At 34.8% G+C, this 72,089-nt stretch overlaps 2 long non-coding RNA genes, 1 other non-coding gene and 1 pseudogene across 3 annotated transcripts; 2 read left to right on the top strand and 2 right to left on the bottom strand.

Moving 5' to 3' along the window:
- Positions 1-35,161: 35,161 nt before the first annotated feature.
- Positions 35,162-36,246, bottom strand: LOC113736947 (uncharacterized). Its single transcript, XR_011841562.1, has 2 exons — positions 36,111-36,246; positions 35,162-35,607 (listed from the first exon to the last, which is right to left on the bottom strand). It is a non-coding gene; the product is annotated as an uncharacterized lncRNA (long non-coding RNA).
- A 9,505-nt stretch (positions 36,247-45,751) lies between these two features.
- Positions 45,752-48,436, bottom strand: LOC140038045 (uncharacterized). The gene is made up of 2 exons (XR_011841859.1): positions 48,157-48,436; positions 45,752-45,936 (listed from the first exon to the last, which is right to left on the bottom strand). It is a non-coding gene; the product is annotated as an uncharacterized lncRNA (long non-coding RNA).
- Positions 48,437-54,487: 6,051 nt separating this feature from the next.
- Positions 54,488-63,101, top strand: LOC140037795 (luminal-binding protein-like; annotated as a pseudogene).
- Positions 63,102-70,960: 7,859 nt separating this feature from the next.
- LOC113738298 (small nucleolar RNA R71) lies at positions 70,961-71,067 on the top strand. Its single transcript, XR_003460084.1, has one exon. It is a non-coding gene; the product is annotated as a small nucleolar RNA R71 (small nucleolar RNA).
- The last annotated feature ends 1,022 nt before the right edge of the window (positions 71,068-72,089 follow it).

Raw genomic sequence — 72,089 nt, 5'->3', positions numbered from 1 at the left:
GCTGAAAATTGTCTAAGGCTGTAAAGTGTAAATTTTTCTAGAAATATAATTTGGGGTCAAAGAAACGATGAGCTAGGCATGAAAATTGGAAGCCCTCAACGTTCAAAAGAATCTTCCATCATGGAATGCAACTACTCTCAACCCATATGGCTCAAGACTTGTAAAAGAATTCTTTATAATTAAGTTGACTGTACAGAGCGGAACGAAGGACTTAAACATACGCTCTGTTTTTCTTCCAGAAACGGGAAATGTGATACAATTTAGTAGCATTTTTGCGGTTTTCAGCTTCAAAAGCCTGCTAACTTTTCCAGCATCTTCGCATATTTATGCCAAACAGCGTGCTGCATTCAAAGATCTCTTGTACATTTCAACTAAAACTTTCCTTGTCATATTAGATTTTCATTTACTACTAGTTTGCGTGCTCTTTCCACAGGATATTTCAAAAATGATAGGATTTTTGAAATGATCGACAAGAATTGATAGTTCAGGAAAAATGACATAATAGTGGATATCAAAAGTTAGGGACATGTTAATGGCACTCTCTTATTTTATGAAATTATAATCAAAATGAAGACTGAAGATCTTTTTATCCTGTTACATAATAAAAAAACAAAAAGCGGGGGGAGTTCTGAGTACAACATAGCTATGATAGCATCTAATAATCAAGAGCTGCTAAAAGATTTTGGGCAGAAATTTGCAAAAAATATTGTAGAATATTAGGGATTTGGAAAAATTGGGGAAAATGTATAGGAGAGAGAAAAACGAACCTTTCCAATGAAAACCTTGCCCTTTAATGCTGGACAGCCATGGTGATGCTAGTGAGAAGCCAGAGAACGGATTTGTTGTGTGGGTGAAAGTATCAGGTGCCGTGTGGAAGCTCTGTTTTGTGCTCAGTGCAGAAGCTTGTTTGTGTCAGCTCGGTGAAAGTTTGTGTTGCTCAAGTGTTCCGTTGCTTTAACTCAGACCAAGTGTTCCGTTGCTTTTGTTTTCAGAATGTGTTCCGCTGTTTTGGTCTTTGCTTTGCTTTGGATATTGTTTTTGTTGCGCGGCACTTTCACTATGATTTGATCAAAATTTTAACTTCACTCATTTTCCCTCCATTTGATACCAAAAATCATGTTTTTTTCTGGATTTGTAATATGGTTTGAACCATACATTTTAATGCTATAGTATTATTCTTTATTTTTTAGCAAAAAATAAAAATTTTCATCAACATAGGTGGAAAAATTTGTTAATTTCATATAATTGAAAATGTACTTTTATAATTTGCTAATATTTTATACTAATTTCTTATAATTGCAGCACTAAAGAACATCATGTAATTGAAAATAATTAAACTCAAATTATATGGTTATAACATAGTTTCAATAAAAATAATCATTTTCCCAACATTTGAGACCAATCATCATGCTTTTTTTTTATTTTTAATTTGGTTTGAAGCATAGATTTTATTGCTATAGTATTATTCTTTATTTTTTAGTACAAAAACACAAATTTTCATCAATATAGGTGACAAAATTTGTTAATTACATATAAGTGAAAATATACTTTTATAATTTGCAAATATTTTAGCCCTGCAATTTTTTATAATTGCAGCACTAAAGTACATCATTAATTGAAAATAACGAAAGTCAAATTCTATGGTTATAACAGACTTTCATTAAAAATAATCAAATGCTATTAATAAGACATTATTGTTAAGTCAAAATCAAAGAAAATTTAGTGATGACATAATGTTATCACTAATTTATTCAAGATTATAATAACAAGAAAAGTCGTCACTAATTAAATTGCTAGGTTTTAATATTGTCAATTGCTAGTTTTTAATACTTTTGTGAAAATATTGATAATGGTTGAGAAAATTTTGTTACATTACTGCAAGTGATAAATGTACTTTTGTTCTTTTTCAAACATTTATTTTAATGTTTAATTTTGTTTAAAACTATTGTATTAGTATAGATTTGCAAGACAAAACTTAAGTTCTCAATAGTTAAAAAATTCATTACAGAGAAAACACAAAGTAGTAGTTGCAAAATGTGTATAAATTATAGATATTTTAATGTGTATAAATTACAGTTTATTTTAATGTTTAATTTTGTTTGAAACTATATATTTTACTAGTATACATTTGCAAGACATAGATTTATGGGTAATTTCTTTTTTTTTTTTGCTTTCACATATTTAATTTATGTTAAATACAAAACCTACCAGTTTCCCTTTCATAAAAATATTAGTGCAACACTTTTTGAATTTTACTTACAAATATTTATGTATTTAACATAAATTAAATGATTCAGAGTGAAATGCCCATAAAGAGCAGAATATTTGTTCATGTAATGGAGGAAACCCACAAAGAGTTGGTACTTTATGGGCCATTTTTTTTTGTAAAAAATTTAATTTATGTTGAAAAGATAACCTGCCAGTTTTCGTTTTGTAAGAAATCAGTGTAACACTTTTTGAATTTTACTTACAAACATTTATAAATTTATCATAAATTATATGTTTGAGAGTAAAATGCCCATAAAAAGTTGGTACTTTGAATAGATAGTGCTCATTTGCCCATAAACTACACTCTCTGAAGGCTATTTTGTTAATTATTTTGTAGTACTTTGTTATTCCTTTGCTAATACTACTTAGCATGTAGTACAAATGATAAATTTGGCATAAATTTCTTATTCCATTGATAAAAAGACCTGCCTGCCTTATAACTATTGTAATGAAAGATATATCTTTAGAGTTTATAACAAATTATTACTTAAGTTTGAGAAAATTATAAAATATTTATGCATAGTTTATCAAGATACCATTCGCAATTTTCTAATAAAAAAATAGGGGCTAAATTGTAAAAGTTAGGGTGCCATAATAGAAATAATAAAATTGGTGTATTACATATGGGGGTTAAATTGCAAAAGTTAGAGTGTGTGACGCCCCGAAACAAAATGAGTTTGAGAACCCGGAAATTTTCTAATTTTCTAGGGTTTTATTTATTTAATGGCTTGTTTTCTGCGTTTTCTTTAGTAGGGAAATTTTCTAGATATTTTTAATGAGCATATATAGTTTTTGGATGATTTTTCTAGTATCAAATAGGTTTTGAGAAATTAAGAGTGTATACCGGATGTGGGACCCACTAGGGCGAAAAGTTCGGAAAAATTCGGTCAATTAGGTTAAGTTCCGGATACTGGTTGAAATTTATCGGGTGTTAAGAGATAAGTAGAGGAGGTGAAGTGATTGATGTGAGAGGGAAAAAGAAGGATAGAAATACATTTAATGTGATGCCAAGTGTCACTTGCTCATTGGTTGGACTTTTTGACTTTTTACCCTTAAGTTAAATATCTCAAAAATTGACTAAAAATTACCATTTCTTTCTCCTTGGTGGCCGACTCTTGAGAGCTCAAGAAGGAAGAGAATTGCTTCAATTTTCAAGTTCCCAACTTGCTCAAATCAACCAAACCAAGTGCATCAACTAGTTTCTACTCCATTAAAGCCTTCCATTAGGTGCTAGTGAGTTGCTTAGTGAAGTTTTTTTGAGGAGCTAAGGTGGTCTACCACTTCCTCTCTCTTGTTTCCTTGGTAAGTAGTGATTGACTATCCTCTTACACCTAATGATGTTGAATTTATGCCTAATGGTGGCTATTGTGTTAGAAATTGTGGTTTATTTCTTGGTTTGAAGTGATTTGGTTAAGTTTTTATTTTTTTGAGGAATTTTCTGGTTTCATATGATCTTGATGGTGTGGTTATTTTTGATGGTTGGTAATAAGGGGCTTTGGCTCTAGTAGGTGCATATGATAGGAAATTGCAACCAATTTTGAGTTTGGATTGAATTGTGAAAAGTTAGGGTTTCATTAACCCCTAATCTGTCTGGTTTTGGATCAAAGGGTTAGAGGCCGAATTGGACTTTACTCAAAACATGAAATTTGTAGGTATTGATGAGTTTGAAGTGCCTGCAAAATTTCAGGGCATTTGGAGTAGTATAGAGTGAGTTATGCCATTTTTACTGTTGCTGTTTTTGGTGATCAGAATGTGCGAACTGTGATTGTAATCGTCTGTTTTGACTGGAATTACTTTGGATTCTGATGATGGTGTCTTCTGATGAATTGTAGCTTGATGTCTTAGATTTCATGTGCCTTTGGAATCAATGCATTTGGACCTATGTAGGCTGAGTTAGACGAATTACAGCATTATGTGATTTGGGAACCTGCAATTGCGGTTCTGGTTTGGTATTCTGCATTTTTGACCTAGTTGTGCTATGATTCGGACTGAGTGGCCTTCTACATTGTTGTAGCCCTGTCTTTTAGCTTCGAGATGGTGGGTCTTACACCCTAATCCGATAATCGTAGTGCAAGTTGTGCCATTACCGCAAAATGACGTCAAAACTGTTTTTCTGGTTTGAGCTAAACCTTCATTTCCGGACTTTTCCCTAGCTTGACTTGTACTAGTACTACTTGGAGCTTGCTGAATGGCTATTGGATGAACTCGTTGTTGTGTGTGTACCTTTGGGACTGATTTGAGGAAGTAATGAAGCCATGATGGCTGGAAAAGTAAGCAAATTCAGGGGAAGTGCTGTCCGAACTTTTAAAGGACTTGGTTGCTTTGCGTTTGTGACTAAGGCTTGGATTTGAGTAAGGCAATGATGGTTGATGGATGATTTCTGAGCCATGGAGGTGAGTGACCTCAAACTGTTTCCAAATTTACTGTTGAACCGCTTTCCTGCATTATCTACTTTTGAACTGTTTTCAAAGTTACTTTTGGAATTGTTTTCTTACATATCATGCGTGCTTGCATATTAGTGTCTTGTTATTATTGATTTTGCTTTCAATGATTGTTAAAACGAGTTTTCTAGGCGAGTGTGTACTTTATCGCACTCGACCTAAATAAATATGAAATTTTTAATGATTAATGATTAAATGCTACTTGCGCATGAATGTAAGCCTTCTGGGCTGAACTGGCCATTGCCCCTTGTTACCGGTCGTCTCGAGCCAGAAGCGGACTCGGTCGGGCGACTAGAAACTTGGGTGAACGTTTCGGTATACTCGAGTATTACCTTGTAGGTTGGTGGAGCCTGGCCAAAAGCCAGGGACGGTGTGAATGAATGCACGAATGAAACGAAAAGAATGCAATGAAATGACAGGAGAACGAACGTATCCTTTCATGAATGTTACTATCGCTTTCCATTGTAAATGTTTCTTGAATTATTGATACTACATCATTGATCTATGACATCATTGAAATGAACGATTGTGAAACTGATTTGATAACTGATTTTACTGGTTACTCGCTGAGCTTTCAGCTCACCCCAAAATGTTTTATTCCCCTCCACAGGGCTCAAGGCGAAGGAAGGGCTTGTAGTGTTTATTCATGAATTATTTCATGTATGGAGTGGCGCAGTGGAAGCGTGGACGCTTCATTGTTGATATGTAAATGTTGGAATATTTGATTCATATTGGAGATTTTATCTTGTATTTGTTTGAGGACTGTAGTGATCGACTGAGTCCCGGCGAGAGTTGGGCAGGCGGCCCGTTGACCCCTCTGGTTCGCCTTAGGGGAAAATGGGGTCGTTACAGAGTGCCATAGTAGAATTAATGAAATTGGTGAATTACATATGGGGCTAAATTACAAAAGTTAGGGAGTAATAATAGAATTAAAGAAATCGGTGTACTACATATGGGGCTAAATTGTAAAAGTTAAGGTATCATAATGGAATTAATGGAATTTTTTACAACATTTGGGGCTAAATCGCAAAAGTTAGGGTGGCACAGTAGAATTAATGAAAGTGACTTAGAAATAAGTACTTTAAACAGTGACGATCAATTCTTGTCACTAAATCCAAATCGGTAGAGTGACAGTGACAATATTAGAAGTTGTCACTATATAGATCATTTTAGTGACAACTTTTTCAAGGTCGTCACTGAAGACTTAGTTGCTTTGAGCAATTATGACAACTTTCCTTGTCGTCACTAAACAACCACGTTTTGTGATGACTTTTGTCGTCACTAAAAAATGTTGTCACTAATGACCATATTTCTTGCAGTGTAGTTTGTGACGAAAATAACGGGTCGTCACTAAACATTTAGTTGCTTTGATGCAATTGTGACAACTTTAGGTGTCGCGACTAAAGAAGCTCCTTTTCTGACGACTTATTGTCATCACTGCAAAATGTTGTCACTAATAACTTTTTTTTTAGTGATCAGTGACGACAACAAAAAGTCGTCCGTAAATAGGCCAAGCAATAGTGATGATGTTCTTAATGTCGTCACTATTGTGTGTTCTAAACACTCCCGCGCTCTTGCTAAATCTTGGCGGGAATTTACTAGTGACGACTTTTCTAAGTCGTCACAAATGAGTTGGCTCCCATTAGAGGTTTGTGACGAGTTAGAAAGTCATCAATAAAGGATTCACTTTTGTGACAACTTTTTTTCGTCACAGAGAAAAGTTGTCACTGATGACCAATTTTCTTATAGTGCTAGGTACAACCGTAGGATTTAATTTCTAGATTGCATTAAGATTTAAAAAAGTCCAATCCTAACTAACAAACACGCTACGAGGGTTTGTTTAAATTAGATCGTATGTTTTCCTGATATAAACCCAATTACGCCAGTTGCTACCGGGACAAAAGTAATCGAACAATTACGGAATCAACTACCCCCAATTAGCAAAATAGCCTACGTGAATAATTAAATATTGCGCATCTATTCAATCATACACGATAGCTATAACAACAATTAAAAGCAGAAAACATACGAATACCAATAAATGGAGGAAGCAATTAAAATAATTTAGATCTCACAGTAATTGTTGAACCAAATCTTCAGTTGTCCCCTTGACTAGAAAACGGAGATTTAGCTACACATTCTCAAGGGGAATCTGCAGGACTCCCTTGATAACCATTCGTTTTCTCTCCAAAGACTAACCAAAGAAGAAGACAAAGAAAAACAACTCTGTCGGCCGTCCCTCTCAATTCCTCTTTTGTAGTTTCCTCAGGAAAACTAAACTTCTCATTATGCTGGATCCGGCTTTTTTTTTTGTCTCTAGCAAAAGAGATCATCAATTCATGTCTCAGAATCTTTCCTCAATTACCTCATTGATTGGTTTTCTAATACCAATTCAACTCCTAAAAAGATTTCTATTACAAATCAATTTCCTTCAACTTTTCTTTTCCTTGAGAATGATCCCCGAAATAAGGAGAGTCCTGGCAGCTAACAAATTAGGAAGTTGACTCGGATTGGGAGACTGCCCAATATCAATCCCGTCTTTCTGGTCTTGCATGTAGGTCCCAAATGTACCACCATCAAATTAACTGAAAAATTATCACTTTTAATCACGTTTTGCTCCTTTTCCTACAATTAGTACCAAATACCAACTATAAGTAGAATCTATCAATTAATACAATATTTGGTATAATAAAAGAGGAAAATAATCATAGAATTAATGACAAAAATGCAACCTATCAATTATTAGATTAATTCGAATATCAGGCACTTAACATTCAAATAACATAACAAGCATAAGAAGTTAAATCAGAAAACGCACAAATACCAATGAATAAAAGAGATAAGTAAAATAATTCGATCTCACAGATGTTTAGAACAAAGTCCTCAAATTGACATTCGACTAGAAAATGCTGATTTAGCTACACATTTTCAGGGGAGATCCACAGGACTCCATCAATAACCATTGGTTTTTCCCTAAAGACTCATTAAAGAAGAGACTAGCGGCCGTCTCCTTTTTCTTGTTCCCTCCAAGGTAGTAATCACGAGGGATTCTGGCCGCAACGGATCTTCTGTCCCACATTCTGTGCCACTCTCTGTCCCACTTTTTATTATATTGCTATTTCTCATTCATAAACATCATGTTTTAATTCTTCCTTGTTTCCTTAAGATCCAATAACTATTAATTAAGTAAAAAATAAATACAACAGTTTCAAAAAAGTAATATATAATAGAAAATTAAAAAATACAGCAGAAAATTCATAAAAAATCTCATTTTTTATGCATTTTGATTTTTTGAGTTTGTTAAATTTTGTGTATTACTCAATTAATAGTTATTGGATCTTAAGGAAGCAAGAAAGAATTAAAACATGATGTTTATGAATGAGAAATAGCAATATAATAAAAAGTGGGACAGAGAGTGGCACAGGATGTGGGACAGAAGATCCGTTGCGGATTCTGGCCTTTTTTCTCTCTTTGTTTCCTAATTGAAGTCTACTACTTCGGCTGTCCATTAGCCAACTAAAAATAGAATTCTAATTGCAAAAGAAAACTTCTCCAACTAATGCTAATTGTTCCCTAATAAGACATCTAATAAAAAGTGGTAGTTTCCTAATTTTCATCCAATACTCCACGTAAACTCCATCTTGAATTGGAAAACTCTTGAAAAATCACCTCTTTTATTACTTTTTGTTCCACCTTCCTACAATTGACACAAAATACCAAATATAAGTAGAATCAATCAATTAATATAATATTTGGTAATATAAACGAGGAAAATAATCATAGAATTAATGACAAAAATACAACCTATCATAGAACCTTTGAAGTCTTCATCAGAAGGTTGCAACAGCATATTGTCATACAAAAAATGTTCCATGGATTGCCGATAGAGTTTCAAGATAATTGGACTGAATTAAGGAATCGGAAATACTGAGGTGACAAATATGTGTCCATATGACTAGTTTAACTCTCTCTCTCTCTCTTATAGTTTTTTTCTGCTTCTCCTTTTGTGGTGTTCTCTTGATGAAATCTTCTTTTGTAATGACTTATTGAAGTTGCGATTTCTCGGATGGTTAATGAGCTAAAAAAATTTGGATTGCCAATTGATTTCAAGCACTTCCTATTGTATGGCTCAAGATGTTGAAAGAGCTGGATGTTGATGTATTACTTTGCTAGCAATTATTTTTAGCTAACCAAAGCTTTTGTATGTTTTCTATTGAATGTTTATCAAAGGAGCAAAATGGGGTTTGTTGGCACCAGGTGATATTCCAAAAAGCTATCAAATAGCAGGGCTTATGAGTTTAAATTTAATGAGTAGCTACGTCGGTCATGATTCATTAAAAAAAAATTTTTGCCAAACAATTTGATACTTATAAGAACTTGGAAAATGTACAACAGACACATGAGAAGCCAAATTGAAGCTATTTGCAGCTAAATTTTCTAATAAAACCACCCAGTAATTTGCTCAGAGAATTAAGATTAGCATGCTAAAATGGGATTAAGAAATGTTCATAACAGCATTGGAGAGGAACATTTTCCCACCAAACAGTTAGGCAATAATCAATTATCACTTATTAGAGAGGAAACTTTCCTGGCCAAAAATGTTTTGCTGGTACGCGGGGCATTGCAGATTTGTCAAAAGACTCCTTGCTAATTCTATACTATTGGTGAGGATGCGCCATTTTTCCTAGCAAAACACCTTGACTATTTGCAAGTAACTACTGGTTTTTGTGGGGAGTTTTTAACTTTAGTGGTGAGAAAAGTTTTTCTCACCATAGTATTTGAGCTATTAGCGAGGAGGTCAACCCTTGCTATTGATCTGTTTCATTAGTGAGAAAAGCAGTAGCATCCTCGCTAATAACTTTTAGGGACGAGCATCTAGCAAGAAACTTGGCGAGGAAGCATTTTTCTCGTTGAAATGAATTGGCGAGAAAGTCAAAACTTTTGGCATGGACTTTTGCTCCTCACCAAACCCCTTTTTTGTTGCAGTGATATAGTATCTCTCTTTATATCTATCTTTACTAGATATAAACTTGTTCAAAGTTGTTGGTTCTTTAATTTACATTTGGACACGCCAAAAAAAAAAAAAAAAAGAACTTCAAAGGAAGCTTGGTACTAGAAGAAACTATCCGTTGCTGGTCCACAAGAATTAAAAAAAAAAAAAACATGAAAGCTTACAAAACACGCATACGTTATAGTTCTTATAACAAATCAATTAATTAAGAAGTCTTAGATATGAAATGTCAACAATACTAACATGGTCCCCATATTAAAGTCCGATGAAATGTCAAATATGGACAAAAAAAAGCAACTCATAAAGTTGGGCGAAGCAAGTTAAACTATCGATTTCCAAGCAAAACCCGAAATTGTAGAAGTCTTGTTAGCTAATGTTAGAGCTGGTTTTAACGATTCATAAGGTTTATGAACTAAGTGATAAGAAGGAATAAATTCTATTAGACCTAATAAATGTCTAGTTCAAATTAATAGCAAACCAATTACTAGACGCCTTGGTCACCGTTAAAATCAATCATTGAGATTTAATATGAGGGGTTACAAAACTCATGCTTAGGAAATAAATGCAATGTAATTAATATAAATCCACTAGGAGGTGAACAACTGAGGGAATTTTGGTGTCGGTTAGCTTTGAGAATTAGCTACTATAATTTATTGAATTGGGAGACAAATTAACATGTGGAGTTATTGATAAGTGATAGTATTAAAATTTAAAGTATAGTTCGTAAAGTATAATGCATCAAGAATTTATTACGTATTTTTATAGTTTAGTTGAAAAGTATTAATATTTTTGAAATGTGTATTGTACAAGTGAAATAGAAGCATTTACTAAGTAGGAAAATTCGTATAAATGAAACATTTCCACCAAAAAAATCTTGAACGAAACTAAAGGTAAAAGAAAAAAAAAAACAACATTCAGATATCCAAATGGCATTCAAATCAAAATCTTGATGGCATCCAAAATATCCATTTTTGAGGGACTTTGTTTCCCTTCTCAGAAACAGGATTGGGTACCTTTCACTCCGTCGATGCTGAATTCTTTCACATTGTAATGGCATGGCACGATGAAGAAGCACATATATACATTTATTGTACATTCTGCACGTCTTATATCAATCACACTAAATTTTAGCAGGTCCAAGGTACAGAAGTTTATGATGTAACTGAGATAGAGATCATCAATTGTAGTAGATGATCAAGTAGATTTATTTGTTCAACATGACAACAACATCAGAAGAGCACTCGAACTGAGTACTCATTACATGCTTCCCCTGTTGATTCTACACCAATTCAACGAGAAGTCGCACAAGTCTTTTACACATATAGGAAATCAACCATCAAAGGCAAACACAACATAACATATTAAGGTAATAATATAGGTGTCACGGATCCTGTGTCACACCCTTATTTATTTAGCATTAATTTTTTACCTCATCTCCGGATGGACAGCATCTTTTGCAATGTCCATGGTACCAGCGGCAGCAACCATGTCTGCAACGATCTGCGGTTACGGTATCCTCATCTCCAGATGTGGCTTCAGGGGTCTCCTCGGCAGTTCGACAGCATCTTTGGCAGTGTCCATGGTACCAGTGGCAGCAACCATGTCTGCAACGATCTTCGCTTATGCTATCCTGATGAACCTCGCCTGAACTGGCATCGTGGACACCAGTGGTTTTCACGCTCTTCTGATCTGTTTCAAGACACAAGGAGACATAAATATTTGGAGCTTTATCTTAAGCTGCGAACGTTAGGTGACCAGCTAGGCTCAAAATTTGCAAGATATATGCAAAGAAAAGAATACTATGGATTAAACAAAACAGTCCAGGCCTATAAGATGGTGCGACTTGGATATGAATTATTTTGCTTTAAATTATAATTAGAAGCATTTAATTTGGTTTTCGACGTTAGTTTAACCTTTGGTGCGACACTATGGAACGTGTATCCTTACAGCAATACTATAAGGATGCATGAAAAATCAGATGTGCCACTAACCACCGATAGAAGCAACCCAAATTTACTTTTGCTAAACAATGAAAAGGATATTAGCACATTAATATGACTTGCTTGATAATATACAAATAGCCTTCCATAAAAATTCACATCCCAATAATGTGTAATGACTAGTTCAGCCATTAGACAAGATTGAAATGCATTCCATGCATGCCGTTGAGTTAGTTAGAAGGGAATATTCGGGTAGTTAGTTTGTTAGTCTGTTATTGCCAGTCAGCAAGCAGCCAAGACATCATTTGCATGCAGCTAGATATCATCTGAGCTGTATATAAGCATGAGGTTCCGGAAGAGAAAGGCACTTTTGGCATTTGAATAAAATCTCAGTCTCTTTCTTCCTCAAGTCTTTTCCCCCCTTCTCTGTTCTCTCTTTCCAGTTTCATTACAGTGGTATCAGAGCTTCCGATCCTTGGATTCGGGAGCTTGATTCACAGCCATGGCAGAAGGTACACGCCTTAAGACAATCGAGGAGCAGGTCCGGAAGCAGGAAGCTAAATTGCAGACATTCATGGAGTCTACCAGCGAGGCACTTAAATCCATGGAGGAGAAGATGCTGGCCAGCTCCACAGAGTTTAAGGCTCTAGTAGCTGGCATTTCGGCACAGATTGGAGGGATTACCAGGAATCCGCAACAAGACAGGGGACTCCTAGCCACCCTTACAAGTTCCTTGCAAGGCACATCCAGGCCCGGGCAGGTGCATCAGGAGAGAGGAGAACGCAATGCCTTCATCCCAGGGGTGCCCAAGCTAGAGTTTCCCAGATTTACTGGAGAGCAGGTAAGGGATTGGATTCAGAAATGCGAGACCTTCTTCCATTTGTATGGCATACTGGATTCACAGAAGATGCTGATTGTAGGAATGCACTTGGAAGGAAGGGCAAATGTCTGGTTCCAAAGTTTCAAACAGGATAAAAGGACATTTGGATGGGAGGAGTTCAAGGAAGGAGTGAGTCGCAGATTCGGAGACCTTGGGGATGAGGATGGAGTTGAGGAATTCAACAAACTACAGCAATCTTCCACAGTAATGGCTTATCAAGAGAAGTTTGAGGAATTGAGAGCCATAGTCCTGCTCAGGAATCAGGGGTTGAGTGAAAGTTATTTCGTCTCCAGCTATTTGAGCGGGTTACAGGAGGAGCTCAAGGCACTGGTCAAAATGCACAAACCTCAGACCCTACAAGAAGCTTTCGAGGTCGCAAGATGGCAAGAAAAGGCACTGGAGGTAATTTTCAAGAAGAACAGGGCATCGAATAGGCATCCTTCACAGCTGAGTTCCAGTGGAGGAATGTCTCCACACAGACCACCTGTGACCAAGGCAGCAACAGTCAGCGAAGGGGATTCCACGAAGCAAGGTGCTGTTTCTCAACCATACAAGAGAATCACTCCCACCGAGTTCCAATACAGGAAGGAAAACCATTTGTGCTTTAAATGTGGAGCAAAGTTTGGACCAGGTCATGTGTGTAAGGACCAGGGGATACACATGATTGTTGCTACTAATTTAGAGGACAGGGTAGATGAGGAGGAGGTGATAGAATACATGGGTAGTGGGACCAAACAGGAGGTCGAACTATCCTTGCATTCACTCACAGGGAATCTGCTCTCTAGCACCATTAGGTTGCTAGGGGAGGTCAGAGACTCTGAAATTTCTATTCTATTGGACGGGGGCAGTTCGAATTGTTTCCTTAAGAAGACAGTTGCACGAAAGTGGCAGGAGCTTATCCAGCAACACAAACCTTTCAGAGTCAAAATTGCTGATGGTCAGGAACTTCCTTGCAGTCAGTGGATACCCAATTTCCAATGGAGTATGCAGGGACAAAAATTTTGCCACAATGTGTACCTGTTAGATTTGGAGCCCTATGATCTGATCATAGGGGTGGACTGGATGAAAGCCTACAGCCCACTAACATTTGATTTTAAGCAACTGCAGGTCTCCTTCAATAAGGATGGTGACATGGTGACATTGCGGGGGAACGGAGGTACTGCAAACACTAGGATGACTCAGGGAGAGGTGGCCAAAAGATACATGAGGAAGAAACTCAAGCAAGTTGTGCAGGCTTACACGGTCAGTACAGCTCAGTCACAGGTAAACACCACTCCAAATATATGGGCTGAATTGGTCACAACACTAAAGTAAGAGTGGTCAGCATAATATTGAAAATAAGAGGGGTACCAGCTGAATTGGTCTCTTCTCTGTTTCCTTGAACGAGCTAAGAATAGTCGTCGAATTCCACACTTTATTATTATTGACTAATGAAGCGTCCACGTCTCAAGTCTCCGGACGCAGGAATAAAGAATTTATTGTCCTTGTACAAGTTGCAGCCTTTCTCGACTGCTAAAGTTGATAATTGAACTAATGATAATTAAGAATGATAAGATAATGTGGCCATTTCTCAATCAATCTCCTTTTTATTGTTTGTTTAAGTAAGATAGACGCTCCTGTCTTGAGATGCAGTACTCGTTGCAAGCTCAGTATTGCTTATTCATAGATGCAAGTAAGTTTTCGATACAATAAAAGAGTGACTGAAAAGATCCCTTGTCTTGAGATGTAGTACTCGTTGCAAGCTAGTCAGATTTTTCCAATTTCTTGTTTGAATATATGAAAAATTCTAGCTTGGGGTTATTTGAAATTGTTAAATCTAAGGAGCCCTGTTGTTCTCGCCAATTCTTCAAATCAACTCCAAATTCATTAATGTATTTGTGTTTATGGAACATTTTGTTGAGTAGGTAATGAGATTGAAGGATGGTTTCAAGAAATTCATATATTTGGGATATATTTTGAAATTTATCGTACATTTACCTTGAAGATCAGAAGAAAATTGAGGCAGAATTGAATTATTACTAAGAATGGTGAAGGGACTTAGCATTAAGCTAAATCTAGAACAAAGGCTAATTTATTTTGAGGTGGATTTTGAAGCAGCTGACATCAAATGGATCTGGCTGCTTAAGTCTTTATCTTAAAGTACTCAATTTAGCAATGCTCTCCATTTTAGCAATGTACTTAATTTAGCTTAATTTAGCCTATGGCATGCTTTATACGTACGCAGCATTTGTGATCTTCCTAAAACTAAAACATTATAGGATAAAAAATAATCATACAGATTACTAACAGTATTTTGATTACTATACTTAAGCTATTATATTTAAGGATATTGATGGTGCATTGATAATCTAATCTAATCTAATCTAATACTATATAAAAGTGTTTTGATGGTGCATTGATAATCTAATACTATATTGATGGTGCATTGATAATCTAATCTAGTCTAATCTAATACTATATTAAAAAAAAATACTATATAAAAGTGTTGATGGATGCTCAGGGAAACAAATTGTCAACCAAGGGTACTTAGATTTCATAGAGGGAGATGATGACAAACCAAAGGAATAAATCTTCGAACAGGAGCATTGACCATAAGGTGCTAATTTTTTTTTACTTTTAATTTTTTTTTTGGTTTTGACGATAGCTTAGTGAAAAACTTAGAAATTAGAGGTTTTAAATTCAAATTTCCCTTCCACCCCTCTACTGCTTAAATTCCATCCTACCTTTATTCGAAAAAATTTAAGAGAAAAAAACTGAGATTTAACAAAAGAATGAAAGTTGAGATTGTGTCATCATGGTTGTATACGATGCCTTGATGAAATTATTATTCTTTAAAGTTTACCAAATAACTTCACATTCTCATCATATCATTACCATTATCTAGATTCTGAACTACTCTGCTTTCAGGACATCTAAACATAAATATGCCTGGCTTCTAGTAAGTTATTTATCACCATCCAAGCCCATGGTTGGCCTAAGCAATTTTTGTGTCGAAATACACTTTCCCGACATGGTTAGCCCAGGTAACTAGTAACTTATGAGACCAAATCTTGCATATATATCAATCCTTTTCCTCTCCCACTTCCAACGTGGGACAAGGGGTATCACATTATTACTTACTAACATATTTTCTTTTTCCTAAACGTGAAAATTATATCCTAAAGCCTACAAAATATCAAACTTATACAATTAATTTCACAATCTGTATTTGTTGTGCAAGTGCGTACAACTATTAGAGGTAATATCTATATTGAAAACTAAGAAAAAGGGAGAGAAAATACTCTTTTTCATATATTTTTGGACTACACAATATACAAATATATATACACAAGTGTAACCTAATTTAGATTCTAAAATAATGCTAATCTAAATCAATCTATTACCTAATATATGATACTATAATCAATCAAATCTAATCTTTTCTAATATTTACAATATCAAATCTTTCCATAATATCAGATTACATATCTTCAACACTCCCCCTCAAGATGGAGCATAGATGTTAATCATGCCCATCTTGCCCCAAATGTAATCAATTCTCGGACCATTTAGAGGTTTAGTGAAAATATCAGCTAACTGTTCTCCAGTTCTCACATGACTGGTTGAGATCGAGTTTTGCTGAATTTTTTCACGAACAAAGTAGCAATCAACTTCGATATGCTTTGTTCTCTCATGAAAAACTTGATTTAATACTATATGAAGGGCAGCTTGATTGTCACATCATAACTTCATTGGAAGTGAATTATTGATTCCCACTTCACACAATAATTGATGTATCCATATAAGCTCACAAGTGGATTGTGCAATAGATTGGTATTCAGACTCTGCACTAGAGCGAGATACTGCACTTTATTTCTTACTTCTCCACGATACCAAATTACCTCCAACGAAGACACAATATCCAGTTGTAGATCTTCGATCAATTTTAGAACCTGCCCAATCCGCATCTGTGAAACATTCAACATGAGATTGACCATGATTACCATATAGTATACCACGTCCTGGAGTTCCTTTAAGATAACATAAGATTTTCTCTAAAACTACCCAATGGGTGGTTCTTGGTGATCGAGGACATAAATTGACTCACAATACTAACCGGATATGCAATATCCGGACGAGTCACAATAAGATAATTCAACTTCCCCACTAATCTCCGGTACATTTCAAGATCTGAGAATAACTCCTCATCATCTGCTGTAAGCTGCATGTTGGGGATCATTGGTGCATTGCATGGCTTAGCACCTAGCTTTTCTGTTGCTTTCAAAAGATCAAGGACATACTTTTTTTGGCATAGGAAGATACCTTGTTTACATCTTGTAACCTCAATGCCTAAAAAATATTTCAACATACCCAAATCTTTTGTCTGGAAGCGCGATTGAAGTAAATTTTTAAGACCTGCAATACCTGCATTGTTACTACCAGTAATAACAATATCATCAACATAAACCACTAAATAGAATAATACCAACTTCAGATTATTGACAAAAGACAGAATGATCAGAATTACACTTCTTCATGCCAAACTCTTGAACCACCTCACTGAATCTCCCGAACCAAGCACGAGGACTCTGTTTTAAACCATATAATGACTTTCAGAGTCTACAAATCTTACCAGACTTCCCCTGAGCAACAAATCCAGGTGGTTACTCCATATAAACTTTCTCTTGCAAATTCTCATGAAGGAATGCACTCTTAACATCTAATTGGTACAAAGGCCAATTATTAGTAGCAGCAAGGGAAATAAATAATCGAACAAAGGTGAGTTTTGCTACGGGAGAAAACGTGTCTGAGTAATCCACCCCATATGTCTGAGCATACCCTTTTGCAACAAGATGAGCTTTGAGACGAGCAATAGAACCATCAGGATTGACTTTAACAGCAAACACCCATTTACAACCAATAAATTTCTTACCTGTTGGTAGCTGAACCAAATCCCAGGTACCATTATTATCTAGGGCCATCATTTTTTCCTCCATAGCAGCCCGCCAACCAGGATGTTCCAAAGTCTCAGATAAGCGTTGAGGAAGAGATATTGAATCTAAGGAAGCAGTAAAATAACGCAAAGAGAGAGATAAATGGTCATATGAAGCAAATGATGAAACTGGGTAAGTGTATACTGACTTTTACCTTTTCTTAAAGCAATAGGCAAATAAAACTGGAATCTAGAGACTGAAGAAGCGGTGGATCAGGACTCGGATCTGTAGACAGAGAAGGTAGTGGAGAATGTGGGTCTATGTGGTGAGGACGACGAGAATACACTTGAGTGATTGGTGGTCTTGTAGGAACAGTTATTATAATAGTGTAAACTAGAATATCATCTCCCTCCTCCTAACTACTATAAACATTAGACTCAAGAAAAAATGGATGCGCCTCAAAAAATGTAACATCGACAGAGACTAAATAACGATCTAAACTTGGAGAATAACATCTATACCCTTTTTGAAGACGTGAATAACCCATAAACACACACTTGAGAGATTTGAGATCTAATTTAGACACCTGAGGACGGGTATCACGAACAAAACAAGCATACCCAAATATGCGTGGCTCAATGGGGAATAAAGATTGGGTTGGAAACAAAATTGAATAAGGAATCTCACCAGCAGGCACAGAAGATGGCATGCGATTAATTAAGAAACAGACTGTTGAAATTGCATTTGCCCAAAATTGTTTAGGAACCTTCATGTGAAATAGAAGGGCTCTAGCAATTTCTAATAAATGCCTATTTTTTCTTTCAGCAACACCATTTTGTGGGGGTGTGTCAGGACATGAAAATTGGTGAAGGATTCCATTTTCCGACATATATGAATTAAAGAGTTTAGAAAAATACTCTTTTGCATTATCACTTTGCAAAATGCGGACAGACATATTGAATTGTGTTTTTATTTCAGAACAAAAGGAACAAAAGATATTAAATAAATCTGAACGATTTCTTATTAAATATAACCAAGTAACACGAGAGTAGTCATCAACAAAGGTGACAAAATACTTAAAACCAGACTTAGATACTATTGGACAACGACTCCATCTATCAGAGTGCACTAATTCAAAGGGGGATGAAACCCATTTATTGACTCTAGACAAGTAAGGCAAACGATGATACTTAGCAAATTGGCATGACTCACAATCTAAATGGGATAAATTCTGAAAATTTGGACACAATTTCTTCAAAATGGGTAGAGATGGATGACCCAAACGACAGTGAATTTCAAGCGGAGTCAAGGTGGAGGAACATGTAACAGGTTTCGGCACTTTCGATGAAGGGGTTTCAAGTGTATACAGGCTGCTAGACTCACGTCCTTTACCAATAATCTTTTCCGTCATAAGATCCTAAAAATTACAATATTCAGAAAAGAATGAGACAGAGCACTTGAGAGTTTTTATAATTTTACTGACTGAGAGTAGATTAAACGAAAATTAGGTAAGCATAAAACTGAATATAAGGGGATAGATGACACAAGAATTGCTATACTAGAACCCACAACTGAACCACATGACCCATCAGTTAAAGTAACATTCGGATGATCTTTGTTAGGATTAAAAGAGGAGAGGATACCTTTATTACCGGTCATATGATCTGTTGCACCGGAATCGATGACCCATTTGTTAGAAGATGACACAAGGCATGTAGTAGATTTACCTGAGTGATCAATAGAAGGAGGATTGGTACTAGAAGATGGGTTAGCAGATTTTTGTGAGGCTTGGAACTCGGTAAAAAGGGCAAACTCATCAGCAGAGATGAGTATGAATTTATCAGACGACACATAATTATTTTCCTGAGTTGCAAAATTTGCAAATAAGGGCTGCTGTTGAGGTCTACCATGAAGGTCCCAACACGTACATATGGTATGGTCTGGTTTCTTATAGTGATAACAGACTCGCTGATTTGAGTTGTATTGTCTATGACCAGCAATCCCACCAGTCCCATTTTTGTCACTGTTTCTACCATTATGACCAGCTCCATTTCGATTTGCGAGAGCACTAGTAACATTGGAAGTAAACAAAGATCTCTCGGTTCTCAATACTCGTGTGAAAGTTTTATGGAGGGAAATAATCTCTAGGCTAGAGAGAATTTGTGTTCGAGTAGCATCAAATTCAACTGGTAATCTTGCAAGAAAACTCATTATAGCCATTTGTTCCCGTTGAGACTGTTGAATTTTTACATCAGTACTAAAAGGAATGAGAGAATTCAATTCCTCATACACACGTTTAAATTTCATAAAATATTCTGTAAGGGATCTCTGCTGCTTTTTCGGACGGTAAAATTCCTTGCAAACATCATATATATGATTTAAATTATCCTTACCAGAATACAAGAAAGTCAAATAATCCATAAGATCTTTAACAAACTCACAATGATTGATGAGACTGACTATCTCATTATCAATAGAGTTTCGGATCTGCAAAAATAGTTTTGCATCTTCCCTTAGCCAAACTTTTTTTCTTTCCCATCAATGGGTGGGTCATCAGTGAGATGATCATCTTTATCGATGCTGCGCAGATATATCCGAATAGTTTTACTCCAATCCAAAAAAATTTTTCCACTCAATTTATGTTCAGTAATTTTTTATGTTGTAAGAATAACATCAGAAATTACTATTTTCATCTCTCTACTACTACCTTTCATATCTGACATTATAATTCACACAAGAAAGACCTAAAAGTGACTCAATAGGGTCACGTCAAAAGATAAACTGATAACAGAGCCTGAATCTCTGATACCATGAAAACTAAGAAAAAGAGAGAGAAAATACTCTTCTTCATATATTTTTGAACTACACAATATACAAATATATATACACAAGTGTAGCCTAATTTAGATCTTAAAATAATGCTAATCTAAATCAATCTATTACCTAATATATGATACTATAATCACATGATACTATAATCAATCAAATCTAATCTTTTCTAATATTCACAATATCAAATCTTTTCATAATATCGGATTACATATCTTCAACATATATTATACCATGGAGTTGAAACTGATAATTGAAGATGCCCTAAATCAATAGAATGTAAAAATGCTGAATTTGCCTAGAGGCTCTATGGTTTCAAAGTTCTAACATCTTGGATTTTCAACTTTGGATTTCATATTCAGTTTGCGCTGAGATAGGGTGCGTTTGATAAAATTGAAATATGAAATATGAAATTTGAATTCATTAAGTTATTATAAGTATTAAATCTGATATATTTGAGTGCATATTACATTAAGTGATAAGTGAATAACTTATCGCTCTTTTTTAGGGGTAAGTTTTGCCTGAAAAATTTAGTGTCACTTAATTAATTCAAATGTTCAACTTTTGGTTATGAAACGTATCTTAATATGTTAAAATCTGAATCCATTAAATTTAAGTGTTCAATTGGGTTAGCAAACAAGACCTTAATTTGAAGTTTGATCAAGAGAATTGCAACAGAGGATAATGATCACAAGCTAGGATGCTTCATTCATTTCTATAGAGATAATTACATCTACTATAGATATCCTGACTAAAAAAGTAATTAAATAAGGTTTAATTTATTCCTTCTTCTTTTTTTTCCAATTAATAAATCTAGAAGTAGCTAGAGTGGGAACCGGAAACAGAAAAAAATCAAAACTATGCAATTTATCACCAGCTCAGAAAATTTAAATGCGTGCAATTATGGCAATTGATTCATTATTCTTGTTGTGGGGGAACATGTACAGACATGCAGCCATTGCTGGAGGAGGAGATTGAGACGAGAATTTTCAGCTTTTGGGAGAGTACAAGAAAAAAGAATGGCATGCATGACGCAGAGATCATTGACATGGTCATTAACTTAATCTTATTAAATTAAAATTATACAACTTGAGATATAATTACAACTTGCATATGAAATATTTCCAACGCTCAATAAGCAACCATCTCCGTCTATATCTTAACAATGGACCTACTTTTTTCGATCTTATCATTGACTCTTAGAATATGATTGAGCTTGAAATCAAATTGCATTCTCGAAAAACTTGTTTCTTTTTCCTTGGTGATCTGTTCGCACTTGTGCTCCTCACTTCCTCATAGGTTCCAACTTGACTAAGTGTCTATTTCATTGTTTTGTATTTGTTTTCTTTTCTTTTCTTTTCTTTTCGGTTGTTCCAATCGAATTCTACTCAAGATATTGGGCCCATAGGAAGTTAGTAAGGGGATGAGTGTATGATTAAAAATATTAGTGTAATTTGAGAGGAAAGATCGAGAGTCGAATCAGAGTCCTCGTATTCACCTAATTAGTATCCTATTTTAACAGCGGCATATAATAAAATCGGAGGAGGAGGAGCTTTGCCGAGGAATGAATCGCACAAAGAACGAACCCCATTTGACTAAGGATGTCTCGTTTTTGTGTTTGCGCAACTCCACAAACTTTGATGAGGGTGTAAGAATTGACCTTCAAAGGGGTTACACTGTCCCATGGATATTTGAACAACTTGAGGTTAACAATTAAGGGTAAAAATGGGATGAAATTATAAATTGCTCTGACAAGAAATTTTATACCGTACCAGTAGTATTGCGAGTCTAACTTTATAGGTAGTATATTGATATGAACAATGATTAGCTATCAAATTAAGATAATGACTTGTTTGTTTAGCTAATATTTACTAGAAAATTTCTCAGCTTTTTCAAGATTATGTATCTTCAACATGATCAAATTATACAAATTCAACGAGGTAATTTATTTTTCAATGTTTACAAAATTATATAAACACTACCGTGACCATTTTATTAAACAAATAAACACTTTTCTTTTTTATCAACAAATGATAATATTAGTATTTATATTAACACTTGAAGTACAAGAGTCAATTACAAAAAGGGGCAATCACCCACTCATCCTTCCTAGCTGCTTCTATTAGTCGAATTGGGAAATCATTTACCCATTCTATATCATTAACTAGTTTTATTGCAAAATTTGCTAGCATATGACTTGCTACATTAGCCATTCTAGATACAAAAGAAACTGTGCATTGCTCGAAACCTTGTGTTAATTGACAGGTGTCAGGCTTGTGTAATAATAAATTCCTACTCAAAAAGATATAAACTCAAGGTTTCGAGTGAAAATTTGCTTCTTTCCAAGTGACAATTAATTGGGGGGAGTTTGGAGAATTGCAATTAAAAATAAATAATCAATGCAAATTGAAAATAATTAAACTAAAACAGATTAAATTTAAATCAAGGATGAACGAGCTCTAACCAAGGAAATAATTCTGGAAGCGGGTCAAACAACTGCTCATCGTTGCAAGAATTATTTCATTTATTGGTTAATAAATATGTTATAGTTGCCAAACACGCGATGACAACCAGCTCTTCTTTAGTGTCTCAATAGTTAAGGTACACTCGTTAACTACTTCTCTAATAAAAAAATAACCCTATGTACGTCGATAAAATTTAATTCCTTGATTGCATTAGAAACTAGAAAAGTCTTGTTCTAATCAATAAACACATTATCAGGGTTTATTTAAATTAAATCATATGTCTCCCTGACGTAAAGCTAATCACGCTAGTCGCTACTAATTTAAAATAATTAAATAATTGTGAATTTAACTATTTTAACTGGTAATAGTTTGTTAGGTTGAATTAAATATCAAACGCCTTTGATATTCAAACAACTAATACCCATAAGCAATTAAACCAAAAAAAATGAATACTAATGAATAAAAGAAATTAATAAAAACAGTTAGATCTCACAGTTGTTGATAACCCAAATTCACGTTATTTCTTGGCTAGAAAAACAAAATTTAGTTGCACATCATCGGCATCAAGCAACACAATTTAATTGAATTAAATTGCATAAGCATCCAGTAAAATAGAAAACGAGAGTAAAAGCAATGACAAAGAGGACAGGATCTTTTTTCTTTTCCTCCCGGTGAGTCTAGTCACCAGCGCTCCCAAAAACTTCTCATCTCCCACGTCTTGCTTTTTGTCAAGTACTAAAAGTCAAACGGCCCTTCCCCTATTTTCTTGCTTTCAAGAATAAAACTACTTCTAATTGAAAAAGGAAACACTCCCAAAAGATAACACTAATTGCTTCCTAATTAAATCAAATCTCTAGAAGAAAAACTTTCTTAATCTCTAGTCGCTACTCTACTCAGACTCCATTTTGGATTAGGAAACTCTTGCGCACAAATCCCGCATCTCCGCACTTGACAACCAACTTTGAAGAAAATCATCCCTTTTTAGCAACTTTCACTCCACTGCCCTACAATTAGCATCGCATACCAAATATAAGTAGAATAAAAGGGAAAATAATCATAAATTGAATAACAATTTTTCATCCTATCAATTTCCCCCCACACCTAGATCATACTTGTTCTCAAGTATGAGAAACAACAAATCAGCAACTGAATCCCAACAATGATTATCACTCAACTCGTTTATTGTCAAAATATCATCAAAGAATATATCAAGCATTGATAGCTAAGTTCCACGAAATAGCTCTTCGGTTAGCTTTTAAAACCAAGGACTTCAACAATTCCTGACTAACTAATCTAAGAAGATAGAACATTTGACTAGCATTGATCAGCAAACGGCTCAACTATTGACCAAAATCTCAACATTAAACTCATGGATCGACAGGCTAACATAATCAACTGCATACTCGCACAGTTTCCTTTTTTTCTTTTTTTTTTTTAGTTCATTTTTCAGGGACAAGATTTAGTCCTTAGCCATTCAAGTCTTTTGATGTAAATTCTGACATCTACCAAATGAAGGAATCCTGTTACTCAACTTTTCATCATTTAAGGGCCACATACTCATAGCTACCGCTACTGTTTGACACGAAAGTTGACACTTTAAGTGAAAACTCCCGGTTATTAGGTAGCGATAACCAGCGGAATATAGTCCAATACTATTCACAAATTAGCAACAAAATAACATTAAAAATCACACAATCTTGCATCATTTCCTCAAACATGGAGAATTAAGATTAATAATCGAACCAATTTACATGGAAAATACTAGAAAAATATGCACAATGCCTAGAAAAGCTAACCAAAAATTGCAAAAGTCACAAAATCTCAAATATTCACCAAGGAGCTATTCTTAGACTTACCCATATTACACTTGATACATTTTTATAAATAAAACTTGGTAATAGAAAAATTAGAATCAACTAACCATTGTCGATCCCAAATATCCATAAAAATACTCACAAATGACAAAAATAAAATGAAAACAGCTAAAATGAACAGTACCAACTGTACTACAACTCCCCCCCACACCTAAATCTGATAAAAATACTCACAAATGATAAAAAGAAAATGAAAACAGCTAAAAGAATAGTACCAACTGTACTACAACTCCCCCCTACACCTAAATCTGATATTGTCCCGAATGGAAGAAATAAAGAAAAGAAAAAGAAGGGGACAACGAAACTTTCCTAAAGAAAATGGAGAAGGACTCCGGACAGCTATGGATGAGGCGGGAATGGCATCGTAAAACCCACATGGTGGAAGTAAGCCGCAAAAGTCTAGGACATCTGGGACATGCGAAGTGCAAGATTAGTCAACCGTTCATCCATATGGTGAACTTGTGCACGAAGGTATCGCCACTCAGCATACCAAGACGACGATGGAGAAGGTGCGGAGGTAGATGGTCCAGGCTTGCCATCGGCTACTCCTGAAGTAGAAGAGGTGCTAGCACACACGGAAGGATGACGAACGGGTACATGAGTGGGCCCCGAAAGAGTAAACTGCCACGCTTCATCAACCTATTCCACTACACCCATTTTCTCTAGACAAACCATATTTAAGGGGTCCATGTTACAAGCGAAATATAAATCATGGTTATGGGGATCAAGAATGTCTAAATGAATACTTAAATGTGTGATGCAAGACCCAAGAATCAAAGGTTTGTTTTTCTTAACCATAACCGTCTTGAATTGGGAAACTAGCCAATAGCACAAATTAACTTTGATATTTTTAGTCATGCACCAAATAAAGAAAAATTTGGGCTTAGAAAAGGTCTTGTAACTATCTTTCCTACCTGAGTAATTATAGACTAAAAAGTGCTGAATATAACAAGAACTCAGGTCCTTGAGATAACAGCTCTTTGACTGGCTAGGATCATAACAATCACCATCAATAGAAACGTCCTTCAAAATCTCGGTGTGAAAGGAGAAAAATGGGTCGATATAATCACAAGCACTCTCGGCATATTCCCTAGAATTGGCATACTCATTATCGATGAACCCAGAGGCCAAATTAAGCTCGGTAATGGAGAACTTAAACTCCCTACCCATCAATCGAAATCGAATCACATTCGAAGTTGTGACAGAATACCCCATGGATAGATCAAACTCAAAGGTGGCATAAAACTCTCTAATCAATTCAACAAAAGTAGGACATCATATTTCGGTATAAGAATGCTAGCCTATGGCAGTAAACATTTGTGCAATATTCTCAAAGATATTCAAAGAAACCATGATGGGAGGGTCAAGATATTTACAAGGAATAATTCGCCACTCATAATAATTAGAGTATCTTTTCTTATCGACGGCTTTGGTGAGAGCCAAATTACCCCTAAAGTGGAAGAGTGAGGAGATATGGACCCCCTTGTCCCTACCTAAGCATGCCCATTTACCCAAAAAAGAAGGATGGTAGAAGGTTCACTCAAGGGTATAGTTGGTTGGGATGGGGGAGTGGTTTTAGTCGTAGAGGTCTTGGCCTTGGTGGTCTTTTTTTTCTTAGCCATTTAGATAACTAAATCCAAAAATAGCAGTAAACGACGATTCAGACAATAGCGAAATACAAGCCTCTAATGTATGCCAAATGACTAAAGATAGCCAAGCAATTTCAAATCAAAGTGTACAGTAAAGAGCCCAGAGATGTGACACTATTTAATAACAAAACTAGAAATGTAAGAACAATACCCCCTATCAATATCAACAATCAGCAATTGGCAAGTAAGTAGCGGCAATTTCACCACAGTTTATAACCTCCAATCAGCATTCAATCCCCATGGATGCAAAATAGTATTGCAAGTTAGTGGTCATCATCAGAAAACAAGCAGATGTCAAGTAGTGCCAATCCAACAATTCGAGGAATACCCAATCAACAAATTAAATCAACCCTGCAAAAAGAAATTCTAATAAACTCCGATGTAGCAACCCAACAATATTTAAAAGAGAAGGACAAGAATACCAAAAACTGGGTCAGTAGAAACAAGACAATAGAGAAAGTGCGGAGCGATGGCTGTCGTAGGTAGAGGATGGACGTTCAGGGCGGTGCGAGCAGCGGTGAATGGCACAGTAGCGAGCGACAGCAAAACTAGAGACGGGCGATGGCGAAACCAGTGATAGACTTTGACGAACGGTGATGACAGCAACGGTAGTAGAGACAAACTAGCGAACTGCGACAACAGTGGACGGTGGGCGATGAACTACGGGCAAGCAGCAAGTAGAGTTTTGGCCGTGCAGCTGAGGAAAAGAAAGAGCGAAATAAAGAAAGAAAAAAAGAAAGAAGAAAGAAAGAAAGAAGGAAAGGAAAAGAAATAGAAAAGGGAAAAGGCATATGAAAGAATAAAAAAAAAGGAAAGAAAAAAAAGAAGAGAAAAAAAATTCTTTTGGGTTCAATTTGTTTTTTCTCCCTTGCTAGGACAAGACGTGGGCACGTCTTATTGGTTGAAACACTTTTTATGATAAAGTTGGCTAATTACGAGTTACAACATACCCTTAAAATGTGGGCACGTCATGTTGGTCCATAGTTTTCTGATGATGGAATTGGATATTTGTGCATTACCACATACCCTTAACGCGTGGGCGCGTTTTGTTGGGAAAAGTCTTCTAACTAAAAAAAATTAAAAATGAAAAATAAATGCCAAATTTGAAAAATATAAGATAAACATAGTGAAACACATAATATTAGTGAACAAACAATAAAAAAAGAATTTGATTGCCTCCCAATAAGCGTCTTGGTTTAACGTCTTTGATTAGACATGGTCGAATATTGTTCAACTAGCATAAGTAGGATCTTCAAGATTTATTATCTCCACCTTCTCCATTGAAACACTTTCATAATAGGATTTAAAACAATGACCATTAACCACAAATTTCTTATCTATCTGCATACTCTGAATTTCCACTGCACTATAGTGAAAAATATTAATCACAACAAATGGACCAGCCCAACGAGAGCGCAACTTACCTAGAAAGAGCTTTAGATGAGATTGATAGAGAAGAACTCTTTGCCCAACTACAAATGATTTCCTTGCAACTTATTGGTCACGAAAAACCTTAATCTTCTTTTTATATAGTGTTGCATTCTCGTAAGTTTCATTCCTCAACTCTTCCAATTCTTGTAATTGAAGTTTTCTGTTACTCCAGCCTCATCAAGATCCATGTTGCATTTCTTGATCCCCCAATATGTTTTGTGCTCGAGCTCAACTGGTAAATGGCACGACTTCTGAAATACCAACCTATAGGGAGATATACCTATAGGAGTCTTATAGACTGTCCTATCAATCTAGAGTACATCGTTCAATCGTGAACTCCAATCCTTCCTATCGGAGCGAACCATCTTCTCCAATATTTATTTAATTTCCCTATTCAAAATCTCCGCTTGACCATTCGTTTGGGGGTGATAAGAACTAAATACCTTATGAGTCACTCCATATTTACGAAATACAGCCGCCATCATTTTATTGCAAAAGTGTTTTTCTCGATGACTTACTATAATTCGTGATACCCCAAAATGAACAAAAATATGTGATTGAATGAAATCTACAACCACTTTAGAATCATTAGTTCTCGATGGCTTTTGTTTTTATCTACTTGGACACATAATCTATGGCCAACAAGATGTAAAGGAAACCAAAAGACGAAGGAAATTGACCCATAAAATCAATACCCCATGCATAAAACATTTCACAAAAACTCATAAGGGTTTTTAGTATCTAAGTTTTATGACAAATATTTCTTATCCTTTGGCATCTATCACATGACTTACAAAACAAATGTGTATCTTTGAAAATTGTGGGCCGATAAAAATCGCTTTCCACTACTTTACAAGCTGTTCTTTGTGGTCTAAAATGGCCTCCACATGCATAAGAGTGATAAAATATTAAAATAGAATTAAATTCACTCTTACTTACACATCTGCGTAGTATTTGATCTGCACATTGCCTCTATAAATAGGGGTCTTTCCATAAGTAATATTTAGCATCACGTCTGAGCTTATCTCATTTTGTTTTTGACCAATGTGCAAGCAATTGATTAGTGGTCAAGAAATGAATAATATCCTTTTGGGCCGTTGCTCAAGTTTGTATAGCTTGGTTTGAAATCAATATATTTCCTAATGTTTCTGTAAAAGAAAAAAAGAAATGAATAATATTCGCATACCAAGGAAGAGAGGGATTAACAGAAAATAGTTGCTCATTCGCAAAAGTTTTCCTCAATATAAAATCATCCTTGACAATAGGCAATCGACTCAAATGATCGACAACTAAATTCTCTCCTCCCTTTTTATCACGGATCTGGGTGACCTGCGGAGTTCGCGTGGGGGGAGGATTTGGTGGTGCCGTCAGTTTTAGGTGGGGGTTTGAGTGATATACATCACACTAGTACTTAAGTAGGGTTAGTGGGTATGTGTAATATATTGGTTTCTGCAATCAATTGGATGGGGATGAAAATGGTCTGGGTCTGGGGGAGGTTAAGATGCCCTCATGTGAGAAAGATAATGAGGAGCAGCTTCTGAGCTTGGATTTTCTTTCTTTTATTAATTATTATCAGCTATAAGAAACTCGGTGGATCCACACACACTATTATTGATTCTCCAATCCACCAATTGCTGGTTTGGTGTACAAACAAAAAACTAGTAGTACCTACTTTCGACCTTTTATTAAGATAGATAGTATTTTTTCTTCTCGCTCTTTTCCCTGTGAACAACTTTCTAGGAAGGGAATGACATTAGAGCATTTGGTGGGAATGAGCAATGGAGGCGTTGATGGCCGGAAGGGGAAGTCGGAGTGTGTTTTTTTTGGGGGGGGGTTATTTGGCGGATCAGGCGAGGAAGTTTCTTTATTGGACCAATTATTGCTTCATGTTCAAAATAGAGCACCGAAGACTTTTGAGCAGAGAGCGGTGTGGTTTAATAGTCAACTGCTTGAATTACTTTTCTGCAGTTCCACATTCGATGATGATCCACAACCTTGAATAGTGCTGAAATCAAATTGCAAATCAGATACTCATCATTTGATTGAAGAAGCTAAATAAAAGAAACAAAACTTTTAGCTTGGCGCATGTCCAATGCAGTGCAATCAACAAGATATATTAGTTGATTTACTACTGTCTTTGCTAGCTAGGATCCAAATGCTAAATGATGCCTGAAGATCGAGAAACACGTTCATTTGGTTGCTTTTTTCGGTTTGCTACAAATCTTATGTCTAGACTCTAGCACTCCTAGCAAACTACCTCAATGTTTAGGCATTGAGGACAGTCCTTCCAATAGTGTTCCATTTGGACATGTTTATCCTTTACCCTCAATTAGGTTTTGTACCCTTGTCATGTAAGAGTGAAACAAGGAAAAAATATATACGCAAGAGTAACGTTTATGCTACTTTTCTTTAATTCTTTAAAGCAACTAATGGGAAAGAGATAAAAGCAATACGGGAAGCAGGTGAAGAACTCTGATTTCAAATCTTCATTTCCTTATTTCTACTTGAATAGCAAAAGAACATAGCCACTGACGCCCAGAAATACCTATTTATTTAAGAAACTTCTCTGCTTTTCCTAGTTGGTTTTAGGCCCTATTTCATATGCAATCAGTAAAATTTCTCCATCTAATGTAATCTTCCCTTTTGTGCAGCTTAATCAAGTTAGATTTAAAGAGTAGTAGTGCTGATATGGAGCCAAATCAAGGCAGTTCTATTGAATGCCGTCTGATCTGAATTTACCTACAAGTATATAGAACAGGTCAGCGTCTGTGTACATACTTAGTGTTGGAGGCAAGAGCACTTGGGGGAGCTTCAGGATTCATAGAATCATAATACCAGCTTGCAATTTATTGAAGTTGAAGTTGTTGTTCCTTTGTACTAGGAATTTCTGCAGTTGAACTAAACTTGGTCTATTCCAAAACATGGGTCATTTGGGTTTAGGTGCTTTTTGTGCACTGATTGTAAAACTTGATTTCGAGTATTAATATTTTGTTTTTTTTGGATATATTCTCACTAATTTCAAGTGTTATTATGTTCTGCAATTTTTTATCTTCTCAATATGTAAAGTTGTGTAAGGAGGACTTTGCATATACAAGGACTTAGAATCTACTTTTCCAAACAGTTTTCCCAATACACTTTGTTGAACATCTTAGGCAGATTGGAATCAGAAAATTTATAGGGGAGGAAGATGAAATAAAGCTCATAGACATTTTGCAGCATAGGAAATCTTTGAAAAAGATGACTCTGTATATAGTTATAGAATGACAGGTGTCGAACCTGTGTACTAATAATTACCTACTCAAAAAAAATACAAATTTATACATAGCGGTGAGCAGAGTCGAATCCATAGGGACTGGAGATAATTCATTTCTTCCAGAGTCCGAAGTATGGGGGATTTTTGGAAAATATAAAATAATTAATTAATCAACTAATGAAACAACTAATAGAAATAAACAGGAATTAATCAATAACCAATACAACTCTAACCAAAGGTGCAACTTTTCAGACATGGTCCATTCAACTGATCATCAATGCAAAGATAATTCAATTACTAATTAATAGATTGGTTATAGTTATCATACACACGATAAACAACCAGTGTTTCCTTACTTTTTTTATAGTTAAGGTACGACCATTAACTATTTCCCTAATCGCGAAATAACCCTAGGTACGATTATAAGATTTAATTTCTCGATTGCAATAAGAATTAGAAAAGTCTAACCCTAACTAACAAACACGCTATGACGGTTCGTTTAAGTTAGATCATACGTTTTCCTAACATGAAACCAATCATGCTAGTTGCCACTAGTATTAATCAATTGAACAATTACGGATTCAATCAATTAATCTGGCAGAAGATTATTAGATTAATTCGAATATCAGGCACTTGACATTCAAATAACATAATAAGCATAAGAAGTTAAATCAGAAAACGCACAAATACCAATGAATAAAAGAAATAAGTAAAATAATTCGATCTCACAGATGTTTGGAACAAAGTCCTCAAATTGACATTCGATTAGAAAACGAAGATTTAGCTACACATTCTCAGGGGAGATCCGCATGACTCCATCGATAACCATTGGTTTTTCCCTAAATACTCACTAAAGAAGAGACCAGCGGCCGTCTCCTTTTACTTGTCCCTCCAAGGTAGTAATCACGAGAGATTCCGGCCTTTTTTCTCTCTTTGTTTCCTAATTGAAGTCTACTACTTCGGCTGTCCATTGGCCAACTAAAAATAGAATTCTAATTGTAAAAGGAAACTTCTCCAACTAATGCTAATTGTTCCCTAATAAGACATCTAATAAAAAGTGGTAGTTTCCTAATTTTCATCCAATACTCCACGTAAACTCCATCTTGAATTGGAAAACTCTTGAAAAATCACCTCTTTTATTACTTTTTGCTCCACCTTCCTACAATTGACACAAAATACGAAATATAAGTAGAATCAAGCAATTAATATAATATTTGGTAATATAAACAAGGAAAATAATCATAGAATTAATGACAAAAATACAACCTATCATAGAACCTTTGAAGTTTTCATCAGAAGGTTGCAACAGCATATTGTCATTCAAAAAATGTTCCATGGATTGCCGATAGAGTTCCAAGATAACTGGGCTGAATTAAGGAATCGGAAATACTGAGGTGACAAATATGTGTCCATGTGACTAGTTTAACTCTCTCTCTCTCTCTCTCTTATATTTTTTTTCTGCTTCTCCTTTTTGTGGTGTTCTCTTGATGAAATCTTCTTTTGTAATGACTTATTGAAGTTGCGATTTCTTGGATGGTTAATGAGCTAAAAAAAATTTGGATTGCCAATTGATTTCAAGCACTTCCTATTGTATGGCTCAAGATGTTGAAAGAGCTGGATGTTGATGTATTACTTTGCTAGCAATTATTTTTAGCTAACCAAAGCTTTTGTATGTTTTCTATTGAATGTTTATCAAAGTAGCAAAATGGGGTTTGTTGGCACCAAGTGATATTCCAAAAAGCTATCAATAGCAGGGCTTATGAGTTTAAATTTAATGAGCAGCTACGTTGGTCATGATTCATTAAAAAAAATAATTTTGCCAAACAATTTGATACTTATAAGAACCTGGAAAATGTACAACAGACACATGAGAAGCCAAATTGAAGCTATTTGCAGCTAAATTTTCTAATAAAACCACCCAGTAATTTGCTCAGAGAATTAAGATTAGCATGCTAAAATGGGATTAAGAAATGTTCATAACAGCATTGGAGAGGAACATTTTCCCACCAAACAGTTAGGCAATAATCAATTATCACTTATTAGAGAGGAAACTTTCCTAGCCAAAAATGTTTTGCTGGTACGCGGGGCATTGCAGATTTGTCAAAAGACTTCTTGCTAATTCTATACTATTGGTGGGGATGCGCCATTTTTCCTAGCAAAACACCTTGACTATTTGCAAGGAACTACTGGTTTTTGTGGGGAGTTTTTAACTTTAGTGGTGAGAAAAGTTTTTCTCGCCATAGTATTTGAGCTATTAGCGAGGAGGTCAACCCTTGCTATTGATCTGTTTCATTAGCGAGAAAAGCAGCAGCATCCTCGCTAATAATTTTTTGCGATGAGCATCTAGCAAGAAACTTGGCGAGGAAGCATTTTTCTCGCTGAAATTAATTGGCGTGGACTTTTGCTCCTCGCCAAATCCCTTTTCTGTTGCAGTGATATAGTATCCCTCTTTATATCTATCTTTACTAGATATAGACTTGTTCAAAGTTGTTGGTTCTTTTAATTTACATTTGGACACGCAAAAAATAATAATAATAAAGAACTTCAAAGGAAGCTTGGTACTAGAAGAAACTATCCGTTGCTGGTCCACAAGAATTAAAAAAAAAACATGAAAGCTTACAAAACACGCATACGTTATAGTTCTTATAACAAATCAATTAATTAAGAAGTCTTAGATATGAAATGTCAACAATACTAACTAAGTCAGATGAAATGTCAACAATACTAACTTGGTCTTAGATATGAAATGTCAACAATACTAACTTGGTCCCCATATTAAAGTTAGGTGAAATGTCAAATATGGAAAAAAAAAAGCAACTCATAAAGCTGGACGAAGCAAGTTAAACTATCAGACTGATTTCTAAGCAAAACCCGAAATGGTAGAAGTCTTGTTAGCTAATGTTAGAGCTGGTTTTAACGATTCATAAGGTTTATGAACTAAGTGATAAGAAGGAATAAATTCTACTAGACCTAATAAATGTCTAGTTCAAATTAATAGCAAACCAATTACTAGACGCCTTGGTAACCGTTAAAATCAATCGTTGAGATTTAATATGAGGGGTTACAAAACTCATGCTTAGGAAATAAATGCAATGTAATTAATATAAATCCACTAGGAGGTGAACAAGTGAGGGAATTTTGGTGTCGGTTAGCTTTGAGAATTAGCTACTCCCTCCCTTTTTTTATAACTGACGTTTAAAAAATTTGCTCTAGTGTACTTTTATCTGTCGTTTTATTATCCCCATACAGTATTTATTATTTTTTCACAATTTTACCCTTTTATCTCTCTTTTCCAATACAGGGTTCTTAATTACTACTCCTAGTAATTATTGCTTCTCTCTTTGTAACAACCCTAGTAATTATCTGCCCCTCCGTATTCTAGTGAGAGAAAACATGGGTGAATTGGACAATTAATGAGGGTACAAAAGAAAAGTAGTGTACAGATTTAAGCAATGAAAAACTTTTCTTAATTGGTGTGCAAAACCTTAAACGTCAGTTATAAAAAAAGGGAGGAAGTACTATAATTTATTGAATTGGGAGACAAATTAACATGTGGAGTTATTGATAAGTGATAGTATTAAATATTTGTAAAATTTAAAGTATAGTTCGTAAAGTATAATGTATCAAGAATTTACTACGTATTTTTATAATTTAGTTGAAAAGTATGAATATTTTTGAAATATATGAACTACACAAGCTTTTATTGTGTTATACTTTTAAATGTGTATTGTACAAGTGTAATAGAAGCATTTACTAACTAGGAAAATTCGTATAAATGAAGCATTTCCACCAAAAAAATCTTGAACGAAGCTAAAGGTAAAAGAAAACAACATTCAGATCTCCAAATGGCATTCAATTCAAAATCTTGATGGCATCCAAAATATCCATTTTTGAGGGACTTTGTTTCCTTTCTCAGGAGCAGGATTGGGTACGTTTCACTCCGTCGATGCTGAATTCTTTCACATTGTAATGGCATGGCACGATGAAGAAGCACATATATACATATAGTGAACATTCTGCACGTCTTATATCAATCACACTAAATTCTAGCAGGTCCAAGGTACAGAAGTTTCTGATGTAACTGAGATAGAGATCATCAATTGCAGTAGATGATCAAGTAGATTTATTTATTCAACATGACAACAACATAAGAAGAGCACTCGAACTGAGTACTCATTACATGCTTCCCCTGTTGATTCTACACCAATTCAAAGAGAAGCCGCACAAGTCTTTTACACATATAGGAAATCAACCATCAAAGGCAAACACAACATAACATATTAAGGTAATAATATAGGTGTCACGGATCCTGTGTCACACCCTTATTTATTTAGCATTAATTTTTGACCTCATCTCCGGATGTAGCTTCAGGGGTCTACCCAGCAGGTGGACAGCATCTTTGGCAATATCCATTGTACCAGCGGCAGCAACCATATCTGCAATTCTCAGGAGGTGGACAGCATCTTTGGCAATATCCATTGTACCAGCTGCAGCAACCATATCTGCAATTCTCACGAGGTGGACAGCATCTTTGGCAATATCCATTGTACCAGCGGCAGCAACCATATGTGCAACGATCTTCGCTTATGCTATCCTGATGAACCTCGCCTGAACTGGCATCGTGGACACCAGTGGTTTTATTGCTCTTCTGATCTGTTTCAAGACACAAGGAGACATAAATATTTGGAGCTTTATCTTAAGCTGCGAACGTTAGGTGACCGGCTAGGCTGAAAATTTGCAAGATATATGCAAAGAAAAGAATATGGATTAAACAAAACAGTCCAGGCATATAAGATGGTGCGACTTGGATATGAATTATTTTGCTTTAAATTATAATTAGAAGCATTTAATTTGGTTTTCAACGTTAGTTTAATCTTTGGTGCGACACTATGGAACGTGTATCCTTACAGCAATACTATAAGGATGCATGAAAAATCAGATGTGCCACTAACCATTGATAGAAGCAACCCAAATTTACTTTTGCTAAACAATGAAAAAGATATTAGCACATTAATATGACTTGCTAGATAATATGCAAATAGACTTCCATAAAAATTCACATCCCAATAATGAGTCTCCAAATCTCCATTCATTTAAGTGTTTAGGTGCAGCCAAAAAAAAAAAGGAAGAAAGGAAAAAAAAAAAGGACTAGGCACCTGCAGCTGCTGCATCAGAGGAAATGAGGAGCACAAGTGCAAAGAGAACACCAATAAGAAAGAGCAAATTTTTTGAAGATGCCATTTGATCACAATCTCACTCAAAATGTAAATAATGTGCTAAATTATTGATATCGAGTGATAAGTGCATTGAGTTGGTGCCCTATTTATAGGAACTAGGAGGGGAACGCCACGCCTCGCGTGGAATGAGTATTTTAGGGTTAATTTCAAAAACCTCCCTTGGGGTTTTCATAATTTCACTAGCACCCTTGTTATATCCAATAATACAATGAGCTCCCTTCTGATGTTGATGGGACCTAATGTCAATATCATCAGGGGCAAATTGACCATAATGCCCTCACTAAAATAGCTTTTTTAAACATTATCTTAGAAGCGCAGTATAATCTTCCAATCTTACCAAGATGCCATCAAAACCTGTTGCCAAAATTTAACAACTTTGCTAAAAGTAATTTCTCTGTTGGTTGGTGAGCCTTGGAGAAGAGCTTTAGGAGCTGAACTTTAAGCTCCGAAAATCTTTAATTGGGTGAAGGAAGATTGCTGCCAAAAGTGCGTTATTAGCTATATTCCTTGACATCTATAGAAGGTAAAAGGTTGAAACTTTTTTAAATTAATGGTATGGTACTATGAATAAACTCGTTAAGTTGATAAGATGATCATTCTGGCCATAAGATATGTTTAAAATGTAGCCAGTAGACATGACGAGCCATTTGCGGTCCACACCATGAATATCTTGATGTTATACGAGCAATTTATGATGGATAAAGCCATGCATTATTGTTCTTTCTATAATGTGAAAATGGATGAAATATACATAGCTGGTGAATTAATTAGACTGAATGGATTCTGATTGGTTGCTCATTTTTTATCTTCTAGGACAATCTCCCAAAATAAGTTTCTATGGTGTTTCATTGTTGAATCACTAACATTCCTATAGTAAAAATTTAGTCTTAAATCAGGTTGAACTAATTATATGGAGGGAAAATTTTTGATGCTAAGTGACTTATTCACTCCTCATTTTGTCATGTGTAGTCCCAAAAGGAAAAAAAAAGGCTTAAGTGGCTAATATATGGAGGGAACCTATGTACATTTTGTCGCTCCTCATTGGTTTGTTAATAAATACCGTATAAGATCATCTCCAAAAGTAAGCTGTTGTATTATCTCTTTGTCGAGTTTTTATCATGAACATTTTTTAGGGAAAATTAATCTTCAATTAGCTTGGACTACATTGTCGTAAATTAGTTAAGTTTTTGCGGTAGAAAAAAGAAATATGTTGTAGTATAAATTCACTTATCTAGTTGGATTACTTTTTTCGATGCCTTTATTTGTTGACCACTAATTGAAATCTACGTGAATGATGAACAGCTAAGATGCGAACTGTTTCTGCTCATGACATTATTGTGCATTAATTTTTTTTAGTTGCTGTGTGATCGATGAATTTCTATAACTGTACAGGGTCGATCGTAATAATAATTCCCTTGAAGTACTGTAGGGTCGAACCTGCAGCAGTGAGTTAATTTTTCATACTTTAATTCCTCTAATAAAAATAACAAAATTTAAATTCAGAGGGTTTTTAATCACTAATTAAGAAATTAAATAAATAATCAAATCAAACAAGATATGGGTGAGAAAACAATTAGCAAAAAACAGAGTTTCAAATTTTGATTCAGAATTGGAATTATATATCCAATTATTTTCTTGACAAGTCAAAGACGTATCACGTAAAAGTACTTTAGATTATCTCTTGATACTTCTAAATTTGTCTAATAAATCTCACGATGCTCTTCAGATTATAAGTATTTAATTAAATCTTTTAAAATCTTAGGTGATATAATTATGCCATACAATGTTTAACCTACTTTCATGATTATACTAAGTATGTTTATCTATCTAATGTACGGTTGTATATCGCTTCTCAACTCAATACAAATCCTAAAAGCATATCTATAGTGGCAAAACATAAACATGTAATAAAGGCAAGATAAATAAATCTAAGCAAAAGCGAATAATTTATCTAGAACAAATAATTAAATCTCCTTCACAAAATCCTAACTTTAGATATAAATGAGTTCAACATATTCATAGATAAATCCAAGAATTCAAATGAAAGACAAAATAAGAAGTTAAAAGTAAAGAAAACTTCTTAATTTTTCCCCGCTCCAATCTCCATCTTGAACTTCCTTTGATTCTTCAACAATTCCATTGTGATCTCTCAAGAAAAGAAGATATAAAAATGATGAACTAAGAATGGGTCTTGAAAGTTGTATCCGAAATATGGTAAGAATGGGTCTTGAAACTTGCCAAAAATCGAGTTTTAGTGGGTTTTCCAATCATTAGAACTAGAAGAAGTCCTCGCAAAGTCCCTTTCAATGTTTGGCGTCGGACACAGGATCCACCCGCGGATCCTTGTGTCTTGGCAACCCAACGTTTCTTCCCCTTTTGTTGCGTTTTCGATTCATTTCCTCCTCAATCGCGTGCTTTTCCCACAAAAACCAACATATACTTAAATTAGGCAACATCCATTCAAATTATAGCTCAAATACAACCATTCATTGACAATTAATAAATATAAACCACTATAATTTGTAGCTTATCACTGTGCTTCACGGCTTTGGAATATCTCACAGCTCTGCAAAATGGTCTATTCAATTTGTTCATTCACTAAGACTTTTATGCTATTTCCATTCAAAAAGGGCTTTCCTGTGCTTTTGCCTCCAACCAGATGCAAAGTGTCCAAAATTGAAGTTTAGTATATAGAATAGAAAAGTGATTCAACTTCGGAGCGACAAAGTTTGTCCTATGTTACAATATTTCTTTTAGGGTCTATAAGGGTAAATGTGGAATAAAATGTGATGACACCATTTCTTGTCGATTTATTCCATTTCTTTTACCTATATGGGCTGAATTGGTCACAACAGTCTCAATGAAGCGTCCCTGTCTCAAGTCTCCGGACTTTATTATTATTGACTAATGAAGCGTCCATGTCTCAAGTCTCCGGACATTTCTAAATCAATCTCCTTTTTATTGTTTTTTTTTTGTTTGTTTGTTTAAGTAAGATAGACGTTCCTGTGAATATCATCATTTAAAAATATTTTTTGTATTGAGTGAATTGGACTGCCCTTATTTTTTAAACCAAAGTTGTCCTACCACATGGAATTAGCTTCACATCTAAAATCACACAGTATTGCTTATTCATAGATGCAAGTAGGTTTTCGATACAATAAAAGAGTGACTGAAAAGATCCTTTGTCTTGAGATGTAGTACTCGTTGCAAGCTAGTCAGATTTTTCCAATTTCTTGTTTGAATATATGAAAAATTCTAGCTTGGGCTTATTTGAAATTGTTAAATCTAAGGAGCCCTGTTGTTCTCGTCAATTCTTTATGTTTATGGAACATTTTGTTGAGTAGGTAATGAGATTCAAGGATGGTTTCAAGAAATTCATATATTTGGGATATATTTTGAAATTTATCGTACATTTACCTTGAAGATCAGAAGCAAATTGAGGCAGAATTGAATTATTACTAAGAATGGTGAAGGGACTTAGCATTAAGCTAAATCTAGAACAAAGGCTAATTTATTTTGAGGTGGATATTGAAGCAGCTGACATCAAATGGATCTGGCTGCTTATGTCTTTATCTTAAGGTACTTAATTTAGCAATGCTCTCCATTTTAGCAGTGTACTTAATTTAGCTTAATTTAGCCTATGGCATGCTTTATACGCAGCATTTGTGATCTTCCTAAAACTAAAACATTAAAGGATAAAAAATAATCGTACAGATTACTAACAGTATTTTGATTACTATACTTAAGCTTTTATATTTAAGGATATTGATGGTGCATTGATAATCTAATCTAATCTAATACTATATAAAAGTGTTTTGATGGTGCATTGATAATCTAATACTATATTGATGGTGCATTGATAATCTAATCTAATCTAATCTAATACTATATTAAAAAAAATACTATATAAAAGTGTTGATGGATGCTCAGGGAAACAAATTGTCAACCAAGGGTACTTAGATTTCATAGAGGGAGATGATGACAAACCAAAGGAATAAATCTTCGAACAGGAGCATTGACCATGAGGTGCTCATTTTTTTTTCTTTTAAATTTTTTTTTTATTTTGACGATTGCTTAGGGAAAAACTTAGAAATTAGAGATTTTGAATTCAAAATCCCCTTCCACCCTCTACTGCTTAAATTCCATCCTTCCTTTATTCGAAAAAATTTAAGAGAAAAAAACTAAGATTTAACAAAAGAATGAAAGTTGAGATTGTGTCATCATGCTTGTATATGATGCTTTGATGAAATTATTAATCTATAAAGTTTACCAAATAACTTCACATTCTCATCATATCGTTACCATTATCTAGATTATGAACTACTCTGCTTTTAGGACATCTAAACATAAATATGCCTGGCTTCTAGTAAGTTATTTATCACCATCCAAGCCCATGGTTGGCCTAAGTAATTTTTGTGTCGAAATACACTTTCCGACATGGTTAGCCCAAGTAACTAGTAACTTATGCGACCAAATCTTGTATATATATCAATCCTTTTCCTCTCCCACTTCCAACGTGGGACAAGGGGTATCACATTATTACTTACTAACATATTTTCTTTTTCCTAAACGTGAAAATTATATCCCAAAACCTACAAAATATCAAACTTATACAATTAATTTCACAATCTATATTTGTTGCGTAAGTGTGTACAACTATTAGAGGTAATATCTATATTATACCATGGAGTTGAAACTGATAATTGAAGATGCCCTAAATCAGTAGAATGTAAAAATGCTGAATTTGCCTAGAGGCCCTATGGTTTCAAAGTTCTAACCTCTTGGATTTTCCACTTTGGATTTCATATTCAGTTTGCACTGAGTTAAGATGCGTTTGATAAAACTGAAATCTGAAGTCTGAATTCTTTAAGTTATTAAATTGTTATGTACTAAATCTGATACATTTGAGTATATATCACATTAAGTGATAAGTAAATAGTTTATCACTTATTTTTAGGAGTAAGTTTTGTCTAGAAAATTTAGTGTCACTTAATTAATTCAGATATTGAAGTTTTGGTTATCAAAAGCATTTGAATATATTAAGATTTGAATCCATTAAATTTAAGTTCTGAATCCATTAAATTAGCAAACAAACCTTAACTTGAAGTTTGAACAAGAGAATTGCAACAGAGGATAATGATCACAAGCTAGGATGCTTCATTCATTTCTATAGAGATAATTACATCTACTATAGATATCCTGACTAAAAAAGTAATTAAATAAGGTTTAATTTATTCCTTCTTCTTTTTTTTTCCAATTAATAAATCTAGAAGTAGCTAGAGTGGGAACCGGAAATAGAAAAAAATCAAAACTATGCAATTTATCACCAGCTCAGAAAATTTAAATGCGTGCAATTATGGCAATTGATTCATTATTCTTGTTGTGGGGAAACATGTACAGACATGCAGCCATCGGTGGAGGAGGAGATTGAGACGAGAATTTTCAGCTTTTGGGAGAGTACAAGAAAAAAGAATGTCATGCATGACGCATAAATCATTGACATGGTCATTAATTTAACCTTATTAAATTAAAATTATACAAGTTGAGATATAATTACAACTTGCATATGAAATACTTCCAACGCTCAATAAGCAACCATCTCCGTCTATATCTTAACAATGGACCTACATTTTTTCTATCTTATCATTGACTCTTAGAATATGATTGAGCTTGAAATCAAATTGCATTCTCGAAAAACTTGTTTCTTTTTCCTTGGTGATCTGTTCGCACTTGTGCTCCTCACTTCCTCATAGCTTCCAACTTGACTAACTAAGTCTCTATTTCATTGTTTTGTATTTGTTTTCTTTTCTTTTCTTTTCGGTTGTTCCAATCGAATTCTACTCAACATATTGGGCCCATAGGAAGTTAGTAAGGGGATGAGTGTATGATTAAAAATATTACTGTAATTTGAGAGGAAAGATCGAGAGTCGAATCACAGTCCTCGTATTCACCTAATTAGTATTCCTATCGATCAAGTTGGATTTTAGGGACCATTGCAATATAATTTCACATCTCTAACATTGTGACCTTACATTGGTAATTGGATCACATACTCTGTAGTAACGATGCCTGGGGCAAATGTTTTGCACAAAAGAGTTCGTCTCGATCTAATCTTAAACCCACAAAAGTATCCTATTTTAACAGTGGCATATATTAAAATCGGAGGAGGAGGAGGTTTGCAGAGGAATGAATCGCAAAAAGAAGGAACTCCATCTGATTAAGAATGTCTCGTTTTTGTGTTTGCACCCCTATAATACGCAACTCCAGAAACTTTGATGAGGGTGTAAGTGTTAGAACTGGTCCAGAAATAAACAAACTGAAGTTAGCACAAAGTAGGCGGTATAACCGACCATATAATGTTTAGGAGTTAAAATCGACCATATAATACTTTAGGCTGTAAGACTGACCATATAAAAGGGTTGTGGCAACCCAATAAATACAAATAACAAAACAAAATAAAAGACACAGAAATTTACGTGATTCGGTCAAATTAACCTACGTCCATGGACAGAGGAGGAGCAAATCTTTCACTATGAAGAAGATATACAAAAGCCGTAGAAAAGTGGTTCCTAGGCCAAAAGGCACTCATAAAAAGTTTAGAAAATATTCCTAAACTCAAAACAAGAGAACATAAAACATTTGACTACAAATGGGATAAATGACTCAAAAAGCTAATAGCTCATATAACTCTCTTGAGTGGTGCACTTTTCTTCACCACTAAGCCCCCTTATTTATAGGTAAACAAGGGGAGGCTTTCCTTCTTGATTGCCGATGTGGGACAAAAGGAAGAAAACTTCCTTATGCAGCCTCCGATGTGGGACACGCCACATCAACAATAAGAATTGACCTTCAAAGGGGTTACACTGTCCCATGGATATCCGAAGAACTTGAGGTTAACAGTCAACGGTAAAAATGGGATGAAATTATAAATTGCTCTGACAAGAAATTTTATACCGTAATAGTAGTATTGCGAGTATAACTTTATAGCTAGTATATTGATATGAACAATGATTAGCTATCAAAATAAAATAATGACTTGTTTGTTTATCTAATATTTACTAGAAAATTTCTCTGCTTTTCCAAGATTATATGTTTCTTCAACATAATCAAATTATACAAATTCAACGAGGTCATTTACCTTTCAATGTTTACGAAATTATATAAACACTACCATAACTATTTGATTAAACAAATAAACACTTTCCTTTTTTTTTCAACAATCAGTATATATGTTAACACTTGAAGTGCAAGAGTTAATTACAAAAAGGGGCATTCACCCTTCTATTAGTCAAATCGGGAAATCATGTACCCATTCTATATCATAAACTAGTTATGTTGCAAAATGTGCTAGCATATGACTTGCTACATTAGCTATTCTAGGTACAAAAGAAACTGTGCATTGCTTGAAACCTTGTGTTAATTGACAGGTGTCAGACTTGTGTAATAATAAATTCCTACTCAAAAAGATATAAACTCAAGGTTTTGAGTGAAAATTTGCTTCTTTCCAAGTGACAATTAATTGGGGGGGAGTTTGGAAAATTGCAATTAAAAATAAATAATCAATGCAAATTGAAAATAATTAAACTAAAACAGATTAAATTTAAATCAACGATAAACGAGCTCTAACGAAGGAAGTAACTTCGGAAGCGGGTCAATTGAAAAAGGTAACTCCAAGAATAATGCCAATTGTTTTCTAAATAAAATATCTAAGAAAAATGGTAATTTCCTAATCTTCCACAAATAATCCACGTAGACTTCATCTTGAATTGGGAAACTTGCGAGTGACAATCAATTCCAAGAAAATCACCCTTTTTTAGCACTTTTTACCCCAACGTCCTATAATTAACATAAAGCACCAAATATAAGTAGAATCTATCAATTAATACAATATTTGGTAAAATAAAGAGGGAAATAATCATAAAATTAATGGCAAAAATACAACCTATCAAGTGTTCTATGCAGTTACTTGAAAAAAGATATTCGTATATGAAATACATAAAACTTTTGAATTATACATATGGACACGTATTAGCACAGATATAGTATAAATATTTACTTACTAGCACACTTGAAAGCATTCCTTTCATTCTATTTTATGTGTAGCTAAGTTCTTTGAAGTTTAGTGAAGGTATAAGAGTGAAGAATAATTTCAAGAAATGGCAATTACATATCATACAACAAACTTCTATCTAAAAATTAAATGCAAATTTATCAAACTTAGTTATTTTTTCAGCTGTATATTGAGAATATTTTCATTAGTTGCATTTTTCACATACATGATTTCTTTCAAATTATATACTTCTAATACTCAATATTCATTCTATATATTATATAATATACTCCAATTCTTAGAAACTTTTAGCTACAACCATAGTTGCTAGAATCGCGATCTACGATCCTACGATACGGATCATGGTTAACGATCCAAATTGTAAGTAGGATAAAAAATTAGCATTAAATTAACAAGATCAATATGATCGTGATCCGGATCATATGATCCTACGATCCTACTATTTTTCAAAAAATTAAGTAATAATTTTAGTATTTTGGCCATATCTTTGTGTAGAAAACTCGAAATTGAGTGCCGTTTATTGCGTAGTAAACTATATTCAGACAGCTTTAAATCCATGTAAATAACGCACCCCAATTTTAAAACCTAGAAAATTTGATGAATCTTTAAATTTGACTCATATATTTTACTAAAGTGAATAGATGATTTTTGCTATAGGTTATCACATGGAGCTAGTGTTTTGTGTCTTTATTATAATAAATTAGTATGGTTTAGAGTATTTAGAAATGAATTAATACTTTTGCTAATTCTAAGTGGATAAGTGGTGGGTTATAAATTTGAACCCAAAATACACGTTTTTAGCACAAAATTCTACTCTCAAAATTTTCTTTAATTATTTGTTTATTGTAAGTATACCATTTTTTTGATCAATTAAAATATATTTGAAACATTTTATTATATATGTAATATTTAATTATCGTATTATATAAAAAATGATGTAATAATCAATCACTAAATCATAGTTAACTAAATGTATTGTGTTTAATTATTTTATTAATAAGATGATTTATACACATATAAGGTCAACTTTTCCATGTATATTGTTCCATAATTGAACTTGGATTTACAACAAGAAAGGACAAGTTGTATAGTTTAATCAAAATACATTTTGAATATATTATAAGTAGTCCCAAATTTCTCGATATTTTTCAAATTGTCCCAAATACTTTATATAGCACAATTATAACCTTAATTAACAATATAATTATATTGATTGCACATGAATTACATTATTTGTTACCATATTTATGAATTGCAAACTTAAAAATTATAAAGATGACAATTTATTATATTGATTGCACATGAATATTTTCATTAGTTTCATTTTCTCATACATGATTTGTGACGCCCCCACTTCTCCCTAAGGCGAACCAAAGGGTATCCGCGGAACGCCTGCCTAACTCTCGCCAGGACTCAAGCAATTCCATTCAAGTTATAGCCGGACCACACAACAAAAGCCAATAACTTAAATACAATAAATGCGGAAGTATTCAAACCTAATAATAGTCATCCATTCACCAAACCACACGTCAGAATACAGATTTCATTTCGTCCAAGGGTTACATTTCCATACCAAAAGTAAAATTTCAAAACCAAAGGCATAACCAAAAGTAATAACAAGCCCTAAACAAAAGTACATCAGAGGGCTTCTCCATTTTACCTCCGAGTTCAAACCTGTTAAGGAAAACAAATCTACAGGGTGAGCAAAAACGCTCGTGAGGCCAAGAACACACATGCAGACACATAATTCAAATAACAAGCCCCAAATAACAATTCAGGTAATCACTTGCAAGTAAGTAATAACGCCGACAAAATGTAACCAGAAACAATTCAAGGATATGGAAGCTCTCAGGAGTTAAGTTCCACATTTGCCGATGTCATTTGTATATCTCCCCGTGATGACTCTCCGTCAACCAGGTTGATATTTTCATATCCGTAGTTCACCACTTACTTCTCATCCGTCCACCATACACCACTTCGGGCCCGCACGACACTTATAAGGCGATACTTCACGAGTATGCCAAGCGAGATCTCTCAAATAGATCAAGCTTATCATGTAATTCTCATGGCTCACCAAGGTTCCCGACCAGGCCCATGCCGGCTCGAGTTCCAAGGTCGGCCTATGAGTTTGGGCGTCCCCCGTGTATCATGTAAATGTCGAGGAGATTCACTCCATCGACGTATGCAATCATAGCATACCATTTCATAAATTCAAGCATTTGACAGGTTCAAACATGTATTTCAGGTCATATAAACCATGCAAAGCATGTCAAACATGAGTCATTTGTTCCAAATGAGAACGAGTGCGATTAAGTACACACTCGACTCCATTTTTCAAAATCCAATAGACCGAGCATATAATCAGGTAAGTCAATCATGAATCAAGACTTTAGAGTTCAAGTAGGCATACACTTGACACTCACCAGTTATGCAAGTAAGTAGGTTGGAGGGAGAGTTCAAACTTCCACGGTAGGATCCTCTTGGAGGTCCTCGTGCGTGCCTGAACATCGAATAGTAGACAATTATTATAGGTCCCCAAGTGGTGAGAAAGATTGGGCACGGGTAAGGTTCGGAAATATTTGAAAACTTCGTTTGACTTGTTTATTAAGTTGGATTCTCAAAAGGGTGTAGGACTTAAGTGAAAATCGGATTATTATCCTTAAAATCATTGGTTGGAATTGAGTACGAGCGAAAGGATTGCAAAACGAACGATCGAAATCGAAGGAGGGTTGGCCACGTCACAATCCGGCCGGATATCCGGCCGGATTTCTGGCCGTGGGTAACCTCCCTTTTTTTCAAATTTGACCACCAATCCGGCCGACAATCCGTCCAGAAACTGGCCGGATTCAAGGCCGGATTCTGGTAAAATTGTTCCTTCGCGGATTTCCTCTGGAATTCCAGAATTTTTGATTTTTGGTCAAATCTTTGAAAAATCATAACTTTCTTTCTACTAATCGAAACTTGATGAATTTGGTACCGTTGGAATCGTCTTCAAAAGTACTAAAAGTCCTTAGAAGACATCATTCCATGAATCTAAGTGGATGGTATTCAAAAATGAGCCTAAAGTTGCTGTTCTAGATTACCAGGATTGAGCCGGTCCAAAACTAAGGTTTTCAAAAACGAGGCAGTTGCCGTGTATTGATCATAACTCCCTCAATTTAACTCGGAATTGGAAATGGTTGATAGTGTTAGAAAATAGATTCATAGGGCTACAACTTCACAGAAGAAATCGTTTTAAGTTTCAGCATGCAACTGGTTCAAAATCAAGCCTAAAGTTGCAGCATCATCAAATCATTTCGGCAGAACGGAGAAACAGGACAGTCGACTTCAGATGAATGGTGTGGCTCACACACACGAAACCAGAAGGTCCATTATACACCGTTGGAAACATGGGAACGTCTAGTTTCAAATGCCGCTAACGGCACTTGATTTCGAAGTCGGAGTACGGAGTTATGGACGAAATACAAACACTGGTCTGGATTACGGCGAAACCGTTTTCCAGATTACTAGTTTTTGAAATAAATTCGTTTGATCAACCACAACTCAATATTTTCCAACGAAATTTTGTACACAACTTTTGCAACATGTAATCAACATAATCAGGCCATTAAATCCTCAGTTTCTGCATTAAAATGACCGAACAGAACAGGGGTAAAATGGGAACTTTTTACTTCAAGAGTTCAACAACGTTTCTGTCCACAATACACCTTTAATCTACTTCCTTAAGCTCTAATTCAGCAATAAAACCATCATCAAACATCATCACAGCCATCAACCCAAAGTGGGAGTTCATAGAGCCCACGTTTCCAACAATACAAGCTACTATAGTGAAGATTCCAACTCAAATGCATAGATCAACTTCCATAAGACAAGTTCAAGGTGCTTGATTAGTACCTACTTTGATGACTGGTTTGGACAGATTTTTCGGCCCCTTTGAAGCTTGAAGAAACCGTGGATAGCTCCTTCCTTTTGCAGCTAAGTTGCCGTCCAAGTGAAAAGCTAAATGAATGTGGAGATTGGTAAGAATCTATGGAAGTTTTGGTAAGGATTTGGATGAGTTTTGGAAGAAAGAAATGGTGAAGCCTCGGTTGTCTCTTGCTGTCTAGCCGTCCATGAAGCTTTGCAGAAATGAAATGAGATTGAAATGAAGCTGCGGTTCTGAAGCCTTTGCGTACGAAAGACGCTTGACGTCAAATCTTTTAATACGTCAAATCAATTATAACTAGTACCCTACGCGCGCGTTTTGTGTTCGATTTCTCTTACGTTTGTTGCACTAGTGCACTAAACCTCTAGGGTACTAACATTTATATAAATATTATCCATTCTTAATTGTCCCAAAATAATGGTCCAAAGTCCCTCAATTAAGCGCGCACGTGCAAACACGTATTTCTAATTTAGGCGCAATAAAAATTGAAACCTTTGAAAAATTCTTATAACGATTGTACCACTAGCTATCACTTGTATAATTAAACCTAAAATTGTCTATTTTAGGACCATTGTATAGGTCTCAAATTTTGAGCTTATTGTACTCCCAATTGGCTAAAGTGTTTAGACACGTTTTCACTTTTCCGCTAAACAAGCTTTTTAAAAAAAATAATAATTTTTTGAAATGAGGTGCTTTAAAAATATAACGAATCTATAAAACCATGTAATTCGGTCTAATAAGGCTAGAAAATATTATTCGTGATAAAAATCCAAATAATTAATTAATTGAGCCAAAATTAGGGATTTTAAAATAATAAAAATTTTCGAGTCCTCACATGATTTCTTTCAAATTATATACTTCTAATACTCAATATTTATTCTATATATATTATAATATACTTCAATTCTTAGAAACTTTTAACAACAAAACTTAAATCAGAATTTAGGACGCGCGTTTTATTCCCTCCAAGAATTTTATTTTTCCCGCAACGTCCTTCCATCAAAATTCAAAGGCTTGTTAGAGGCTGAGGGATATATACATAGAAAGGTTGGTCCTCTCTTGTCTCTGTCAATTGAGAAGCACGCATCTGTTCTTCTCTCAAAGGCCAACATCGGTGGTTTTTAGTCCAAAAATAGAAGAACATATGCGGGAATTGCTAAACGGGAAGGAGACCTCTGAGGAATTGCTAAAAAAGAAGACCCGCCTCCTGTCTATCTCCTAAGAATTGCTAAACGTGAAGGAGCTTAGGTTTTATTGCTGCCCAAAAATCTTAGAACAACTTCAATGCTTCATCCATTTGCTTCAAATATTGTTAGATCTATATTTTGGCGCCATTTTGTAAGTTTTCATACCCTTCTTGTGTGTTTTTATTACCATTATTTGTGTTAGATTTCTAAGATTGCATTATTTTCCTCACAATTTTAGGAAAATTGAGTTCCAACCATCCTTCTGGACTCTGTGAAGCTAACTTATGTGGGTTATGTGTTTAATATCAAAGATTGCATTTTTCTTTCGGTTGAGGTTTAAGCTAACAACTTCTGACTTTTGCATCTTGTTTCCTCGTCGGTTGAGGTTAACTTCTCTGCTTTTCCTAGTTGATTTTAGCCCCTATTTCATCTGCAATCAGTAAAATTTCTCCATCGAATGTAATCTTCCCTTTTTGTGCAGCTTAATCAAGTTAGATTTAAAGAGCAGTAGTGCTAATATGCAGCCAAATCAAGGCAGTTCTATTGAATGCCGTCTGATTTGAATTTACCTACAAGTGTATAGAACAGGTCAGCATCTATGTACATACTTTGTGCTGGAGGCAAGAGGACTTGGGGGAGATTTTAGGATTTATAGAATCATAATATCAGCTTGCAATTTACTGAAGTTGAAGTTGCAGTTCCATTGTACTAGGAATTTCTGCAGTTGAACTAAACTTGGTCTATTCCAACATGGGCCATTTGGGTTTAGGTGCTTTTTGTGCACAGATTGTAAAACCTGATTTCAGGTATTAATATTTTGTTTCTTTTGGATATATTCTCACTAATTTCAAGTATTATTATGTTTTGCAATTTTTGATCTTCTCAATATGTAAAGTTGTGTAAGAAGGACTTTGCATATACAAGGACCTGGAATCTACATTTCCAAATAGTTTTCCCATTACGCTTTGTTGAACATCTTAGGCATATTGGAATCAGACAATTTATAGGGGAGGAAGATGAAATAAAGCTCGTAGAGTACATTTTGCAGCATGGGAAATCTTTGAAAAAGATGACTCTGTATACAGTTATAGAATGACAGGTGTTGAACATGTGCAATAATAATTACCTACTCAAGAAAAATACAAATTTGTATATAGCGGTGAGTAGGGTCGAATCCACAGGGACTGGGGATAATTCATTTCTTCCAGAGTCCGAAGTATGGGGGGTTTTTGAAAAATATAAAATAACTAATTAATCAACTAATGAAACAACTAATAGAAATCAACAGGAATTAATCAATAACCAATACAACTCTAGCCAAAGGTGCAACTTTTCAGACATGGTCCTTTCAACTGATCATCGATGCAAAGATAATTCAATTACTAATTAATAGATTGGTTATAGTTGTTATACACGCGATAAACAACCAACTTTTTCTTACTTTTTCGATAGTCAAGGTACGACCATTAACTATTTTCCTAACCAAAAAATAACCCTAGGTACGACTATAGGATTTAATTTCTCAATTGCAATAAGAATTAGAAAAGCCAACCTTAATTAACAAACACGCTACGAGGGTTCGTTTAAGTTAGATCATACGTTTCCCTAACATGAAACCAATCACGCTAGTTGCCACTGGTATTAATCAATTGAACAATTAGGGATTCAATCAATTAATCTAACAGTAGATTATTAGGTTAATTCGAATATCGGGCCCTTGACATTCAAATAACATAACAAGTATATGAAGTTAAATCAGAAAATGTACAAATACCAATGAATAAAAGAAATAAGTAAAATAATTTGATCTCACATATGTGACGGGATTTTTATATCAATGTAAGTTTAAATCCGATTTTATACCCGTTGCCTGCAAGTATACAGGCCGAAATCATAATGTAAGGTATATATCGAGTCGATCCCACGAGGAGCAATTTAAACAAGTACTAAACCCTTATTTTCTCTATTATTTAGACTTATAAATGAATTTGAGTAGAGAAATTATAATGCTATTGTCTATAAATCTAGTTTAACAAATGCTAAATGCAAATGGATAAATTTCACTCAAGAATAAATTTAGGGATGTAGATTCCACTTATGGCATAAACAACACAAATGAATAAATTTCTCTTGTTATTATTGTTGTTTAACCAGGGATTCATTTCCAATATTACCAAATCTCATTCTCATGATAAAATGGCCTAGAGCAATCCAGTTTTCCCTATTTTCATGGTGAAATACTAGTTCTACTCTGTTTTCCTTCATGAAATGCTAGCTAATCCACTTAAGTGTACATCTATTTTCATGAACATACAACTCAAGCTCTACTCATGTTTTTTCCATTGTTACTACCAATTCTCATTGATTAATAACAACTATAAACATGCTATTGGTGATCAAACAACAACAAGTAATTACAACTGCACAAATAGACAAGTTAATACAAGATATAACAAGTTTAAATCACATTCAATTCATATCATTTAGCCATAAGTTTCATCTACTCTCTAGATAAAGAAATTTAGCTACTCATGAATGATATAACAATCAAACTCACAAGTTTATTAATGCAAAACATCATAAAGTACAAGTACAAGAAAGATAAAGAAAAGCGTAGCCAATTAATGATGAAACCCTCAAATTTCTGCTATGTCTTGTACAAGATAATTACAAGTGAAATCTCCAAGTGCTTGTTTTTAGAACTTCTAGCTAGAGAGAAAAATGTTACAAGATGAAAAACTCCTTCCATATGGTGATGCCTGACTTCTTGGTTCTCTGCATAAAAGGTGGTAGAAAGGCACTTTCTTCTCCTTCATGATTCCAACAACTCAGATTTTGTAAAGAAAGTCAAAAGAAATGTTGTTTTGACTTGTCAATAACTCATTTTGTCTTCCTTTTTGTTGCAGAAACATGTGCCACCGAATTCTCTCACCCAAGATAGCTGAAAAGTTGTGTGAAAAATGAGAAAAAATGGCTGTGCCACTTGCAGAAGAGAGAGGTAGATCCGAGCCTTGGATCCGAGGTGTGCACTACGATCCGAGCTCGGATCAAGACTGATCCGAGGCCTTTCTCTTAATGATCCGAGCTTGGATCGTCTGGCCTTGGATGCACTGCTCCAGAAGTACAGACGAGGGCTCGAATCGCCCTTTGTTCACACGGATCCAAACTCGGATCCGTGCTAATCAATTTCCAGTTTTTCACTTCTTTCCTTTTTCTTCACTTTTGCTCCTAGTTTCTTTTGTACTTTATCCTCTGGACGATCCTTACATTTCCTTCATCTCGTGCATGAATTTCATATATCAATATCCTTCACAATTTCACAAAATTAACGTATTAATCCACTCATTTATCAAGTTTTGAACACTTAAACAATATTTAAATATTTATCACCAAAAGAGTGCAAATATGGTTTTAATCTTCTCAAAACATACCAAAAGTTCATGCCAAACTTGTACAAAATGTACGTTAAATATTCTCTTTCAAATTCCCCCACACTTGAATCGTTGCTTGTCCTCAAGCAATTTTACACATAACTTACTACAATGATTCAAGAGATAAAATAATATACGTACTTTTGTCAATTTTAGTTCCTCAAAACCTAGAAACCAATCATTATACCAATTCTCAGATTACACTAAATACTCATAATATCAAGTTAAATAAAGATAATTATACCTTAATTTTAACAATTTCAACTCAATCTCTCATCCTATCCTAATTTCACAAATAAGTAAATCACATAGTCAATTCTATGGCATTTCTCATCATATATCCATCAAAATTTTCATAACTGAGAGGGATTTTTTATACTTCATTTTACTTAAATAGTGACAATGCCTTTTTACGTGAAAATCTACACTTTTAGGTGAAGATTCCCGGTTACTCAACATTTCACTCATTTAAATTGCTAGGCATACTTTTAATTCCAATACCTTTTTACGCGAATGTCGACATTTGTAAATGCTAACCCCCGGTTACTCAGTATGCGAATCATTGGAGTAGAATTTTTTTTTTTAATAATCAATTTCCCTCTGAGCATAATTAAAGGATGAATCTGGCCTTGTTTTGACTATATCAATCACTTACTTATAAAATTAAGTAAAAATGAGAAATATCATTAAACCTGCAAAATTCTAAGCATAATTTTCCTTATTTAACCGAATATACTTTCTAAAATGTAAAATCCTAATTGCATAATGACTAATGCCAAGTCAAATAAGGACTAAACTTTCCAAAATATATATAACATTTTATCCAATGGAAGAATTAGACATTTAAAATTGAACATTTCGGCCATTATTGGAAAGAATTGCAATGAAATATTGGAAAATATTTTAGAAAAATTTTGACAGAGTTTCCCCATATATATGGATAAAACTCCCTGCCAACAGCCTCAATTTCAAGAAAATTATCTTCATGACAATATTTCCAAATATGATTCCAACATTTCTAGGCCATAAATAACTAAAATCATGCACTTCAAAACACAATCACCCCATAAGATAAAGTAATCCCTCCCCCACACTTAAAATTCACAATGTCCTCATTGTAGAGGAAGGTAAAAGAAACTAATACTCCTCTCAAAAGAAGTAGTGATGCAATTTGAAACCACGATCATCACGATCATCCAAATTCTACTAGCCAAATTCTGTATGAAGGGAAAAATATATATCCATAGAGAGTGAGACCATTCCACAAGTTTTAAGCAAAATAGAAAAATAACAAAAAGTTAACACCAAATCGAAAATAAAAGATGAAAAACTAAATAAAAGCTGAAAAGAAAGTAAATTATGCAGAGGAGACGCCAAGCTCAGTCGCTTCAGTGCTGCCGCCCAACTCATGATCTGCATTGCTGCCACCCTCCTCACGATCTGCATGCCCTCATCGGGCCTTGGCTTAGGAATCGGTGTAGGGGAGCGGCGAATGTGGAAATGATCCTCGATCGCTCGAAGATGGCGATCATGCCTGTCTAGTCGCTCCGTCATCAGCCGCTCCGTCTGATCAATGCGCTTGATGACTCGTGTCTCCATACAGCATATGGCATTGAGGGCCTCTTGCCACTTGGATCATTGCGGAGGGGGTGGTCGTGGAATGGGAGGAGGGAGAGTCTGCTATGCCTCCATCTCTTGAGCTTCCTGGTGTGGTTCAGTGTGAGCTGGAGGCTAAGCTGAAGTCGATGCTTCTCCAACATCCTGTACCAGAGAAGCTCCAAAATCCGTAGGAATACCTAAGGACCTAAGTACTGAGCCGTTGACTTCCTCGGCTGCCCTAGTAACAATGGCTCACTCGGTTCCCAGAGGAACCTTGAGTTGCTTAAAAATAAGGGAGAGCAAACGAGGGAACCCAAAGCAAGTTTCGTCGGCTCTCATGCAAGCTGTAGTACGCATGTAACTGATGATGATGCTGGCCAGAGGAATACCAGTCAGCAGCCTACCTACACCATGCATCATATTATCGAGGAAATACAAGTCACCGTTTCGGAGCTCCCTTTTTCCACTCCTTTTTGGTACCACATTGAAGGCGAAGAGATAGAAGATCAGGTGGTACCTATGCTCAAAGGAATCGGCGTATACAATGAGCTTCTTCGAACTTCCTCACTCCCGATATTGACCCTTAAGACGTGCCACAGTTTCTCCGACTTGCCATGGATCACGTGCCTTAAATTCCTTAGTCAATTTAACATCTTCTCCATTGTCCTTTAGTTTGACGATTTGGGTGATTGTATGTCGAGTGAGAGCCACTCTCTTGCCTCGAACCCAGGAGATGATAAGGTTGCCACTGTGGCTCTATTTGTCTTCCACATTGGCGTAGAACTCCCGGACCAGATTGGGATAGTAATGCTTCGGCAAATTTAGTATAGTCTCCCATCTAAGTCACTTGAATGCCGTGGAGATCTTGTAGTCACTACAAGAAAATTGGTCATCAGTGACAACTTTTCTCTGTGACGAAAAAAAGTTGTCACAAAAGTGGATCATTTATTAACGAATTTCTAACTCGTCACAAACCTCTAATGGGAGCCAACCCATTTGTGACGACTTAGTAAATTCCCGCCAAGTTTTAGCAAGAGCGCGGGAGTGTTTAGAACACACAATAGTGACGACATTAAGAACATCATCACTATTGCTTGGCCTATTTACGGACGACTTTTTGTTGTCGTCACTGATCACTAAAAAAAAAATTTATTAGTGACAACATTTTTTAGTGATGACAATAAGTCGTCACAAAAGGAGCTTCTTTAGTCGCGACACCTAAAGTTGTCATAATTGCATCAAAGCAACTAAATGTTTAGTGACGACCCGTTATTTTCGTCACAAACTACACTGCAAGAAATATGGTCATTAGTGACAACATTTTTTAGTGACGACAAAAGTCGTCACAAAACGTGGTTGTTTAGTGACGACAAGGAAAGTTGTCATAATTGCTCAAAGCAACTAAGTCTTCAGTGACGACCTTGAAAAAGTTGTCACTAAAATGATCTATATAGTGACAACTTCTAATATCGTCACTGTCACTCTACCGATTTGGATTTAGTGACAAGAATTAATCGTCACTGTTTAAAGTACTTATTTCTAAGTCACTTTCTGTAATTCTACTGTGCCACCCTAACTTTTGCGATTTAGCCCCAAATGTTGTAAAAAATTTCATTAATTCGATTATGATACCTTAACTTTTACAATTTAGCCCCATATGTAGTGCACCGATTTCTTTAATTCTATTATTACTCCCTAACTTTTGTAATTTAGCCCCATATGTAATTCACCAATTTTATTAATTCTACTATGGCACTCTAACTTTTGCAATTTAACCCCCATATGTAATACACCAATTTTATTATTTCTATTATGGCACCCTAGCTTTTACAATTTAGCCCCTATTTTTTTATTAGGAAATTGCGAATGGTATCTTGATAAACTATGCATAAATATTTTATAATTTTCTCAAACTTAAGTAATAATTTGTTATAAACTCTAAAGATATATCTTTCATTACAATAGTTATAAGGCAGGCAGGTCTTTTTATCAATGGAATAAGAAATTTATGCCAGATTTATCCTTTGTACTACATGCCAAGTAGTATTAGCAAAGGAATAACAAAGTACTACAAAATAATTAACAAAATAGCCTTTAGGGAGTGTAGTTTATGGGCAAATGAGCATTATCTATTTAAAGTACCAACTTTTTACGGGCATTTTACTCTCAAACATATAATTTATGATAAATTTATAAATGTTTGTAAGTAAAATTCAAAAAGTATTACACTGATTTCTTACAAAACGAAAACTGGCAGGTTATCTTTTCAACATAAATTAAATTTTTTTAAAAAAAGAAATGGCCCATAAAGTACCAACTCCTTGTGGGTTTCCTCCATTACATGAATAAATATTCTGCTCTTTATGGGCATTTCACTCTGAATCATTTAATTTACGTTAAATACATAAATGTTTGTAAGTAAAATTCAAAAAGTGTTGCACTAATATTTTTATGAAAGGGAAACTGGTAGGTTTTGTATTTAACATAAATTAAATATGTGAAAGCAAAAAAAAAAAAGTTACCCATAAATCTATGTCTTGCAAATCTATACTAGTAAAATAGTTTCAAACAAAATTAAATATTAAAATAAACTGTAATTTATACACATTAAAATATCTGTAATTTATACACATTTTGCAACTACTACTTTGTGTTTTCTCTGTAATGAATTTTTTAACTATTGAGAACTTAAGTTTTGTTTTGCAAATCTATACTAGTACAATAGTTTTAAACAAAATTAAACATTAAAATAAATGTTTGAAAAAGAACAAAAGTACATTTATCACTTGCAGTAATGTAACAAAATTTTCTCAACCATTATCAGTATTTTCACAAAAGTATTAAAAACTAGCAATTGACAATATTAAAAACTAGCAATTTAATTAGTGACGACTTTTCTTGTCATTATAATCTTGAATAAATTAGTGATAACATTATGTCATCACTAAATTTTCTTTGATTTTGACTTAACAATAATGTCTTATTAATAGCATTTGATTATTTTTAATGAAAGTCTGTTATAACCATAGAATTTGACTTTCGTTATTTTCAATTAATGATGTACTTTAGTGCTGCAATTATAAAAAATTGCAGGGCTAAAATATTTGCAAATTATAAAAGTATATTTTCACTTATATGTAATTAACAAATTTTGCCACCTATATTGATGAAAATTTGTGTTTTTGTACTAAAAAATAAAGAATAATACTATAGCAATAAAATCTATGCTTCAAACCAAATTAAAAATAAAAAAAGCATGATGATTGGTCTCAAATGTTGGGAAAATGATTATTTTTATTGAAACTATGTTATAACCATATAATTTGAGTTTAATTATTTTCAATTACATGATGTTCTTTAGTGCTGCAATTATAAGAAATTAGTATAAAATATTAGCAAATTATAAAAGTACATTTTCAATTATATGAAATTAACAAATTTTGCCACCTATGTTGATGAAAATTTTTATTTTTTGCTAAAAAATAAAGAATAATACTATAGCATTAAAATCTATGGTTCAAACCATATTACAAATCCAGAAAAAAACATGATTTTTGGTATCAAATGGAGGGAAAATGAGTGAAGTCAAAATTTTGATCAAATCATAGTGAAAGTGCCGCGCAACAAAAACAATATCCAAAGCAAAGCAAAGACCAAAGCAGCGGAACACATTCTGAAAAGAAAAGCAACGGAACACTTGGTCTGAGTTAAAGCAACGGAACACTTGAGCAACACAAACTTTCACCGAGCTGAAACAAACAAGCTTCTGCACTGAGCACAAAACAGAGCTTCCACACGGCACCTGATACCTTCACCCACACAACAAATCCGTTCTCTGGCTTCTCACTAGCATCACCATGGCTGTCCAGCATTAAAGGGCAAGGTTTTCATTGGAAAGGTTCATTTTTCTCTCTCCTATACATTTTCCCCAATTTTTCCAAATCCCTAATATTCTACAATATTTTTTGCAAATTTCTGCCCAAAATCTTTTAGCTGTCAAGGAAGAAAAGGGGTCGTCGGCAGGGGAACGAAGGAAAAGACTAAAGTTTCATTTGGGGGCTGGTGATTGAGGAAGTGAAACCAGAAACAGAGAAAGGTCTTGGCCTAGAGGGGACACAAAGAAAATACAGAGCAACAGCCGCTCATCGGCCATCACAGAGCGCAATCTCCATAGCTGCCGTCACTCTGCTCTCATCCAATTTCCGACGCCTCCAAGTTCCGCCACGGCACCTCCATTTCGTGCGCCGCCTAGCTGCCTGACGCATCTCCCCTTCCCGCACGACCTTTCTCTCTCACTGTCGCTCCTCGATTTCATGTTGCCACCCACCACTGGCGCCCAGCTCCAGCGTGGCTACCATGGCAGCTATAGCCGCCTGATCATTCGCACCTTCCTTCGACCATCACCATCGCCTGCAGACTTCGCCAAGCAAACGCTATAAGCGGTCTGCCTTCTTTGAATTTTAGTTTTCCATTTTTAGTATGAACATTGAAAAGTCTCAAAGCATGTTTGCCGTGCGTTTGTTCAGTGCCAACTTCATGTTGATTGCTAACGATTTTAGATTGTATGCTATTGTATGTTGTTTGGACTGAAATCTCTTGTGTTTTGACAAATTTTGGGGGGCTAATTACAGTCCCAATTGAGCAAAAATTGCTGGATCCTTCTATGCCCATGTACTGTTTGTTAAAATGCCCGAGTGAAGGTCTAAATAGAAGATTGATGCCTAATCTGCTTGGGGAAGACGATCGTTTGCTTAAATTTGCAATTCCGGTCATTCCATTTTCTTTTTTGTAATTTAGCCCCAGAGTTCCTGAACTTAATTCGACCCTAAAACATCCATAATTCATTCAGTTAAGTCCCTATTTAGTTGCATTTGAACCCCTCTAAGAATATCACTTTCAAACTCCATTTACGTTTTCTGTTGTTTTCTATGGCTTTTTTGTTTAGTTTTATGAAGTTGGATGTTTCTTTTCCTGTATCATTTGTTTTGCAATTTGTTTCTTGGCAAAATTGAAGTGGGTTTTTCTTAGAATCATTAGTAAAGGTTGGTTTGATTTGGTTTGGTTGTTTTTTTTAAAATATAGCAAGCTTTTGCTGTTTTCTTGCCCATAAGGTCTGTTGGAGTTCAAGGTGATCAAAGAACACATTCTCATGTTGTTGCATTGAGAGCTGTCACAAATCAAGATGGGATGACTGCTGACTGGTACAATTTTGAACACAATTTCCTTGATGTTGTTGCAAGAAAGATATGCAATAGTGTATGTGGTGTAAATCGAGTTGTTCAAGATATTACTTCCAAGCCTCCATCAACAATTGAATGGGAATAATATCATGTGATATGCAGCGTGGTTGATAAAGTTTGGAAAAATCTTGCGGCTTTCTGCTGATCTATTAAAAGGTACTAATTCTTGTAGTCAAAGATGCTGATAAGTGATTCATGAAAATCATCTGATGGCAAGGTGGTGCTCAATGAAAATAAGCTACCTGATTATTCGATTCAGTGACTGTCTGCCTGATTATTGTTTTTGCCTGTTAATGTGCTAGATTATCACTGTATAGGCAGAAACTCTGGTAAAACAAGATTACACATCTGATATTATGCCTGTTGATGTTACAGCAAAAAAAGCTCTCGTAATTTCTTGATATTATGTCTGTTGATAGTCAAACAACTATAGCTCATTGATCAGCATTGGCCTAATTTTCAATGATAAAAGAACACCTTTTTTTTACTAGCCATTGATGTCTATTTTCATTGTTTTTGTGCTATTATTTTTTCTATTTCATTTTCATAAATGAAATTTTTTTTATCTGTAAATTGGTTGGAAATGATTCAAATTAGTTCTCTCCAATTAAGCCAAAAAGTATATCAATTCGAAATGAGCCAAAAAACAAAGAGTTATTATCTGCCACGCCCTCCTCACGTAGCAAGTGACTAAAGATTTTTAGAATAACTATTATAGGATCTTCTTTAAACTAACTCAGTTCGCTAATTTGATAGGTACTATTTGATACTTTCAAAGCCATTTTTTAGCAAGGAAGGATTGGGAAGGAAGAAAAAAGGGAGATGGGAAAAAAAACCATTAACCACTAGGCTATCTATCAGATTGTTCTTCGCAGTTCATATCCTTCTTCTATTCCTGCACTGTTTGTTAGTTTGATACTTGATGTTCATTTCATTTTCTTGAAATTAAATGAGTTCTTATTTTTTCCACTTGTTCTTGGGATGGTCACCACAATGTTTGAGCAAGCTCTTCGAACTCTTCAATCCCACGGTTGCTCGAGTAATTGTGGATTTCATCATGAGTGTGGAATTGCTTCATCCTGCAGTGTTTTAGTTTTTTTCTCTCAAAAACTATACATAAGAGTTTTACTTTTTCCAATAATATTTTTCGGTGCAAAAGGCTGTCTATCTACAATTTCCATCACCAAAGAATAAGCTGCAAAATTGGGAATAGTCATTGGAATAGATCTTGGAACTACCTATTCATGTGCTCATATTTACAAAAATGGTCATGTTGAAATCACAGCAAATGACCAAGGAATCGTATTAAGCCATCATGGATTGCATTTGCTGGTAGCGAAAGACTGATTCGATGTTAATGTTGAAAGAACTATCTTTGATGTCAAGAGATTTATTGGATGAAAGTAAGGCACACTCGTGTATTTATCATTTTTGCTGGAACATTTTGGTGTGTATACATATGCTCACTGAAGTCTTAACTGTTATATAACAGGATTGAGACTAATGAAGTTTAGAGGGATATGAAGCTCGTTCCTTGTAAGATTGTGAACAAGGATGGAAAACCTTATATCTAGGTGAAAATTAAGGATAGTAAGGTTAAAGTCTTCAGTCTTGAGGAAATTAGTGTAATGGTTTTAACTAAGATGAAAGAAGCAGCTGAAGCTTTCCTTGCAAAGAAAATTAAGGATGCTGTGGTAACTGTTCCCGGTATAGTTCAATTTCTAGAGTTACTCGTTGAATCATATTTTACTTCAGTGATGCCCAGAGGCAGGCAACAAAGAATGCAGGTATTATTGCTGGGCTGAATGTTGCTAGGACTATCAATGAACCCAGAGCAGCAGCAGTTGCCTGTCTAACTACGAATTAAAAAAGTTTATCTAACTACACTAATTAAAGCAACCAATTTCTTGTATAAGTTTTATTAGTTACATTTCTTATAAAAAGCTTTCATATGGTTCTAATTGCTCTGTTTTATTGTAGGCAAAGGCTTTCATCAAAGGATTATAGAATATTTCATCAAGTTGATTAACAAGAAACATGGAAAGAACATCAGCAACCACAACAGACCACTTGGAAAACTGAGGGAAGCTGACCGTGCCAAAAGAGCTTTAAGCAGCCAGCAGCAAGTTAAGACTCATGCTTGATTTGACGAGTTGAACAATGACCTCTTTAGCAAAAACATGGGACTTGTCAAGAAGGCTATGGGGGATGCTGGTTTGGAGAACCACCAGATGCATGAAATTGTTCCTGTTAGTGGGGCTACCAGGATCCCAAAAGTCCAATAACTTCTCAAGGACTACTTTGATGGAAAGGAACCCAACAAGAGTGTAAAACCAGATGAAGCAGTGGCTTTATGGGGGTGGTGTTCAAGGAGGTATCCTAAGCCGGAAAGGTGGTGATGAAAGCAAAGGTACTTTTTAAAATTTTTAATGGACATGTAAAACTTGATATTTTGCAAACTTAAGATGCAACTTGATTGTCTCAAGAAAGTTGAAACTGTTGGTATTGAAACTGTTGCTGTGGTAATGACCAAGTGATTGGTACTTGTGAATTTATTTTGCTGCTTCATAATTTATGAATTCATTCCTTGTGAACCCAGAACAAAAAAAAAATTTGCATGTGACCAAGTTGTAGCAATATCTTGCTACTTCCATTAACTGTTACTGCAGTAATGACCAAGTGATTGGTACTTGTGAATTTATTTCATTGTCATCTGAGTTGTTGTTACATGATAATGGAATGTATTTGAACGTCAAAGGAGCCTCTTTCTTTTGAATCATCTATACTAAATTACTGTTGTATATGTAAATATCATGCTTTCCTTTTTCTTGTGAATCATCATTACTGCATTGGCTGTATCCTTTGTATTAGTACATGACTACTCTTGGAACTAATATATTTTTGACTAATACTCCTTTTCACTCCTAGCCCAAGTTCACGATACACATCACATCACTCTTTTCATCATCTAAAATATTAAAAATATTACAATAACAAATACAACCTTACTAACAGGTCTAAAGTTCCCATGCCTTGCGTGGGAAGCAATCACCTAGTTTTAATATATAAACAACCAAAAGCATAAACATTAAACAATAATTACTGTGGGAGTCCAATTTAATTGTTCAATAAGTTGAGCTATTTAAAGAAGAAGAAAGAAAATTAAAAAAAACTGTTTTAGAGAGCTCTTTAGTTGAGCTTATGCAGTGTTGTATTTGTATAGATTGGACTGTGATTTCTAACTTCTTGCTGGTGTTGTAATATGTGGGCCCAAATTATATAAGGTTCTTAATGAATTGTAATTTTTGTCTTAATAATCTAAGTCTCATTACTTGTTCTTTATTATTGTACTCCTCCCCTTACCTACTTCTTTTACTCTTTTATGACAGATAAATGCTATTCATACTAGCTTTTGGAAGATATCTATGGTTATGGTTGAAGAATGTTGAAGACAAAATTGCCTTTTGCTCATGGAGTGGTTCATTTAGATGTTCTTCAATTTCTTAAACTGTGATTGCTTTTGTAAATGTACCTTATGTACAAGTGATATTTTGGACAAATGTTATTTTTGTAGGCATTAGTTGGGCAATGTACACTTGAATTTGGCATTTGAGAATGCTATATTATTACCATGCAATCTAATGCAAATACTTTTGGTTATCAATCGTTCATGTTTATTTGTATGGTTTGTTTAAAATCAATGATTTAGCAATGATTACAGGCCAAATTATGACTATTAAGCTATTATGAAATTATCTAATGACAAAAAAAAGTTGTCACAAAATAGAAAATAAAAACTCCTTGTCACAACAGAGACTGTCACTAAATCTAAGTTACATTTGTGACGACAATTGTTGTCAGTAAAATAGTTATATACAATGGCTTTCGGTGCTTTTTAGTGACGACTTTAAGTAGAGCATTTTTGACAAAAGGTCAATTCGTCAATAAAACACTTCCAGATTGTCGTCACTAATGACAACTATTTAGTGACGACCAAATAGTTGTCACTAAATAGTTGTCATTAGTGACGACAATCTGGAAGTGTTTTATTGACGAATTGATCTTTTGTCAAAAATGCTCTACCTAAAATGTCGTCACTGTTTACTTTTACCGACGGGGATTTAGTGACGACTTTGTGACGATCGAAAAGTCGTCAATAAAAGGTATTTGTGACGATATTTGTATGTTCTGTGATGACTTTGTGTTGTCACTGATGAACAATTTTCTTGTAGTGAGTGGTCATCCATCTCCGGGGCCAAGTGTTTTTCAATTATGATCTCTTTGTCTAAAACGAGTGGTGTCATAATCTAGAGCTAGCTTCTCATGGCTCGTAGATGCTCTCTTACGCCGTAAGCGTGGCGGCGACTGTGGTGAAGGAGATTCTTCCCCTGGTGACTCCTTAGGCATTGAAGGAGTATGCTCTTCACTTGAAGAAGGTGAAGGAGTGCGAACACGAGATCGTCTTGTGCGAGTCATGGTACCTATATCAAAAACAAGATCAAACACACATTAGAAGAATTCTAAATCCCTTGAAAATACACGACCAACAATGTTTAAAAATGATTTGGGAAAATTTCGGCAGAGTTTCCCCTAATAAAAGGAAAAAACTCCCTGCCAACAATCAACAAATTCACGGCCATATCGTATTTAACCAATTCACAAGCTCATTGCACATGCATGATATCAATTTCAATCTACAATCTCAACACATTGTTTGAATATTCCACTTTCAACAATTGAACAGCATATTTTAATTAGAATCTCATTAAAAAGTCCAATCTCTTAAGAATTGATGCATATTTCAATAGAATATAATCTCAAAGTAAAAAGGACTCTTAAAAGATCAATTTCATTACTTCAAGAATGTACGGGCCAATTATCTCATGATTTTATCCAACAATTACACACCAATTGGCTATACACATTATCACCAAAGTACCAACTAATGAGCTCCAATTCTTCTTAATGAATGCCAATTATCTCTAAGAACAAGGAATATTCAAGCAAAAGATTTAACATGCTTAAACTTAAAAATTGAGAAAAATATACAAAAATATCACTATAATAACAATTTTCTCAATTTTAAGCATGCAAGTAGTTCACATAGAGGAGTAATTTCATTCATTAAAGAGTTCATGTGCATTAACCTAAAATTTTAGAAGAAAAATCTACAAAATAATACCAAATTCACAATTCTCTCAAAACTAAGCATGAAAATAGTTGTGACAATCTATTTAAGCACAATGTAGCACAATTGTATCAAAAAATTTCAACTTATGAGCAATTACCAAAATATGTCCAAAACTAGAAAAATGTAAAATTGGGAATTATAAAATCTCAAAGAAAATTGCAAATTGTTACCTCAAATGTGTAGATTGATGGTGGAGGATGATAATGATGCAAAGTGATGAAGAAACAAGCCCAAATTCGACCACAAATTGCGAGATTTCAGTGCGGCCTGAATTCCCGTTTTGAAGATCAAAACCCCCCAAATTGATGTTTTTAAAATGAATTTGTTGAGGGTTTATGATCACAAGAGGTTGGGAGATGTTTTTGTGGTGAAAGATTGAATAATTATTGGATGAAATGGAAGATTGGTGAAAAAGGGCTAGGGTTTTCGGTGAAATAGGAAAAGGAGAATTGGACAAATGCAGAACCGAAGCCTCGGATTTGTTTTTATCGCGCACAGATCCGAGGTCGGATCGGTTCTGGCATCCCTCGGATCCGATAGGGCTCGGATCCGCTACTTCAGAAGTTCAGTCGAGCCCTCGGATCCTACTAGATTTTGTTGGATCCTAGTTCGGATCCCCTATGCTGAATTTTTCAAGAATACACAATCCGAGGTCGGATCGTGTATACCAAGGCTCGGATCCTATAGGCTCGGATCCGGCCTTCCAGAAACACAGATGAGCCCTCGGATCATAGTGAACAACTTCGGATCCGAGGTTGGATCTCCAATTTCGTCTTTGAATCTTTAACGGATTCGAGCTCGGATCTGGCTTTTTCTGCAACAATTTCAGAAATTGCAATTTTTCAAACTTTTTCCTCCTTTTTCGGCAATTTCCAAATTACACCTTGGACGAAATTTCTATCAATTCTACCCTTTCACGCAAGTGTAATATACCATAAACACAATATCCAACCTCTCAAAATACATCAAACACATATACATTGCAAATCGAGGGGTGAGTTTCTTTGATCATTTTGGCACTTTTACACTAAGAGGGCTCCCTTAGGTATGAGATACACATCAAATGAATCAATGAACATGTATAAACATGTTATCACTAAAACTTACTTGAATACAATGGAAATGCAACATATTATACATGAAAGGGAATTTTAAACACTTAAAACAGAATTTGGTAAGAAAACTTCCCTTTTAACTATTGTTCTTCAAGTGCACCTATGGAAGTTGAAATGCCGGCACCCCCTACAACAAGTGAAATACATATAATTAGTCAATCAAATAACACCAAAATTTAAGAAACACATAAAAACACACAACTACAATATTATTATTGGGTTGCCTCCCAACAAGCGCTTTATTTAAAATCGTTAAACTCGACTCTCCTACAGTTTTCTTAACTCTCCATTGTGTTTCCTAAGGAGTAAATTACTCCTTTAGGAACCCTTTCTCCGGCCAAATAGAGCTTCAATCTTTGATCATTCACTTTGAATGGGGCACCATTTTCTCCTTTTATTTCCACCGCTCCATAAGGAAATGTGTGAGCTATTTCAAATGGTCCGGACCATCGAGACTTAAGCTTTCCAGGGAACAATTTAAGTCTTAAGTTAAACAATAACACCTTTTGCCCTTCTTCAAAATGCTTAGGAAGAATATATTTATCATGCCAATATTTGATCTTCTCTTTATAAATTTTGGCATTTTCATACGCATGTAATCGGTGTTCCTCCAATTCACTTAACTCAAGTAGCCTCCTTCCACCTGAAAGATTAAAGTTCACGTTAATTGCTTTAATAGCCCAATAAGCTTTATGTTCAATCTCTACAGGTAAGTGACAAGTTTTTTCATAGACTAAACGATACGGCGACATCCTTAAAGGTGTCTTAAATGCCGGTCGGTAAGTCCATAGTGCATCATCTAGCTTTGTAGCCCAATCTTTGCGTGATTCAATTACAGTTTTCTCCAAAATGAGTTTTATCTCTCTATTAGCTAGTTTCGCTTGTCCGTTGGCTTGAGGATGGTACAGAAGTGATGTCTTGTACCTGCAGCCATATTTAAACAATGAGTGAAGGTGTTTATTACAAAAATATTTTTCTTCATCACTAACTATGGTCTTTTGGATACCAAATCTGCAAATAATATTCTTTTTAAGAAACCGGAGTACAACCTTAGAGTCATTAGTAGGTGAAAACAATTGCCTCTACCCATTTAGAAACATAATCCACTGCTACTAAGATGTAGTTATTATTAAAAGAACTAGGAAATGGTTCCATAAAATCAATACCCCAAACATCAAATAGTTCAACTTCCAAATATTTAGTTAGAGACATTTCATCCTTTCTAGAGATGTTACCAGTTCTTTGGCATTAATTACAACTTTTAACCCAATTTCTAGCATCTCGGTATATAGTAGGCCAGTAAAATTCAAATTGTCATACCTTTGCTACGGTTTTAGTTGTACTAAAATGACCTCCCGTTTCAAGGGTATGACAATGTATTAAAATACTGTGTACCTCTTCTTCCGGAACACATCTTCTAATTATTCCATCTGCACAATGTTTATAAAAGAATGGTTCCTCCCAAAAATAATGTTTAGCATCATTTAAGAATTTTTTCCTTTGGTGGGAATTCAAATCACTTGATATCACTCCACTAACTACAAAATTAACTAAATTAGCATACCATGGTGACTTTTAAATTGCCATTAAAAACTCATCTGAAAATTCTTCTTTAATGGATGAATGGTCTTCTTGAAGCATGTTTTTCAGTCTAGAAAGATGATCAGCGACTAAGTTCTCGGATCCTTTTTTATCTTTGATCTCCAAATCAAATTTCTGCAATAATAAAATCCATCGAATTAGTCCAGGTTTTGCATCTTTCTTATTTAAGAGATACTTGAGTGCTGCATGGTCGGTATAAATGATGACTTTAGATCCTACTAAATACGATCTAAACTTATCCAATGCAAATATCACTACTAGCAACTCCTTCTCTGTTGTTGCATAGTTGACTTGGGTTTCATTTAGCATTTTACTTGCATAATAAATGACATAAAGTCGCTTATCATGTTTTTACCCAAGAACAGCTCCAACTGCAAAATCACTCGCATCGCACATCAATTCGAATGGCAAGCTCCAATCTGGTGGTGATGCTATTATGGATGTGGAGACAAGTTCCTTTTTCAACCTATTAAAAGCAAATAAACACTCATCATTAAAGTGAAAAGTAATATTTTTTGCAAGTAATTCACATAAAGGTTTAGCAATCTTGGAGAAATCCTTAATAAACTGCCGATAAAATTCCATGTGTCCAAGAAAGTTTTGAATGCCTTTCACATTGGTAGGTGGAGGCATTCTCTCAATAACCTCTATCTTGGTTTGATCTATCTCAATACCTTGTGAAGAAATTTTGTGCCCTAGAACAATACCCTCACAAACCATGAAGTGACATTTTTTTCAATTGAGTACAAGGTTTGTTTCTTCATATCTCTGCAAAATTAGATCTAAATTGTTAAGGCAATGATCATAAGTAGATCCAAATACAGAAAAATCATCCATGAAGATTTCCATGATTTTCTCATTAAAATCAGAGAAAATTGCCATCATGCAATGTTGGAAAGTGGCCGGTGCATTATACAATCAAAAAGGCATTTTTCAAAATGCAAAAGTGCCGTAAGGACAAGTGAATGTGGTTTTATCTTGATCTTTCAGTACAATGACTATTTGATTGTATCCTGAAAAACCATCCAAGAAACAATAAAATTCATATCCAGCCAATCTTTCTACCATTTGATCAAGAAAAGGAAGAGGGAAATGATCCTTTCTAGTAGCTGCATTCAGTTTTCTATAATCAGTACAGACTCGTCACCCAACCACAACTCTAGAGGAAATCATTTCATTATTTTTACCACGTACTATGTTTATCCCCCCTTTCTTTGGCACTACATAAATAGGAGAAATTCAAACACTATCAGAGATTGGAAAAATTATACCTGCATCTAGCCATTTAAGGATTTGTACTCTTATCACTTCTTTCATGTTTGAATTTAACCTTCTTTGAATTTCAACCACCGGCTTAGAATTTTCTTCTAACAAAATCCTGTGTATACAAATAGTTGGACTAATTCCTTTGATATCAAAAGTTGTCCATCCTATAGCTTTTAAATGTTTCCTCAAAACACGTAAAAGCTTTCCTAGTTGTTCCTCATCTAGTGCAGTATTGACAATCACCGGCAATGTCTCATTTTCTCCAAGAAATGCATATTTGAAGTGTTTAGAGAGTGGCTTAAGCTCAAGCCGTGAAGCTTGCTCACACGATGGTGGAGGTAGCCCTTTGCTCAGCCCTAACTCCTCATACGCATTTCTCCTTTTGTAAGGAATTTGTACTTGCAAAAATTCAGTCATTTCTTCAACTTGTTCCTCTTGTAAGCCTACATCATTAAGACAAAGTTCAAGAGAATCATTATCAAGATTAACTTGACTTATCTCTAACGCTAATTCATCACATATGTCAATAGAATAAATATGGTCAGTAAAAGAGGGATACTTCTCCACTTTACTCAAATCAAACTCCACTTCCTCTTCACCAATTTGGAACTTAAATTTACCACATTTAACATCTATTATTGTATCTGCAGTGGCCAGAAATGGTCTACCAAGTATAATAGGTACATTGACATCTTCCTCCATATCTAAAACAATAAAATCAACAGGAATAATGAATTTCTGCACTTTAATAAGCATATTCTCCAAAATGCCCATTGGATGTCTAATAGACTTGTCAGCCAATTGCAAGGAAATGTTAGTACGTTTTAACTCTTTCAACCCCAATTGCCTAGTCACAGTTAAAGGGATCAATGAAACACTCACACCAAGGTCACGTAGTGCTTTAGAAAATTCTACATTATCGATAGTGCAAGGAACTGTGAAACTCCCCGGATCTTTCAACTTTGGTGGCAATTTATTTTGTATGATGGCACTACATTCTTCCGTTAATGAAATTGTTTCACTATCTACTAACCTCCTTTTCTTAGTCATTATTTCTTTGAGAAACTTTGCATATGAAGGAATCTGTAAAATAACATCAACAAAAGGAATGTTAATATGTAATTGTTTGAAAATGTTAACAAACTTCTCAAATTCTTTGTCATTTCTTGAAGGTTTCAATCTTTGAGGAAATGGCACCGGTAGAGGAATTAGTGTTGCCTCTTCAATTTGTGGCTCACACTCTTCCACATTTTCTTTCCCATCAATTGTTTTGTTATCATCTCCTAACTCACTCAACTGCTTGTTTTCTCTTCTTTCATATTTTCTCTCACTTTCAACTACAGGTGGCTCACCTACTTCCTTACCACTACGGAGGTTATGGCCTTCACATGCTCCCTTGGGTTCACCTCAGTCTTGCTAGGTAAATCCCCTTGGTTGCGATTGTTAACTGCATTTGCTATTTGCCCTAATTGGATCTCAACATTCCTATACATATTGGTGAGTTGGTCCATCATTCCCTCAATTCTTTCAAATCGTTGAGTAGTGACACTAGCTAACTTTTCAATTTTATCATTTGATACATTTGCCAGCTTCTTAATTGTCAATTCCCAAGCTGGTTTGGACTCTGGAAGTGGTTGCTTCGGTTGAAAATCCAGTGGATTAACTGGTTTTTGTTGGTTCCCTTGATCCTTCCATCCAAAATTCGGATGATTAAGTCATCCTGGATTGTAGGTATTGGAGTATAGATTATTTTGGGGTGGACGGTTGTAATTGTTGAGATATTGAACTTGTTCGCTGCTAGAACACATAGAATCATCATGATCTCCGCTGCAAGTAGTAGAACATGTAACAACTACTCCTTGATTAGAGCTAGAACCAACATGCCTATTAAGTATCTTAACCACATTATCCATCTTTGCACTTAACATATTTAAGGTATCTACTTCAAGCATACCTACGGTTCTCCTTGTATTACCTCGTTCGTTGGCCCATTGGTAGTTATTAGCGGCCATTTCTTCAATCAATTGTTGAGCTTCCTTGGCTGATTTTTCCATCAATGCTTCTCCCGCTGCTGCATCTACATGCGTCTTTGTTGGATAAGTGAGACCATTGCAAAATGTTTGCACTATAAGCCAATCTGGTAAACCATGATGAGGACATCTTCGTTGTAATTCCTGATAGCGCTCCCAACCTTCATACAATGTCTCTCCTTTCTGTTGAGAGAAACTAGTTATATCCATTCTAAGTTTAGCAGTTTTTCCAGGTGGAAAGAATTTATTAAGAAAAGCCTTAGCTAATTCAGCCCAAGTAGTAAAAGTATTTGAAGGATGAGATTATAACCAAACCTTGGCCTTGTCCCTTAGCGAAAATGAAAACAATCGAAGTTTAATTGCATCATCACTAATACCATTAAACTTAATTGTATCACAGATTTCAAGAAATGTTAACAAGTGAGAATTTGGATCTTCGGTTGCATTACCCCCATATTGAGATTGTTGAACCATTTGAATCAGTGATGGTTTAATCTCAAAATTATTAGCATTTACCGTTGGTTTTGCAATGCTAGTTTGAGATCTTTGTGTCCCCGGTAAAGCAAAATCTCGTAAAACTCGCCTATTTGGTTTGTTTTCCGCCATTTCTTCCTCAAACGGTAGCTCTTTCAAAATTTCCTCTATCGGCTGTCAAATCTCTTGTTCCTCTTGATGCGGTATATCGCTCCTTTGTCTACAAAGTGTCCTCTCAATTTTTGGATCGAAAGGTGTAACTTCTCGATATGTTCGATGCATTTACTACAAATAGAAATAAGAGAAATTATGCAGCTTTAATTGTCAAAAACTAAATTAATGCAAAATCAACTATAAACAACTTAAAAACAATAGAAATATCTAAATTAATAGAGATGATTAGACCCTAATATTGCCACTCTCTGGCAACGACGCCAAAAACTTGAAGGGATTTTTATATCAATGCAAGTTTGAATCCGATTTTATACCCGTTGACTGCAACTATACAGGTCGAAATCGTAATGTATGGTATGTATCGAGTCGATCCCACGAGGAGCAATTTAAACAAGTACTAGGCCCTTATTTTCTCTATTATTTAGACTTATAAATGAATTTGAGCAGAGAAATTATAATGTTGTTGTCTATAAATCTAGTTTAACAAATGCTAAATGCAAATGGATAAATTTCACTCAAGAATAAATCTAGGGATGTAGATTCCACTTATGGTATAAACAACACAAATGAATAGATTTACCTCTTGTTATTAT

The sequence above is a fragment of the Coffea arabica genome, chromosome 3c (genome assembly GCF_036785885.1).
Source record: "Coffea arabica cultivar ET-39 chromosome 3c, Coffea Arabica ET-39 HiFi, whole genome shotgun sequence".
In the NCBI taxonomy this organism is placed as follows: domain Eukaryota; kingdom Viridiplantae; phylum Streptophyta; class Magnoliopsida; order Gentianales; family Rubiaceae; genus Coffea; species Coffea arabica.
The sequence above is the reverse complement of the archived record's forward strand: the minus strand, read 5'-3'. Positions and strand labels throughout refer to the sequence as shown.